Here is a 72,089-nt window from a genome sequence, read left to right on the forward strand (position 1 = left end):
AAATCGGACAGGACCGATATTGACAGTTGATAAGATAAGTAAAAATACTGTTATTATCTATTCTAGTCATATCATATAGTTGACCATAGGTCAATTCAATCCCAATTCTGAGTGGTTAGTATATTCTAACTGATTGTATTATTTGAGTTCTTTGACTTGTTTGTTACCAGCTTACCCTACGGACTAGCCCATACTTACATCTTGAGAACTCGGTAGTATAATTGAGTGAGAGTGTTAATCATAGATATGAACATCTATGGCTTCTGATGAAGAAGTGAAATGATGGTTTCTTTTTAGTTTGGTTCAAGGTGTTAAATGATAGAGATCTCATTTTAGTAATTAAATTAGTTTACTGAAATATCATTTACAAGGAACTAAGTGTTTTAAGGATAAAATACAATGAGGGGTAAAACGGTATTTTAGTCCTATCTCATTGTAGACCGTCTATAGAGGATTGAGTGACAATTATGGTTGTAGCAATGCATAATTAATAGTGTATCTATATTTGTTATAGATCGTTCTAGGAATTCAAGAGTGCAATTCTGAGTCTATAGTGGAGTCACGAGGAATTAATAAGTTAGTAAATTTATTTGTTAGATTTATGATAACTTATTGGAGCTTGATTTCATAGGCCCATGGTCCCCATTGTACCTTGGATAAAATCATCTAGATAGTCTCAATTAATTTATTTAATTATCAATTAGAATTATCAAAGTTGACCAAGTCAATTTTGGATAGTTTCATAGAGTTATGTAATTTTGAGAACAAAATAGAAATTAAGGCAGATTTATTAATTAAGATAAATTGGTATCTAAATTAATAAATAATTTTAAATCAAGGTTCAAATTATAAATAATTAATTTGATAAAGGATTTAAATGATTATTTAATTAATTAAATCAATAGAAAATAATACAGGCCTTGATTTTAAGTCCAATGGGCTTATAATCAAATGGGAAATTTCACGGGCCTAAAGCCCATGTTAATTTCGATCTAGGGCTTCAAATTGGCTATTATTTTATTGATTTTTTAATTAATTAAATGACCTAATTGAGTCTATAAAAGGAGTGCTTAGAGAGAAGTCATAAGTTAAGATTTCTGAGACGACAGATAAGTTTAATCATTGGTTTTCTGATAATTTTAGATTCTCTCTAAACACAAGTCCTTTTCTAAGCCTCTTTGTTATTTTCTCTTCTTCTCTCTATATCTTTCTCATGTGTTGAGAATTGCCCACACTAGTCTAGGTGATTCTAAGGTTACATTGGAAGACTGTGAAGAAATTAGAAGAACGATTCAGTTTCTTGATAATACATAACTCTGCGACAGAAAGGATTCAAGAGTTAGAGAAACTAAAGGAAGGACTATTTAATTCCTCTGCGTATACTGTAAGTATTCTATTCATTGTTTCTCTTTGAATTCAATTTTAGAAATATGTTTTAGGCTATCTCGTATTAATTTCTTTAATATTAGATATACATGAAAATAAATAAAGATCATGTATAAGTTTTCCTAACATAAATATGGTCTTTAAAAATAGGGTTTTAATGCCCATAAACTGATGATATCTCTGTTTGGGTAACTGACCATTTCTTCCTAGAAATTTGGGATACCCCAAATTTGAAGTAACCCTCCCACTTTTGTGTGGATCTACTCTCGGTGCCCTGAGCTTACAACAGCTCGGTTATAGTAATCGAATAACCTTTCCACCTCAAGTCTTTGGGCTAGGATTACTCCATCTCATTATCTCGAGCTTGCGAACTCGAGTTATCAAGATATTTTCTTTCTATTATTTCTAAGTGATGGGCCCTCACCCTTTTCTTTCTTATTAGATGATGCAATCTCCAAATAATCAGTGGGGGCCTGAGCTTACAATCCCTTACCATCCACTGTCTCCTTAAGATAAATCTCCATTTTCTTGAAATCAACGGTTGATTCAGGAACACGAGGAGCACCTTGAACGTGAAGACATTCGAGCTCACTTCAGACGTCAAATTACCAAGGTTGAAGAAGGAAAGAGAAGGAGACTACGATTTTCCATGTATCCTGATCCAGACCTTGAGATCCATCTGATCCTGGTAGATCCTAAGTGTAGTGTTACCATAGCATTTCCCCCAGGCAGGCTCTCCTTCAAATTTATGGAGAGCACATCAAACCATCCAGCCAGTCAAACAACCCCCAAAGTTTCTTCTACCCCGGCCTCAGAGAATTCTTTCTTCGAGGTAGAACATTACTAGAGCTATGTTACCTCCATGAGATAGATTTTGGACATTCTATCTTCCCATGGACTAAAGTTGTCCGGAAAATTGGTGTGTCGGCCTGCCAGCTCTGACGAAAGTAGCTGTTTTTCTCCGGGTAAAGATGACCTGGAAAGAAAAGTCAAGATCACGGCCTTAAAGGAGTACTTTAGGAAGTTCACCAACTCCATTGGTATTTCCCTTTTCCAGCTCTAGTCCAACTCATACAGGGTCCTGGCGGCATTGAAGTTGCTATACTACGAGAAGAAATTGGATGGACCCACGGCACACAACCCTTGCCGAGCTCGCGGTGGGGATGGCTTCTGTTATTCATCGAGCTATCCAAGGGAGAGGATGTTGTTCGAGGACATATCTAATCATCCTTCAAACATCAAGACCATCTTCTTCTGGATAGACAGGCTCGATCCGTCCATATTCTATTCTTTTCAACAAATCCATAAGTATTTTCTCGCAATTTTCTTCTTGAATTCTTTCATCTCAAGCTCAAAATGCTCATTCAAGTTACTTGTGCAGCCTATTACAACCGCCCAAAGCCCACTGGGGCTATGAAGAAATATCAAGAGGAAATTTTGAAGCTCCCATACGGTCAGCGGTCCCTTAGCTACCTCCTACACAAGGATAAGCTCCATCTATGTGGTCTCCTTGGTGTAGGCGATTCTACAGATGATGTTGGGACTCGTAAGTACGTGAGATGGGAAGATGTCCCTTTCCCAACTGCCAAGCTCCCCTCCAAAAGGAAACATTCAAGCTCACGACCTTGAGCCTCCATTCCATGCTTAGTCGAACCTTCAGGTTCAGGGACCAAGGCACAAGACAAGGCCAATCCTAGCCCATATGATGGAGGCAAAGTTGTGTTAGAAATTTCTATGCGGTCTCTGGCCCTTTTAAAACAAGAGCCCAACGACGTAGTCCTTTTTAATGTTCCCAGAACAATTTTATGAGTTGGTCGGGGGTAGATTTTAAGGTACATAGGGACGATAGTTGGTTAGGAAAATACCAAACCATGTATAGTGTAAACGAGGTTTAGGAATGGGTAGTTGTTTCCCTTAGAATCACCTGAAGATAGAGGGATTTCCGAGTCCCCAAGTTCAAGCGAGAGGGGATCTCCCAGTTAGGTTCCTTTACTTAGAAGTTCTCATATATATATATATATTTTTTCAAACATGATTAAGTACTAATATTTACTTTCCTTTTTCCAACGAGATGGATTAAGACATTGATAACATTCTCAGCCAGCCCACCGTGTCAAAGGGATCCAAGTGCCAACGGGTGTCCTCGAAGGGTGTTCATTTCTCCAAGGCTGTAAAACAATTGAGATTGCACCTGCAGCCTCAGGGCAGGCTGAGTCAGGCCCTGCCATTGTCCCTCTAGTGTTTCTGAAGTTTGTTGTTCCTTCTCCTTCAAGCCAGGTGAAGAAAATTCGTCATTCCCACACTCTAATCCATGGTCGTAATCTCACAGTCGCACTCTACGTTCCTGAGTTTGTGGTCGACAATGCTGCTGGCACCTCAGGAGCACAACTGGGTTCGGATTCCTTGACCCACATTGATCAATGCTACAGCAACCTCGGAGCTCCCCAATAGGATTTCTTAATAGGCTTTATGGATGCCACTACCCTATTTGACAAAAGTGGAGAGTTGTTCTCCTTGGTAAGTTTTCCTTGAAAATTGATTAACTTTGCTCTTTAACGTCAAACTCTTTGTTTCTAGGTGTTTAAAATATGTTCTCAACTGCAGGCATTCCTTACCTTTGTCCACCATAACTACATTTTGGACCACGAGGTTGCAATGAACAAGGCATACGCTCAAAGTGCCAAGGAAGCACAAATTAAGGCTGAGGATGACCTTAAGAAGGCACGAAAGGAGCTGGAGCCAAAGGACCTAGAGCTTAAGAGGGCTCAAGAGCTAAATGCCAAGCTCAAGGAGAACAAGAAGAGAACTTTTGAGTTTATCGAGAGCAAGAAGGCTTGTCTTCTTAAGGAATTCAGGACCAAGAAGGATAGCGCCATTGATATGGCAATGTATTGAATCTGGGTCACGAATCCCAACCTTGATACCATTTTTCTGGCTTGCAGGAGACTGAATATGTCAGCAAGTGTCGGGCTCATTTTGAGGAGGAGGAAGCCAAGCTCGCAACTCAAGAGGTTGCAAAGGCCAAGGAGCAAGCCGGATCGGTGGATGCCGAGGGCCACCAATCCTTGAAGATACAAACATGGGTGGTGACCCATGGTACTATTTGATAATTGTAAGTATCATTTTTTATGCCCTTGGGGCAAAGATAATTTCAAACTCGAGTTTGAGCTATTTTTATTATCTAGCGAATGCTCTAACTTAATAGTAGTTTTTATGCTTCTAATTTTCTAGCTTGAAACTTTTTTGCGCATTATCTACTTTTAGCTTTTTTCCTTAATATTATGCATCATATTTTCATATCAAAACATTTCGAGCTTATGACATAGGGATTGATTTTATACTTGTTTACTCACACATGTACATGTTTGAGCTTAAATTCGAACTTCCATATAATCATACATAGTTCATTTGATCCCAAATTTTCGACCTTGTTATATTCAAGGTTGAACACTACTTATACCATGTATTTTTGCTTTTAGAAACACTTATTGGCGTGTAGTCTCATTAGTCTAGTTATTTCTTTCTTAGTGATGGTAATTTTCCTCATCCTCAAGTATGGTCTCAAGGTAGCGAGGTTGAAACTATTTTGCAAAAAATTCCAACTCTGTCTCGATTTATAAATGTTCTTGGTTAATCTAGAATTCCAACTTTATCCTTGTATCGATTTATTTATACTAGATAATCCAGACTCATAATGGAGTTATGGTAGTGCTTGGTTATTAGTCCATGCACTTATTTTTATGCTCATGCTTCGTTAGTGATCCATGCACTTATATTTATTTTATTTTTTGTATATTTTTTCGTGCTTATGGTATGATTGTATACAACTTATGCCCCCTTAAATTCCTGTGATTGAGAAATCTTAGGTTATTGAATATTGAGAGCTTGCGAAAAAATAATAAATAAAAATAATGAATATGAATAACATTTTGTTGATAAAAGGTCTTGTTAAAACCTTCAAGAGCAAACCCTGGGGGGAAATTTCAAGAAGGGAAAAGAGTGCATTTGTGAAAATACAAGCTTGGTTACAACTAAATAAACATCATTCCATAATTTGTTGATAATATGGTCGTAGATGTTCAACTTTCCAAGCTCGTGGGACAAATTCTCCATTTAATCGATCTAGTTTATAGACTCCAGGTCGAATAATTGATTCAATTTGGTAAGGTCCTTCCCAATTAGGTCTGAGCACGCCTGCAGAGGGATTTCGTGTGGCCAAAAATACGTGTCTTAGCACCAAGTCTCCCAATCCAAAGTGTCTTTCTCGAACCATTTTATTGAAGTATCTTATATCCCTTTGCTGGTATGCAACGTTTTTAAGCTGGGCTTCATCTTTCTTTTCTTCAGTTAGATCTAGGGATCCTTCGAGTTGGGATTGGTTAGAGTCCTTGTTATATGCTTCGCACCTATTAGTAGGAACTTCGACCTCAATTGGCAACATTGATTTGCAGTTGTATGCTAGGGAGAAGGGTGTATGTCCAGTTGAGGTTTGAGTTGTTGTTCTGTAAGCACATAGTACTTGTGGTAATTCATCTGGCCATCTGCCTTTAGCTTCTTCGAGCATGTTCTTCATAGAACTATCAGAGTCTTCTTCATGGCTTCAACCTGTCCATTTGCATGGGAAAGGGCCACCGAGAAGAAACTTTTAAAAATCCCATTTTTTCGCAAAACTTTGTGAACAGCTCGCTGTCAAACTGAGTTCCATTGTCCGAGACTATCTTCCTTAGCATCCAATATCTGCAAATGATGTTCTTCACCACAAAGTACATAACCTTCTTCGAGGTGATTATGGACAGAGTTTCAGCCTTAGTTCCTTTAGTGAAGTGGTGTACGACAACTACTGCATATTTGACTCCACCTTTTCCCATTGGTGGGGATGGAAAGAGGTCAATTCTCCATACCGCAAATGGCCAAGGGTAACTCATCATGATGATCTCAGTTGGTGGATCTCGATGTATCGAAGAGAACCATTGACACTTGTCACGGCGCTTTACATATTTAAATGAGTCTGCTTTTATTGTTGGCCATAAATATCCCTGCCTTATTACTTTTTTCGAGAGGTTGTGTCCCCCAGCGTGATCTCCCCAAAATCCTTTGTGAATTTCTTCTAGGATTTTCTTAGCTTCAAGTGAGGTTACTCATCACAATAACGACATGGAATAACCTCTTCTGTACAATCTCCCTTCCAAGATAGTGTAGCTTGGTATTTTGTACATCAGTTTTTGGGTCTTGTTTCCATCTACAGGAAGGTTCCTTGTTTCGACGTAGTCGATTATATGTGTCATCCAAGTAGGTTGCAAGTATATCATGTTGAATTCAACCTCGTTAGGCTCGGTCATGCTCAGTTCTGACAAGAACTCCACTGGTACCACGTTGAGTGTGTCAGGCTCCCTGGTTGTGGCAAGTCGAGCTAGGGCGTCTGCATTCAAGTTCTGTTCTCAGGGAACTTGCTCGATCACATAGAATTTAAATTTTTTGAGTGCCTCTTTGACTTTTTCCAGGTATGCTGTCATCTTAATCCCCTGAGCTTGATACTCTCCTAACACTTGGTTGACTACCAACTGAGAATCATTATAGCAGTGTATGGCCTTAGCTTTCAGCTCGGAAGCTACTCGGAACCCTGCTAACAGTGCCTCATATTCAGCCTCGAAGCCAAATCTCAAGGCTGAATGAAACCTTTTTCTTGATGGAGTTATTAGGACAATGCCTGCCCCCAATCCGGTCTCATTGGAGGATCCATCGACATAACTTTTTCACAGCTCATGAGCTGGGGTTATGACTTCTTCGCTGGTGATTCTTGTACATTCGACTACAATGTCAGCCAAGGCCTGACCTTTTAATGTCGTTCTTGGGTGGTACGTGATCTTAAACTACCGGAGTTCACCACCAACTTTAATAGTCTTCCAAAATTTTCATGTTTCACTAAAATCTTTCGTAGTGGCTAATCAATCAACACAACAATGGGGTACACTTGAAAGTAAGGCCAAAGCATTCAAGGCGCATGTATTAGGCATAGTGCTAGTTTTTCCATAAATGGACATCTTGGTTCAGCTCCAGTAGTCTTTTGCTGGCGTAGTAGACCTGTCTTTGTATTTTCTTATCCTCCCGAACAAGTGTTGCACTGATTGCATGCTCGGTTGTAGCGAGGTATAAGCACAATACTTCCCCTGTGACTGGTTTGGATAAGATTGGTGGCTCAGCGAGGTTCTTTTTGAGATCCTGGAAGGGGAGCTCGCACTCGTCTGGCCATTCAAACTTATTTCCCCCTCTCAAAAGATTAAAGAATGGTAGACACTTGTCTGTGGATTTTGAGATGAACCTACTCAAAGCCCCCATTTGTCCCGTTAAACTCTGGACGTATTTATGCTTTTAAGGTGAAGGCATGTTGATTAATACTTTGATCTTATCCGGGTTTGCCTCGATGCCTAAAGCATTCATTATTGTTGACCTATGAAATTGGCCAATGGTCTTATGTACAGTATGCGATACCTTTTGAACGAAATAAAAATAATATATGACAGAGTAAAAATATCTTAAATAAACACATAGAGATTTTATAGTGGTTCAGCCTTGTTCTGATGAACAGTAATAACATAATCCACTTAGTCGTTGGTATTGAATCTCTCGATAGACAATTACACGGATGAACCGAAGTATTCACTCGTTACTAATTTGCCCAGAATTTCTCTCCAAAAAATATCTCTCTCAAACTCGTTCCCAGAAAGATCAAAAAAGAAGCCCCTTTTATGAAGCCCTAGATCCTTTATTTATAGTACCTAGGGGTTGTTACATGATTAGTAATACTAGGAACGTGGTTTGGTACATGATTATTGGGTAGTGGAGACACGTGTCCACCTCCCCATGATTATGAGATTGTGGGTCTTCTCGTTGTTTCTTGGTTGTTCTATGAGACTTAGGTGCTAGGCCTGATGACCTTTTAGAGCTTGGGTGCTAGGCCTGATGACCTTCTGGGTGCTAGGCCTGTCGACTTCAGCTTGAACGAGGGTGAACTTTATCCAATGAAGTGTATTTGGGAGTTTAGGCCAACCACCCTATGAAGAATAGGGTGGGTCGACCACCCATGTGGCTCTTCAGCAAGTCAGGTCGACCACCCCTAGGGGTTGGGGTCAGGCCGACCACCCCTAGGGGTTAGGGCCAGGCCGACCACCCCTAGGGGGTTTTGGCCTAGTAGATGTCTCAATAGGTCCTGGACCTATCATTTTTGCTCATCAGTCTTTTTTCAATACTTTGTCGTTTTTCCCTGATTTGTGATGCCTCGTGCCGTTTTCTCATTCGCCATGTCATCCCTAGATTTTGGAGGGATAACAACTGTAAATCCTAAGAACATTCCCCGAATGAGCACTTTTGCAGGTTGAGTCTCATGTTATACTTTCAAAGTATAACGAAGCATTCTACGAGATTGTCAGCATGGTTATTATTGTGTTTAGACTTGACCAACATGTCGTCCACATACACTTCAATGTTGTTCACAATTTTTTCAGCAGACATTCTATTTACCAGCCTTTGGTACGTCGCTCCAACATTTTTTAGCCCAAAAGGCATTACATTGTAATAGTTTAGCCCTTTCTCTGTCATGAAGCTCGTATGCTCCTAGTCGAGTGCATGCATTGCTATCTGGTTATATCCAAAATAATCGTGACTTGAGGTTGCATCAACGAGCTGGTCGATTTGAGGCAACGTAAAACAATCTTTCGGGTATGCTTTGTTGAGGTCCGAATAATCGATGCAAGTTTGCCACTTTCCATTCAGTTTCAGGACCAGTACTGGGTTAGCTATCCATTCTGGGTCAAAAGCATCTCGAATAAACTGATTTTCCTTCAATCTGTTAACCTCCTATTTCAAGGCCTTTTTCCTCTCGTCGTCGAGGAGTCTTTGATTTTGCTATTTTGGAGGGAAGCTTTTGTCGATGTTTAGTGCGTGACTTATGAAATTGGGACTAATCCCAATCATGTCTGAGTGCAACCACACGAATACACCCTGATTTTCCCTTAAGAAGCAAATTAATTGCTACTCGCTTCCTTTGTGATGTTCTTCCCAATTTTTACCACCTTGGAGGCTTCCTTATCATTGAGCTAAATGTCTTTGAGCTTTTCAATGGGACCGAAGTCGGCCCTGTGTTCTTCTATTCTGGGGTCGATTTCTTCTTCGACCTTATAGATTCTTTCTTCAATTTCCTCTATAATTACTAGTGCATGTGCACTAGTTTGACCTTTCCCCCTCATGGAGATATTGTAGTATTCTCAAGCTGTTAATTGCTCTCCTTTCAACATCCCGATACCACTAGGCATTGGGAACTTTATGCCCAAATACCTAATAAATGTGATTTTCCCTAGCCCAATTAGAGTTGGTCTCCAGAGTAGGACATTGTAGGTTGATGGGGTGTCCACTACTATAAATTCCAACATCTTTGTTATCAAGACTGGATAGTCTCCTAAGGTAACTGGGAGCTCGATGGATCCTGAACTGGCGATTCCCTCCCCTGAGAATCCATACAGGGTCGTTGCACAAGCTTTTAGGTCTCAAACAGACAACCCCATTTTTTTCTAGTGTCGCCTTATAGATATGTTAACCGTACTCCTGCCATCGATGAGGACTTGGCGAACCCTCTTATTTCCGAGCTGGAGTGTTATGACCAAGGGTCATTATGAGGAAATTGGACGTGGGAAGATTCTTCTTCTATAAAAGTGACTAGTTGTGTTACGACCCTCTGTTGTTTTGAAGCTCACGGTTCAGGCACGTAGCGAGATCTGTCTCCCATTCAGCTCTTGGACGTACCTCATTTGAGCATTTCTGCTTGCCCCTACAATGTGAGGTCCCCAGTGATGGTTACCACATCTTCTCCATCAATTGGAGGGGGTTGATTATCCTCCCTTGCAGGCGGTGCCGTGGTTTGTTGAGCAGGTAGAGCTGAAGGTGTCCTTTGATTAGGCAGAGTTGGGGATTGATTTTAGTTTCGGACATATTGTGCGAGGTAACCCCTTGAGATCATTCCTTCAATCTTGTAACACCCCAAGTTGCTAATAAGATTTAGGACCTTGATTAGCATGCCTGGAGGGCAATAAGTGAATTAATATGATAATCTATGAATTTAAACGAATATGTGATTAGAATGCATGCTTAGGTGGTATAAATATGCATGAGGACCCCATTTGTATGCTAGGGGTAAATTGGTAATTTTAGCCCGCTGAGGGCATAAATGTGATAAATGTGTTATGTGATTTGTACCACGTGAGTGTGGTGATAATAGTGTGATGCACGTGCCGAGACGGTCCTAGGGAGCTAATTAGTTTAAAGGTCACAACGGGATTAAATACCCGGCTCGGGAGGAGCCTAGGGGGGTATTTTGGGGATTTTGTAAATTGAGTTCTTGTGAGTTAATGGTAACTGGTAATTTAGTAACTTGTGTAACCGTTAGTAGCCACTGAGAGCAATAGGTTCAGGAGGAAAAATGGTAGAATTTCAATATAGATATGAAATGACAAAAGCGCCCTTGAGGTTTAGTTAGGAAGGGATATTTGAGGAAGGGTGGAATAGTCATTTGACAAGATAGATAATCTTCAGCAGAAAGAAAAAGGAATTTACGTATTATACTTGGTGATAGTTGGTTTATGCTAAAATTTGAGACCTAGAGATAGAGAAAAAGAGGAGCTGAAGAAGGAAGTTGAATTTGAGTCTTAGGAGGAGAATCAAGAGGTTTGAAGTAACCAAGATCAAGCTTAGGCCAAAATTGTTCAGAGGTAAGAGTTTGTGCTCTGCTTTTGTTGAATTTAAGTCTAAATTTTCAGAGATTGAGTGTGGGAATCTAAAGGGGGAATGGCTGGTTTTACTTGGAAATTCAACTAGGATAATCAAGAGGAAAGAGGTTGGCGGCTGGAATTGAGAAGGGTTCAAGCCAGATTCTTGATTGAGGTAAGAGTTCTAACATGTTTACATTTTGTTTCTGATGTGGTTTAAGATTTTAGAAGCAAGGTTCATATTTTTCAAGCTATGGTTTAAGTCTTAGAAGCCATGGTTTAGGTTTCTGAAATTTGAAACCCAAGAGTGGATTTTTGGGTGTGATTGTGTGATTGAGTTTTTTTATGATGTTTATAGGTTGTCAAGGGTTCATTTGGGATTTTGAATTGGTTTTGGGGCTTAGGTACTTGTTTGGGATGATTTGGAGTGGTTTTAGCTCGGGAAAAACGCAGGGGAAAACCCAGAAATCTGGGTTCGCGAAGGAGCGCCGCGGCCCTGTTCTTGGGCGCCGCGGCGCGAGGTTGCATTAGGATGAGGGAAAGCCACTGGGCGTCGCGGCCCTTGAAGGGAGTGCCACGGCCCTAGGCCATTTTTGACAGCCAAAAATTGCATTTTTAGGGCTTTTGCCCGAGGACTCGGGGGATGGTTCCAATGCGTTGTTTTAAGGAATTAGAGGTCTCGAGAGTGCGGGATTGGTCCCGGGAAGTGGTTTTGGGATTGGTTAGTATTAAAAGTGTTTTATATGTGCTGTGACTAGGACTTTGGAGAGGCTCGTGATAGAGGACCGTGCTTGTGACCTTGGTGCATCGGAAAGCTCAGGGTACAGGTAAGAAAACTGTAGCACCCGTAGAGCAGGGCTTGGCCCATAGTATTGCTGCAGGGCACGACCCTAAGATATATCATTGCTAGGATGCAGCTTTAAATGAACTATTATATGTTTGATTGTTGTTTGAGAATGCTAAATATGGTTGTAGCAGAATGAACGGCAAAGGGGCCGAGAAAGGCAATGGGGCCGAGAATACCACTTAGCACATGGAGTGCTTGTGGTTAGGGTGAGATCCTAATGGATACATGGGATATCCTTATGGTGTAGACCGAGATCCCAGGCTTTGGTAACGCTTCTAGGATGGCATGGTCGTATATGTGCTTAATCTTGTGGATTGCCTGATTGACTGTGAGCTATCTGTCATAGCAACTGTGTGATATGCATATGTTATGTATTGTGTGAGTTTTCTTGCTAGGCCTCGACGCACGGGTGCTCTGTGTTGCAGGTAAGGGCAAAGATAAAGTCAACCAGCCATGAGTACGGAGAGCGTGGGGGTGGCGCGTACATGTTTGGCCTGCCCGACTGCTTTGGTTGGGGGCATTTTTGAGAAATGGCTGTACTAAGCTCAATTTTTTATAATTTTTCAACTGTGTATCTATTTTGAGTTGTAAATAGTTTACAAACCTCGTTTTGGGATCCCAAATGTTAAACTACTGGAACTTTTAGTGAAATGGAGTACTTTTAAAGATTACAGCCTTGTCTTTTTGTTTAATCACACTTTTGTTCTAAAAACCTTGCTGAGCGAGTTTATTGCACATTTTAAACTCACTTAGTAACGGCTCTAAGGTAGTAGGGCGTTACAAATCTCATCTTACAGCTATCTACATTCCTCAGTTGTATGACCTATGTCTCTATGGAATTTGCATAAATTATTTGAATCCTTCTTGTTGCATTGATGTCGCATTCCTTCAGGTCATCTAGATGGGACCTAATTTTCATTTGCGACAAACATGTTCTCTCGAGTGTCCGTGAGCTCGGTATACATGGCGTATATGGAGAAATTCTTATCTCGTTTTTTCTTTTTATCCTCGTCTGCCTCGGGGTTATTTCCCTCATCCTTCTTTCTCTTAGAAGAATTGTCTCCTAAAGGTTGTGTTGCTGATGGTGTGGCCAAGTTCGTAGCTGAGTTAATGTTTGTCATTGTAGTTCTTAAGGGGGGAAGTGTCAGTTTAAGTGCTGACCTTGCCTCTTCTACATTGACTAACCTCTGAGCTCGAGTGGTGAACTCAGTTATCATTCTCACGGGCTTCCTTTGCATATCGACCCAAAGGGGACTTCTTGGTAGTACTTCGGCTCATACTTCCATGAGGTGACCAATGTCATTAACATTGTGAGCTCAAGCTGCCTCTATATTAAACCTCGCCAAGTAACTCTTTGATGATTCTCCTAGTTGTTGCCTTATATTTGTCAAGGAGGAAGCTTCGAGCTTGATGCTTTTCGCAGCTTGGAATTGTTTCTTGAATTCCTTAGAAAGCTATTCCCATGAAGAGATCGAGTGCCTTCAAAATTTGTCAAACCAACTCTTTGTTGCTCCAGTGAGTGTGGTTGGGTAAATCATGCATCTAAGCTTGTATCCGACATTACTAGCCCTCATTACTATATTAAAGATGCTCTGGTGGCTGCCTGGGTCGATAGTCCAGTCGTAAGGTGCCACTTGAGGTATCTTGAATCCATTAGGGAAAGATGTGTCTTGACTCCATTAGGGAAAGGCGTGCTCAAGATATATGGAGCAATGGGCTCGAGCTCCTCATCTGAGTCATAAGCCTTATCCTTGTTTTTCCCTGCTTAAAGAAGCTTGAACGCTTCCTCGAGTTGGTTAATTCTTTCTTGAACTGATTCCACTGGAGATGGAGCCTGTACCATTGGGAGCTAGTTATTGTTCACAAGAACTCCAGCTCCTTGTTGCAATATAAGGTTATAGTAATTCCCATGCACAGGCTGTAAGGTCTCCCTTTGAGCATTTAAATATGCCCTCAGGTCCGAGTTTGGCTAGTTGAATTACCCCTGGTTCTGGTTCAGATGATCTCGAAGATCAGGATGATCATTTGGATAGCTCTTGTAATATCTAGGCTCGTGTTATAGACACTCACTGACCTACTATAATCCTGGCTTCCCTCAAGGAAGCTAACAATTTTTTGAGGTTGCTATTGCTATTGTGGGGCATGTTTTCGAGGTGGATTATTCACATGCACCCTAACTCCGATAACATGTGACCTCGACACATAACTTCCTGATGGCTGGGGTGGTCTAGCTTGTCTATGTCCTTGATGTGCCCTCGATGGGACCTCACAATCACCTCATGTTTGGGTCGAGCCTGATGGCTTTTGTCTCAGCTTCTACTCCTAACATTTTAGGTAGGCCCCTGAGGTTCCCTTTCCCCAGCTCAGTTTCTACTAGTAGCTACCTAGGGTACATCTCGAGCTGGAGATGGATATCTAATGGGTGATGGAGGATGCCTAATTGGAGATGGAGATATGCACTCATTGTTCACGGCTGGCCTCGCTGGTTCTGGGTTATTATTCTGGGTCACTTCTAGGGCAACTTGATTGTTCCCAATGGATACTGGAACCTCTCTTGGCTAGTTGGTTCACGAGGGGTTTCAAGATGACACCCTAGACTGGTTGATTACGGTATTCATTCCAACCCTTGTTACATTACCTTGTTGGGCTCTTTGTTCGGCCTCCCTTGCTGCAGTACTACCTCGATTCGCCATGGGGGAGCTTGCAATTTTGCAGCCATCCTTATCATTACTACGTTCAGTTGTGTGGCTTCAGCTAGACTTTCTCGCAGCCTTTGATTCTCCAACTCCAGCAATGGCACATACCTCTCGGCATTATAATAATTGTCGTTAAGTGGCCTAGACCCCTGACCAGGTTCCCGGGGGGCCAATGACGCATTCCCTTCAATAGGATTATCCTCATTCATTGACTATTTGCTAGGCTATCGAGGATGTTCTTCCGTTTGAGGAGTGTTCTCCTAAAGGATTCTAGGTAATAGTTGACCATTTCCAAATCCAAGGACGTTGCCAGCAGGTGCAACCATTGTTTGTTCAACAAAAGGTTTGAAAGAACACGAATGCTTAATGCTCTCAATGAAAGCATCAAACTGTTAACGACGTTTTCCGCCAACTAAAAACTAGAGCAATTAAGCAAATGTATAGTTTAGCATGAAAAGAAGAACAGAGATTGTTACGTGGTTCAGCAGTTAAAATCTGCCTACGTCCACGAGTCACTTTTTTTAAGATCTATGTTAAAGATTTTTTAGAGCAATTTTACAGAGCCTTTCTCCGTCTAAAATAGTGTCCCCCTACAAATGACTAAACCCATGTTATTTATTGACCCAGTTACAAGAATCCTCCCTTAATCTTAGGGATATTACGTTACCCATATCAAATTTAAATTGGAACTACAAATCTGATAGATTAAATACAATCAATCACACTTATTGTAGATAAATATCCCTAAACAATAATGTTGATTACACAGTTTGAATTAAATCCCCTGATTATAGGGATTTCCTAACAGCATCTCCGTGTATTAATTTAACACATCTTCGGGCTTGAATGTTGCTTCAACGCGCTTTTGAGATCATATATAGCATCAAGATCATTGTTCCGGTTGTTGCTACCTCCTTGCTTGATTGGTCTTTCGAACTCATCTTTTGGAGGAGACTCTTGTTGCCTTCGAGCCTACAACCCATGCTCGAGTGCCAATGATATGGTTCCATCGAACTTCATGTATATTTGTACAAGTATAATGTTAATACTTATTAAATTTGAGCTTACACCTTACGAGCCTACATTTCGAGGCTGTTTATTTATTCTTGAAATTTGGGTGTAACACCAATATAATTAACTATCCCAAAACTATGTCATTTTGTCAAATTTGGACACAATTTTCCTTGTCATTAACAACCCCTCTTTCTCTCTCTAAACTATCTCTCAACACCTCTCTCATTCTTTAGCATGACGGCACCACCACCACAACCTCCCCACGGCGGCAGAGCAAAACCTCCCTACGCTATTATGTGCAAGTGCACAGTCACAAAACAAGTAATAAAGTGATAAATATTCTAGATTGTATCAACATGGATTGCAAATAAAACTAAGTGAACAAATCAATTACCAAACAATTGCCAAAGTAACCAAATTTTTTTTTTTTTTGTTACCTAACTCTACTTGAGATCAATTAAAAATGCTTAAAAATATACTGCAATGCCAATCTAAAAGTGAGGTAATATCAACTGGTTGAAATAGGCTTGAATTATTAAATCCCTCTATGTCAAATCCTATGGTATTAATCCTTTCACCTAATTAAACATATTCATATGCCAATCCAGTTTAAGAATTTATATTTCAACATCAATTCACAATTGTTACACAAGGCAAATAACACATTCCTATGCTATTCACAAAACATAATCTAACAAGACTATCTACTTGGGTCATTCAAATTTATACATTATATTCAAACTTCCCAGCATAAATATAACTAATCATCTTGACATTGGTGGCCAAACAACAACAAGAATTCATCATTAAGTACCTTTTAATGAACTATGGGTAATTTGCTACAATAAAGTGTTTGAATAGAATTAAGACATAGAGTTCATTAATAATCCAAGCCTTAAAATATCTAGTTCATGGCTAAATCAAGAAACACAAATAAAAAATGAAATATGTCCATGAGAAATCAAACACCAATTACTAAGAGAAATTAGGGAAAAAATAACACACAAAGGAGAATAAATAGCCCAAAAATGATGATGAAATCAATATTCTCTTCTTTTCCTCTTCTTCTTTCTTCTCTTTCCTTCTTTGTACTCTGAAATCTTCTTATACTCAGTGCTTCTCCCTCTAAAAATGGCTCAATATGGCCACGGAAGATGTCCTTTTTTTATCTTTCAACTAGGGTACAAAACATTTTTCCTCATGTCCCAAAAATGCCCTCCAAGACTCTCCACATGATACTCCCCAAATCTTCTAGAAATTACTCCGAAATTCAGTCCATTATCTTTGAATTTAGCCATCTCATCACTCATTGCCAGCTCAATTAATGTTGGCATATGTCTCTCCTTCATATGTTGAATTTCCCTCTTTAAATCTTGATGAAAATGCTCAAGTAAAAAATTTTTGCTATAGCAAAACCAAACATTTCAGCACTAAATAAACAATTTAGAGCCAAATCACTTTTCTTTTTTTTTTCTTTAAACAATTCATGCATAAATTCCTTAATTGCCTACTTTCAGCTCTTAAAAACCAAAAAGGACACGAGAACACAAAAAGGAAAAGGAAATAACTAAAAATGACAATAAGAAACAAGCATCAGTCAATCTAATTCTATATTTATAAGCTTAAAAGTATAAAAATAACTCTTTATTCAAGACTTATCACACCCCCAAACTTATGACATTACTCGTCCTCGAGTGATGAATCTAAAAAGATAACAAAAGACACAAAAAGACAACATAAATTGAACAATAAAAGAAGAAATGGAAGACAACAAAAACAACAACAAGAGAGTATAAGAGAGGATAAACTTTGCTTTGCTAATCCTTAAAAAGGGTAAAGCTCTCAGGATTTTTATTTTGAATAAGAGAAGGTGAATTTCAAACTTACACAAGCCTTAAACCAAAATCTTCAAGTATTAATGTTGTTGTCAAAATATGAGTCAAGTGTTTCTCCCTTTAGTGCATGCATGGCCTTTCCTAAACACTTCTGATCACCCAAATCAAACTAGGTCTTGGCCCTAAAGCTTAACTAGTGCCTCCATAAGTTACTTAGTGATTCCCTCTCCACTAATGTAGATAAACACCACACCAAAGATCAATAGGACTTTATCAAGCTTGTGATGCAAGGCTAGGCTGAAGGTAGGCTAAAAGAGATTATTTTTGGCTTAACCACCCTAAACACCTTAATTTCCCCAAAGAACAACCCACAAAAAAACATAACTCTTGCCACTAATCTTTATTACTAACATAACAAGGACACAAACTAAAATATAGTTTTCTTTTATTTAAAGAGCTATACCCCCAAACTTATTTAAACATATATGTAATTACTTTATTATTTTTCTTTCTTGACATTGTTTTATTTATTTTTTTGTGTGTTTTGTGTTTTTTTTCACAAAACCTTCCTTTGATTCAAGGGTGTGCACTCTTTAATTTTTTTTCATATATATATTTTGCTACTTTTTTTTCAAATATGATAAACAAACTAAATGGCAAGAGAACACAAAAATGAGAATACACTCTCCCCCAAACATAGGATTCAACATTGTGCCCAATGGTGAAAACAAGAAAAATAAGAAAATGAAAACTCTCACCCAATGGCCTCTCTTACACTCAACTCCTCTCAACCCCCCAAAATGCAACAACAAATCTATCCTATAAAGATCAAGGTGCTAAATGGGTATGGTGATAGGAGGTTATTATATCTAGCTAGGCTAATGAGTGGCTAAGAAAGAAAAGTGTCAATTAAGCTCACCGGGGTGATTAGAGATAAAATGCATAAAGGGTAGGCTTAAAAGGTTCAAACGATCCAAGGATGGCCTAAATCATGTCATGGGTGTGGTGATGTCCAGGATTTCGCCTCAAGAAAACCACTAAGTAATTCTAGAAACTTAAGCTCTCACAAGTACCTAAATCGTACTAGGTTCTCAAAAATACTTAATCAAACCATGCACACACTAAAAAGAGAAACACTCTCCTCAATCAATCTCTAGCAACATTCACACCCAAAGAATTTAGTTTAAAACTTAAGCACAAGTGACATTCAGCTTCAACGTAATTTTATTATAATTTTTTTTGCTTTTTTTTTCAAAATCCTCCTCGAGCTCCTCTAGTGAACACTAACAAAGATAAAGTATATCCTCAAAACAACAACAAAATAACTATAACAAGCACAACCTAAAACAAGACAATGACACAAATAGAAACAAAGACAACAAAGTTACATCCACATAACAAAAGAAATACACAAAACAACAAAGTAAATAAATGAAAATGAGTTGAGATAAGAAAACTCCCCCTGCTTATCCTTCGAAATTGTCATCCGAAAGGATAGGGTCGATTTAGAAGCGATGTCCTTCATTTTGGTTGGTGGTGGAGTGAGGATTTTGGTGTTTTCCTCTTCAGAGCTTTAGTTATAGTGGCTGCCATTTGGGAGTCAAAAGTGGGGCAAGAGTGGTTATGGATGTTCACAAATCACAAACTACCATCAACACCACAGAATCGGGCAACACAACTCAACTTCCACCTGCTTAGCAATTAGCAAACTACCCAAGAGCATCAAATCAGATACATAGGCAATATGAATAATATTTCAGCATGTTGAGCATCTCAAATGGCTGCCCCAAAATCAACATCTTAGAATCAAAGAGAAATACTAGAGTAATACATCCCCAATAATCAACAAAGATTAAACCAAAGATGGCAACCCAAGATGAACAAGCCACAAGCACTACTGCACCAAGCTAGATTATGGAAAAATATTACCTCAGAAAGAGCTGCAAAATCAAGGTGACAACTCCTAAGATTGCATCTCAAAGTTAAGGAAAATAGACAACCAAGCACTCAGGTCTCTCGGGCATGGGGGGGGGGGGGGGGGGGGGGGGGGGGCACAACTGGGTTTTCTTTCTTGCAACTGAGTGATAGATGGGTCAGTTTACTCATGGGATCCAACCTGGGGCCAAGGCCGACTAGTCTGGATTCTCGTTGGGTGCACACTTGGGGCTCAATGGCAGAGCGGGGGCAGAATCGTGTCTGGTGATGGCACGCGAATGGAGCTAGGCTCGAGCAGTTGAAAATTGCACCTAAGAGCAGGGAGTTGGGACTCTCAGGTTGTGTTGCAGAGGCCGGAGGTGTCTCTTGTAGGCTTGGGGATTGCACAGCTGTTGCGTGGCTGGGTATGCGCAGATGGGGCGAAGAGGAGGAGCAATTTTGGGGAAGGCAACAATTTTTGGGTTGGGTAGAGACTGGGTTGCAAGCCTGGGGCTGGTCAGAGTGGGTGATGACAATTCAGACCGGAGATGAGGATGGTGGTGGTGAAGGTGTGTGGCAGCTAGGGCAAAGGGAAAGAGAAAGAGAGGAAAGGGAGAGAGAGAGAGAATGGGAAAAGGGGTATCGGGTTAGGCTTTTTTTTTTTTTTTGAAATCCGAATGCCTTGCAAGCTCACGCACCATTTTTAGGTGGGCATGGAAATCCCACTGACTTGTGCTCTCCCAAATTGCTAAATTTTTCTCCAGCAAAATTTTAGAGTAAAAAGTTTACTATAGCTGGCAGAACACCTTAATTTTTCATAAATGGCACCTATTTTGCTCCCCGTTTTGCTTCAGCGAAATTTCTGCAAAATCATCAGACCCCCAAATTACTTCCAAAATACCACTTTCTTTCTTTTTAACACCTAAAACACAAGAACAAACATAAAACCACTCCCGAAAACAACACAATATAATGAAATTAGACTAGCAAAAATTAAAATAACTAAGTAAAGAACACATGTTTCTTTCCTTTCTTTTCTCTTTTTTTTTCATTTTTTTCAATTTATTTTATTCTTTCTTTGGGTTGCTTTGCAAATGAATCCTCCAAGTACCATAGCAACCCAAACTTTACATTTTAATGATCTTTCAAAGAGACCGAGGTAGTGTATCGCTCAACCTCGCTTCCCCCAAACTTTGTTCCTTTCCTTGCCACCTTAAATGTTCTCCCCAAATGCTCACCATATAATTCCACCACACCATTGGGATACACTTTGTTTACTAAGAACCCACCATCACACCTTGATTTCATTAGAGAGTTTAAAAAAACACTCTCTTCCCAACTTCTAACATTTGTGACTAAGGTTTTCTACTATGTTTCTTTTTCTTCACTAGCTTTTGAGGATGGGATGGTCCTTTTTCCTTACTTTTCCATGGCTCACCACCTTTCTCAATTTCTTCAAAAGGGACCTTTTTCTTCACTCTCTTCCTATGCTTTTCATGTATCTTTACAAACATCTTGGAGTTGGAAGCACTTATGGCTAAGCAAGCTTCAACTTCATTAGGAGAGTGTATAGGATTAAAAACCTTGAATGTTACTTGTTCATCTTGAGCTCGAATGGTGAACTCTCCTTTTTCAACATCTATCAAAGTCCTCCCGATGTCAAGGAATGGTCTCCCCAAAATGATTAGAACCTCACTTTCTTCCTCATAGTCAAGAATAATAAAATATGTCGGAAAAATGAGCTTGTCAACTTGTACTAGGACATCTTCAATCTTTCCCTCTGGATGCACCATAGAACGGTCAGCTAATTGCAAAGTGAGTGTAGCATGCCTTGCTTCTCCAATTCCAAACTTCTTAAAAATTGACATGGGCATCAAACTAATACTAGCTCCCAAATCATAAATAGCTTTACCAACTTCTCGTCCCCCAATAGAAATTGGAATTTTAAAACTTCCCGGATCCTTCAACTTATGAGGAATTTTATTCTTTAAAATAGCACTACAACCCTCAGACACAAAAACTGTTTCAAATTAACTAGGCCTTCTCTTCTTTGTCAAAATATCATTTAAAAACATCACATAATTGGGCATTTGTTCCAAATCTTCTACCAAGGGTATGTTGATGTGGAGTTTCTTCATAACATCTAAAAATCTTCGAAATTGGCCATCTTGATAATTCTTTTGAAATTGTTGGGGAAATGGTGGAGGTGGCTTGCTAATTAGCTTCTCTGATGCATTTCGCTGAGGAATTGCTGTAGCATTTGCTTCGGAATCAGCATTTGACATATTAGAAATTCCAACTCTTTCTCCTTTTTCCACAGTAGTTTTGATTGAAGTGGGCTTGGTTTTTCTCTAAGATTTTCTTCATTCAACTCCTCAAAGTGATCGCCTTGCAATGCTCTTTACCATATCTTCTTGGATTTTCAGTATCACTAGGCAATGCTCCTTGTAATATATTTCTCAATTCATTAGCTAGCTGCCCCATTTGAATCTCAAGGTTCCTCAATGACGTTTTGATTTGAATTATTGCATCATACTCCTTCATCAAATTCTCGAAAGAGCTTGTTTGATAAGTTTATGAAGGAGGAGGTTGAGCTCTTGGTTGTTGTTGAGAAAAACATGGTGGATAAGTAGGCTTGTAAGGCATGGCTACACCAATTGACCTAGCCCCTTGACCTCCCCATGAAAAATTTGGATGTTGCCTCCAACCCGGATTGGAAGAGTTGGAATATGGATTATTGTGGTTGTCATTTTGATATCCCACATAACATACCGAAGCAGGATTAGAAGGATATCTATCAAATGTTTACCCATCTCCACAATAAACACAAGACACATCCGCTACTTGGGCCATAGGAGTTGGTTGTAAGTTACCCCTCATAGTCATGGTCTCTAGGAGGTTGGTCATAGATGAAACTTGAGCGATCAAAGTTGTCAAAGCATCTACCTCATGAATACCCGCTACCTTTCTTTCCGTTAGGGCTCTAGCATTAGACCATTGGTAATTATTGTTGGAAATTCGGTCCAAAATTTCATGTGCTTTATTGTAGGACTTAGAGAGAATAGCCTTATTTGCTGAAGCATCCAAAAGCATTAAGACCATTGTAAAAAGTCTCCATTTGAATACAATGCGAAATGCCATGATGTGGGCACTTTCTCAATAACTTCTTGAACCCCTTCCAAGCATCACACACTGACTCATCCTCCAACTATTGAAAAGAAATAATCTCATTCCAAAACTTGGCATTTTTCTTTGGAGGGAAATACTTCATCAAAAATTTCTCAACTAGCTCATTCAACGTAGTCACCGAGTCGGAATACAATGTATTAAGCCAAGCTCTAGCTATGTCCCTCAGAGAAAAAGGGAACAATTTCAATCTCTAGGCTTCTTTAGTAATGCCTTGCAACTTAAAGAAATTTCTCACCTCCAAAAATGATCGGAGATGGAGACGAGGATCCTCTGTAGGCAGCCCACTAAATTGACCCACTGTTTGCAACATTTGGAACATCACGGGCTTCAACTCAAATTGAGTTGCTTGAATTTTAGGCCTAACAATGTCAGGATTCAGCTCATTAAACATTGGGGCAGTGTGCTCCCTTATGGCCCTCTCTTTGTCATTAACCATAACAATAGCATTAGAGGCATTAAAAGCATTGGCTCCATTATTAGCAACTCCAACAATCGCATTAAGCATGGGTTGAGCTCGAATCTCCTCAACCCCTTCACCTTCTCCAGCCATAGCAAGGTGAAGTTGAGCCCATTGTTCCCTTAGTCTTCTTCTAAATGTGTGTTCAATCTCATGGTCAATAAGGGCTAGCTCAAAGTATTGATGCTCATTCATGTAACGGGATCAATCTAGCAAAGCACAAGATCAAGCAAACAAGATTAGTGCAAAATAAGAAAAACAAATTGGAAAGTAATTACTAATACACAAAATTCTAATTTCAATCCCCGCAACAACGCCAAAAACTTGTTGTGATAAAATTTGATCAATTATGTGCAAGTGTACACAATCACAAAACAAGTGATAAATATTCAAGATCATCTCCACAAGGATTCCAAATTAAAACTAAGTGCATAAATCAATTACCAAACAATTGCAAAAGTAACCAAATTAATTTGTTTTGATTTTTGTAAACTAACACTACTTGAGATCAATTAAAAATGCTTCAAAATAAATTGCAACACCAATCTAAAAGTGAGGTAATATCAATTGGTTAAAATAGGCTTGAATTATTAAATCCCTCAAAGTCAAATGACATGTATGTTTTGATGCACCAAAATCTCAGCGAAATTCCCAAAGTTGACAAAAATTCAAATGAAGTTCATAGAACTTTCCCAAATCCTATAGTACTAATTATTTCACCTAATTAACACATATTCATATGCCAATCGAGTTTAAGAATGAAGATTTAAGCATCAATTCACAACATTTTACACGAGGAAAATAACACATTCCTATGATATTCACAAAACATATTCTAACAATATTATCTACTTGTGTCATTCAAATTTATCCATTACATTCAAACTTCCCAGCACAAATATAACTAAACATCTTGCGATTGGTGACCAAACAACAACAAGAATTCATCAATAAGAACATTTGAATGAACAATGGGTAACTTGCTAAAATAAAGTGCTAGATATTTAGAATTAAGACATAGAGTTCATTAATAATACAAGCCTCAAAATATCTAGTTCATGGCTAAATCAAGAAACACAAATACAAAATTAAATCTATCCATGAGAAATCAACACCAATTATTAAGAGAAATTAGGAAAGAAATAACAAACAAATGAGAAGAAATAGCCCAAAAATGATGATGAAATCAATTATTCTCTTTTTTTTCCTCTTCTTATTTCTTCTCTTTCCTTCTTTGTACTCTAAAATCTTCTTGTACTTAGTGCTTCTCCCTCTACGAATGGCTCAATATGGTCATGGAGGTTGTCCTTTTTTTCTCTTTCAACTAGGGTACAAAACCCTTTTTCCTCATGTCTTAAAAATGCCCTCCAAGACTCTCCACGTGATACTCCCCAAATCTTCTAGAAATTACTCCAAAATTCAATCCATTATCTCTGACTTTAGCCACCTCACCTCTCCTTGCCAACTCAATTAATGGCACCACGTGTCTCTCCTTCATATGTTAAATTTCTCTCCTTTGAATCTTGATGAAAATGCTCACGCAAAATTTCTTTTGCTACAACAAAACCTAACATTTAAACACAAATTAAAAAATTTAGAGCCAAATCACTTTTCATTTTTTTTTAGACAATTCATACATAAATTCCTTAATTGCCTACTTTCAGCTCTTAAAAACCAAAAAGAACACAAGAACAGAAAAGAACACGGAAAGGAAAAGGAAATAACTAAAAATGAAAATAATATAAAACATCACTCAAACTAATTCTATATTTATAAGCTTGCAAGTATAAAAATAACTCTTCATTCAAGAGTTATCAGTTGTCACCATCATTAGCACCGTCCTCTCCATTGGCGCTGCCCCCTTCCATCACCATTGAAGCACCTTATCGAATATCTCTCTTCATTTTTTTCATATTTTAATGATTCCAAATGCAATCATCAAAATTGTATGTTCTACATACAATTTTTAAGATTTTACATGATCTAATCTTGTAGATCTCGGAAAAATACCAAAATTTAAAAAAAAAATCAACCGAAACAGACATTTGAGTGAAAAGATACGAACCTCCAAAGTTTTCGTCAAATTTCAGTGTAGAGCATCGAAATTGCATCGATATTGCATTGAAAAAACATCATTTTAGCCAAAAAAAATATCAAGTTTTCGTGATTACATCGCAATAGCATCGATTTTGTATCAAAAAATCATCGATTTTTCATCGAAAAAACATCGTTTTGTCCACAAAAAAAAGTCATGTTTCCATGATTGCATTGCTAGAGCATTGAAACAACATCGATTTTGCATCGAAAAAGCATCGTTTTGGCCAAAAAAAAATCAAGTTTTCATGCTTGCTTCGAAAAAGCGTCGAATTTGCATCATTTTTATTATATTTTTGTTACAAAAAATGATGCTTTTTCGATGCTCTTGTGATGCAATCATGAAAACTTGATTTTCGGCCAAAACGATACTTTTTTATGCAAAATCGATGTTGTTTCAATTCTCTTGTGATGCAATCATGAAAACTTGATTTTTTTTTTGCCAAAACAATATTTTTTCGACGCAAAATTGATGTTGTTTCGATGCTCTTGTGATGCAATCATGAAAACTTGATTTTTTTTTCCAAAACAATGCTTTTTCGATGCAAAATCGATGCTGTTTCGATGCTCTTGCAATGCAATCATGAAAACTTGATTTTTTGTCAAATGATGCTTTTTCGATGCAATATCGATGCTCTCGCTGCAATTTGACGAAAACTTTGGAGGTTCATATCTTTCCACTCAAATTTCCATTTTAGTTTAAAAAAAAATTAATTTTGATATTTTTTTGAGTTCAACAAGATTAGATCATGTAAAATCTTAAAATTTATATGCAGAACATACAATTTCGATGATTACATTTTGAATCATTAAAAAAATTTAAAAAAAATGAAGAGAGATATCCGATGGGGTGCTTCAATGGTGATAGAAGGTGGTGGCGCCAATGAAGAGGACGGTGGTAATGACGGCAACAGCGTGGGGAGGTGTTGCTCTGCTGTCGTGGGGAGGTTGTGGTGGTGGTGTCGTCATGGTAGAGAATGATAGAGGGGTTGAGAGAATGTTTGGGAGATAGTATTAGAGAGATGGGGGTTGTTAATGACAGGGCAATTGTGTCCAAATTTTACAAAATGATATAGTTTTGGGATAGTTAATCAGTTGGCATATTTAAAAATTATGGTATATTAGAATGCATAATATGTGATATATCCCAATTAGAATTCAAACAGATTTTTTTCACGTGCCTATAAAAACAAAACAGACACACTACAACAAGTTATTTGAATCCTGATTTTGGCACCTTAAATTATTTAAAATTTCTTGAAAATTTGTGGAAGGTCCCCTATAACTACAATATTCACCACCGTACAAAAAGTTTAGAGTTACACTTGATGTATGTGCCCAAAAAATAATTCCTACCCTACAAAATACAGTCCCTACTATAATAGTCTCGTATAAATATATATATATATATATATATTATTACTTTTCACTACTAGGTATGAATGGTGTAATGTCCTGGTATTCATTTTCTTGGCTCAGAATCATGGTTTAGTCCTAATCACCCTAGAAGATTATAATAATGCATGATATGGCCTGTATTTAGGATTTTCCACTGATCTTATATTCTTGTTTTTGCCTTTAATTTAGTTTCTTAGTTTAAATCGATGGGTTAGGAAGAAACATAAAAAAATTCAGAAATGGGTACTACATTGTTCCAGTTGAATGGGTCATCGTTCAGCAAAGGGAATGAGTAATACATTCTTCCTATTGAATGGATCATAGTTCGGTGTAGGGAACCGATGTCCTTTTCAGGAGCGCGACTACTCAGGAATGTTGTGACGACGACAGGTTGTAGAGGCGATTGAGGAGAAGATGCGTAGGTAACAGAAGTATCCCAAACTTTCATTGTTGGGTTTTTTGCCCTTATAAAACCACATTTCTTATGTAATTCATTCATTGTCAATAAAGTAGTAGAAATAATTTTGTTCAATCAAATTGTGTTGTTTACATGTTTTATTACATGATTAATTATTATTAATACAAATGTTTATTATATCTCAAACATATGTATAGTTACAATTATAGTAACTCAGTCACAGTGGATTATAATTGTAATTATATGTTCAAAAGCATTTCTTTCTAAGATTAAATTAGTACAGTGGATTTTTAGTGATTGGGTAATCTACGATAAGATCTACTTACACATCTGGTGTTATGTCCTATCCAGGACATTAACCAAGTAGATATGATCGGATATATTTTGTTATATTAGACTGGACCGATATTGATTATTGATTAGATGAGTAAGTATCATTATTATCTAATCTAATCTAATCATATCACATTGTTGACCATAGGTCAATTCAATCTTAATTCTGAGTGATTAATATTCTGCTAATTGTATTATTCAAGTCTTTTGATTTGTTCGTTACCAGCTTACCGTACGGACTAGCTCATACTTACAAATTGGAGATTTGTTTATCATAGACATGAAATCTATAGCTTCTGTTTAAGAAGTGAAACGATGATTTCCATATAGATTGGTTCAAGGGTTAAATGATAGAGTACTCATTTCTCTAATTAAGTTTACGGAAATATCATTTACAAGGAACTTAGTGGGAGTTAATGATAAAATACCAATGAGGGGTAAAATGGTAATTTGCACCCGTCTCATTAGGAGATCATCTATAGAGGATTGAATGACGGTTATGGTTATAACAATGGATAACGTATTTACATTTGGTGTAAAGTATTCTATGAATTCAAGAGTGCAACTCTAAGTCTATAGTCGAGTCACGAGGAATTAATAAGGTAGTGAGTTTATTTGTTATAAATAAACTCATGGTAACTTATTGGAGCTTGAGTTCATGGACCCATGGTCCCCATGTCATCTCTTATAAAAATGAACTTAGTAGTATTGAATAATTAATTTAATTTTTAATTATAAAAATATTATATTGACTAAGTCAATGAAAATAAATAATCTTAAATTATTTATTGATATTTTGTGAGAAAAGAAATACAAGAAGCTTTGAGGTTTTTATTCTCAAAAAGAGCGTATTATAGCCAACTAGGATAATTTTGTTAATATTGATAGACTCGTATTAATATTAATAAAATGAATTAAATAATGGTCGAAATTATAATTGGTTAATTTTGACAAATATTTAATTAGTTATAACAATTAAAAATAAAATGGGAGACTAAAACATATTTTATGTCCTAGCTAATTGCATATATATACTAGTGTTATAGAATGTATTAGGTCAGATGAATTTGACAAGGTACAAATCTACTCCTGATATTCTATACCAAGCCACTCACTCTTTCTTAGTTTTCTCTCTAGGAATTATATTCTCATGTGTTGAGACTTGCCCACACAAACACTATGTTGTTTTAGAGAAAGACTTGGAAGACTGTGCTCTTGTTTCAAAGCGGTTTGGATTCCTTGCAATACCTAGCATTCAACAAGGACAAAAGGTTAGGGAATACTAAGGGTGTAGTCATTGTTTCACTACACATCTCGTAAGTACTCTAATGGTTTTATTATTGTATTTACATGTCTCAGTAATATTCACATGCTTGTGTGATTTTATGCTTTCTACTATGTATATTATTTTGAATATATATTTATAGGAAACATGCATATAGACTTATATAAATGAGATCCTACAACTCGCTTCAAAGCCAATGGTTGCTAGTTTATATGTTTATATACATGTATGTAATTTTTTGATAGGTTAATTGGATGATAGCATAATTGTTTGTATGTTTAAGTTTTATGTATGTATGATGTTAAAAGAATATTGTTCATGTCTTTTGTATGTTTATAATTGTTTATGTGTGTTTTATTTTGCTGTATAAAACTCATAAACTCTGTACATAAAATCAAAGTTTGAAAAAAATTGCACAAAAATAAAAATAAAAAATCCTGTAGCTATACATTTTTTAGTAAATAATAATTATTTACATGCAACAAAAAAAAACGTATAGCTAAAACTATATATATAAATATATATAATGTATTAAAAAAAAGGAAAAGGGTAAATGCGTTTTTGGTTTTTTTTTTAATCGGTATAGATATATATACATATATATGGTAACATATTTGTTTATATGGAGGGAAATTTTAAAAATAATCATTTACTTTGGATTTGTATTTTTAATTCTTTAATAAATGGTATATTTTTGTGCAAGTAAATATCTTTTTGGTAAAAAAAAAATCTAAAAGAAAAATAAAGAATTTTTTTCTCAAATGAGAACAATTGAATTAATTTTTATTTGATTAATATTTTGAAGATTGATTGAGTTAAAATTAATTGTGATTAATTAATTGATTGATTTCATGGAATTGATTGAATAATTATTATTTTTTAGTTATTTATTTATTTTGGTAATAAATGTCTACATGCATAAATTAGTAATATGTCATATAGATTGTATACTAGACTCATACAATTAATTAACATGTCATGCATCATTATAATTGTCATTTTTGCAAATTTGTGCTTAAATGATGGGCTTATAGTGATGGCCCATTATTTTAGATAATGAGAAAAATCTCAAATAAAACAGGTCATAATCTTGATAGGTTTTATTTGGGCCCAATTGAAAATGTAAAGTTTAAATTTCTCTCCGTAGGTGATTCCACTTGTGAATGCATATTTGTTTTGCATTACTAGATTTGACATAATCAATTGAATAATGATCAATATAACGAAAGTTTAAATTCATGTATTTTGCATTATGTGTGGAAGTTAAGAGGCCTTGTAGTGGGTACGACATACTGGACTCAGCCCTCCTCCATGCAAGCTCAAATTGTTAAGGCTCATTTACCTAAGTTTGACTTGATTGTATTAGGTTAATTCTAGTTGAACCTAAATTAATTGATTAATAACACAGTAATTCTAAATGTTTAAACTAGATTTAAATGGGATTTTTAGAATTAAAAGAAATTTATACTAAGGTTTATTAATTATTTTAAATAATATAAGAAACCTAGTTTTGTAAATTTCATATGGAAAATACTAGATTAAAATAATGAGCTTTAATTTTTAAAATTCGATCTCCACCATTAATTTAACAAGGTTAGAGTTTAGTAGGGCCTTATGGCGCTTTGATTACGTCTCTCTACGAATGGTGTTCACTGGACTTTTAACAAGGTTACATTTCTTAGGATAGATAGTTATAGATCAAACCCTTATAGACTCATCCTTACGGTGACTATGAGAATTAAGTCTATAATAATTGAAACCGTGGGTCTAGTTCATAAAGTTCGAAATAATTGGATTTTATGGCTTTGATCGAATAGGAAGGTTATTAATAATAGTTTTAGACTATTATTAATTGAGATGCTTTCTCTATTTAACTAAGTGAATTTGTGATTCTTGCCTACCAGGACACATGTATTCATGGCTAGTTAAAATACCATAGAAATAGTAGATATGTGTTTTTTAGTATTTTACATATCTATGCATATTTTATATGTTTGAGCTATTTCTGAATGTTTATGTGATTAAATGTTTGTTAAACAACGCATTGATTTATACGTATTAATAATTGTAGCTCTATGTCAAATCCCATTATCTCCCTTCTCTCCAAGAAACTTCTCACTGGATAGAATTTTCCAAAATGGAAGTCAAACATCAACATTGTGTTGATCAGCGACAACTCCAAGTTTGTTATGACTGAAGTTTGCTCTAACGTCCCTAGTGATTTATCTTCAAAAGAATCAAAGGAAAAGTACGAGCGTTGGCTCGCTTCCAACAACAAAGTCAAGGCGTACATGCTAGCTAGCATGTCGAACACACTAAGGACGAAGTTGGAGGATGTCGAAATTGCCTATGAAATCATGGAGCAGCTTCAGGAAATGTTCAGACACAAATTTGGACAAGCTCGTTTCAAGGCAACGAAGAAGTATGCTAATTCAAGGATGGTGCCTGGAATGTATGTTCGTGATCACTTCATCAAAATGACAAACTTCTTTCAAGAGGCAGAATTACACAGAGACACCATAGATAAGGAAACTTAAGTGGGGCTTATTCTAAATAGTCTTGCTCCCAATTTTCTTCCATTAACCACCAGCTACTTACTGAACAAACTGAAGTACAGAATGACTCAACTCATGAACGAGTTTCAAATGTTTGAAGGTATCAATGGTGGACCAATAAGGGACATGACAAGAAGCTTGATGTTGCTACCAAGGTCGCTCCTGGAGAAGCTAACTTAGCTTCATCCTCGAAGAGCAACAAAAGGAATAGGAGAAAGAACAAGAAGGGCAACGCCACAGCTACTGCAAAACCAGCTGGAGGTGCTGCAAAACTTGCTAGGGAAAACCCCGCTGCTAAGACAGCCAAAGGAGCATGTTTCCACTGCAAGGAGACTGGCATTGGAAAAAGGATTGCCTAACTCTCAAGGCCAGAGGAACCCAAGGTAACTGTCAATCTTTTGTCTTGGATGCATGTGTTTTGGAAGATGATAATTATGTATGGATTATAGATTCTAGATCCACTAACCATGTATGCACTTCTTTGCAACTACTTAGGAATTGGACACCAGTAAAGGAAGGCGAGCTGAAGCTTAGAGTCATATGGAGCATTTGTGAATTTTGAAGCAAGAGGACAAGCTCATATAAATTTTGGAAATTAATATTTATTTTATTCCAAACTTTAGTCGGAATTTAATTTCAATTTCTCTATTATATCAACAACATTTTGTTGTAACTTTCACAAGTTTTAATAAATCAATTTCATTGAATGGATATGAATTGTGTGTTGGATGTATGGAAAACGAGCTATACCTTTTATGACCTACCGAACCCTCTGCTTTTAATAACGAGTTATATAAGGTAGCTAGATCTAGGACCGCCAAATGATAAAAGATCGATAACGATAATATGACGTATCTTTGGCATCTCCGACTTGGTCATATTAACTATGATAGGATCAAAGGACTAACAAAGGCTAGGCCTTTAAGGGAACTCACAATGGGTGACCTACCTGTCTACGAGTCTTTTCTTGAAGGTCAAATGATCAAGCGTCCATTCTCTGCAAAAGGAGAAAGGGTCATAGAACCACTAGGGCCGGTTCATTCAGATGTCTGTGAATCGCTAAATGTTCAAGCAAGGGGTGGTTGTTGCGAAATTAATTAGCAATAAAATTGTGCAAGTGTACACAGTCGGTAAAAAAGTAATAAAGTGATAAGAGAGTATCGTTTCCACATGGATTGTTTTAGCAATAAATTGTTTAAAATTAACACTTAACAAATTGGAATAAAGAAAATGATAAAGATTTGATTAAATCTAAAAACTAAACAAGAAAGTAGATAAAATAAATAAATGAACGAGTAAGCAAGACAATGATGAGGAGCTAGATTAATTAATTCCTCCTAAAATGTAAATTTGATGCTAATGTTGTAGTAATGTTGTGGCAACTGTGAATAATTAATTTATAATTCCAATTTGGTTCATAGGCTTCCGTCGAAGTCACTATAGTATCAATTCTCTAATTGGACTAACATATGCCTATGCTAATCTGATTACAGGAATATATTCTCAAGCACCAATTCCAAAACATTATGCAAGGTAACAACATATGTCTATATCGTTACAAAATTAAAACCAAAAGAAATTAATCTTGCACCATTCAAGTCTTATGTCTATTAATTATAACCATTTTCAGAAACCACAATTAATTCAATTACTCACTAAAGGTGATCAAGCAATAGCAAGCATTAAGCATAAAAAAATACTTGAATGAATAAAACCCAATTAGCATTTAGCATCAATAACAAGTATCAACATTACATAATAGAGTTCACTAATTATCCTAGCAATGAAAAGTTTAGCTCATAATCAATATCTCAAAATCACCCATTACAAAATAAATCATAGTTTAGAAAATACAAGAAAAAGAAAATAAAATATTAAGGAGAATGGTAAAAGAATCAAGCCAAAATGATGTTCCCAAAATGGTCCTCCTCTCTTGAATCATTCTCTTTCTTCTTCTTTTTCTTTTTCTTCATTCTCCTCCTTGTTCAATGGTGGCTGCCTCTTTTTCTCCCTCTTCTCTTTTTTTCCCTAATGGTTGTTGTACGTGTGTCTCTCCAAAAAAAAGGGAAAGTTTAATGGTCAAAGAAATTAGGTCATTACCCTTTTTTTTACTCCCCAGGAGGCCTCTTCTATTTCTTTTTTTTTTTTTGCAAAGCTAATGGACCAAAGTCAATTAAGGGCCCAATACCACTTTAATTAATGCTCAGCCCAAATCAAACTAAGAATCAAGCGTTTCTTCCTAAAGTGTGTGCATAGCTCTTCCCAAATTATTCTCAAATCTCCCCAAAGCAAACTAGCTTTTTAATGATACCCTCTCCACTAATGTAGACATACACTAAACCAAAGATCAAAAAGGATTTATTCAAGCTTCTAATGTAAGACTCAGGTGAAGGTGGTTAAAAGAGAAGTCATTTTTAGATCACCCTAAAACACCTTAATCTTCCTAGGACCAAAGTAAGAGCTCACAATCATTCCCCAAAGAATACCTCATACAATTTGAATATCACTCTTGCCATTATTCATTATTAAAAACAAAGACAGAAATATTTTAGTTATTTTTAAAGAAGATGCTACTCCCCCTAACTTAGTTGTAAACTTTATTTGTACAATTTTATTTTTCATTTTTCTATGGGAGTGCACTCTTTTCTTTACACATACATTAGTTTTTTTTTTCTTCATTATTTATTTTTTTTGAATAAATAAATGGCAAGAGACACAAGATAAGGAACACTCTCCTCCAAACTTAAAAATCAACATTGTCCCCAGTGTTGAAAACAAGAAAGGAAAAAAAATGTAAACACTCACTAAGATGCCACTCAACAAGAGTTACACTCATCTCACCCTCTCTTACTGTGCAACAATCAAAATATAATCTAGAAAGACTAAGGTGCTCAAGGGTATGATGAAATGATGTGTATATAGCTAGGCTAATATGTGGCAAAGAAAGAAAATGATCAAATAAGCTCAAAGGGGTGACAATGGATAAAAAATATAACATGGTTAGCTCGAAAGGCTCAAACGGTCCAAAGATGGCCAAAATCATGTCCTCGGTTTAGTGATGTCTAGGATTTCGCCTCAAAGGAACCACTAAAAAATTCTAGAAACTTAGGCTCTCCCAAAAGTCTTGCTAGCCTTAAGGGTTCAAGAAAAATTTGGTCAAGCTAGGCACACAAAATAGGGATCAACACTATCATCAAGATTTTTCAAACTCCATTAACACTTGAGTACTATTAGCCTAGAACAAAAAATAAGAGGTGAGGTGATGGATATGTGACATAAATGCATTTTTTATTTTTTTTATTTTTTAGATTGGTCATCATCGAGCCCCAAGTAAGCACCAACTAAAGCAAGCAAAATCCTCTCAAGAAAACAAAAACAACAACAAATAAAAAGACCATTACAAACTACATAGACAACACCACAACACAAACTCACAAACACAAAAAAAAAAAAAAATTAAAAACTAGGAACAAAATCAAAAGCACTAAAAAGAGCATCCAAAAAATAACAAATGAAGAAAACTAACAAAAACATCAAATAAAAACTAATTGCAAACATAAAGAATCACAAAATAGAGAAAAAGTATAGAGTTGAGTTAAGAAATACTCATTTACACTTGGCCAAATGTCTCAGCTACATGAACAAGCTGCTTCGACCAGAATTGCACACTAACTGGAGCTGTCCAAGTGAAAAATTGCACAATATGGGTGTACTCATAACTGGTGGGCAGCAATGATTGAGACTACTGGAATTGTGTGCCTGAGGTCCCTCGCCCCTAGAATTGTGTGGTGGTGCGCGCATATGGTTTGTGTTGTGGATGCACTAGGGAGGCCGAGGATCTGGGTACTCGCGCCTGGGCATGGGAGTGGCTCCGTGCTCGGGGTTCAACTGGTTAGGGTGCTGGGTTCTCGAAGCCCAGGGATCGCAGAGGAGTAATCATGCCTGAGATTTGAGGCTTGCGCGAATGGATTCTGGCATACGAGGTGTTGGTCTTCGCAACTCGATGGTGAGTGGCAACGATGATGGTGGTAGGGTGGTCGGTGAGATGGACTGAGGGCTTGGGGAAGGATTTATGGAATCGCGCACCCGGGTCGCGTAGAGGCGCGGGGTTCTCTCTGATTAGTGGGCTCGCGCGCCTGGTGGTTCGCGAATGGGACAGTGCCTGGGTTTGGTGGGCTGGGGTGAGGGTGTGACGGTGGTGATGGTGGTTAGGTCGGTGCTGGTGGGGGTGAGGAGGCGGCTAAGGTTACAGATGGTGGATAGGAATAGAAGAAAGGGAATGTAACAAGCAGGGTGCTTGAGTGTTTTGCTTGATTTTTTTCTTATTTTTTTATTTTTTGTAAAATTGCAGACGATGTCACCCAGTAGGTGGTGACACATCGCAGATCTCTCTACCCAAAACAACCAAAATTCCCTGAACACGTTGTGCACTTAGCCCAAATTGTTGTAGCATTACTACAGCATTGCAACCCAGAATTGCAGATTTTCTTTCCTTAGCTCCCCAACTTTTTATTCACCTACCACACCTCCAAAACATTCCAAAACTCGAATTGTTCACTCCAAATCACTATCTTTTTTAACCTAACTCCTGCACCATAAAATGAAACACCAAAGACCAAGTGAAAGAAGAAAATAAGGAAAACTAAAAACTATTTTATTCTTTCTTGAAATACACCTAACAAAAATAAAAATATTGAATAAAGGAAATGCAATGAACTTAACTAAATTACTAAAACAAAATTAAAAAAAAAAGTTTAGAAACAGGGTTGCCTCCCAAGAAGCGCTTGATTTAAAGTCGTCGGCTTGACTTTGTTGAAAAGTGCTCATCAAAGAGCGACTTTTTCCCATAGAGAGTGGCATAAGCCCTCACATATGGGTCTTCATTGCGAATGCCCTCAAGCTTGGCAAGATGTGGGATTGAAGGGCTCATGTACTCAACTCGACTTTCTTTTGATGAATGATTATGGTTGACACCAAGATACGATGTTATTGATGGTGGAGGAGGTGGTGGCCAAAAAGGATCTTCATATGTGTATGCTTCCATGACTGGTGGCTTCCAAAGTTGAGAATCAAGGACTTTTTGTTCTTTGAAGTGTTGCATAAGGGGTGGTGGTGGGTTGAGATTTAACTTTTCAGCATTATTTTGCTCAAACATTTTCTCAACATCTTGGGTAGAGATAGAACTTGACAAACTTGACTTCACTATTTTCTCTCATTTTTCTTTGATACTTTGGATTGAAATGGGCTCCTTTTGTCGCTCAAAATTTTTGCAAAGCGTCTCTAATTCTTCACCACTTCTCAAAATGACCTCCTCACTTTGCTCATTTCCCCTTGCATTTTCCATATCACTAAACAACTCTTTGGCCAATAACCTAATTTGATTCTCCAACTTCTTCACGAATGCATCTTGGCTCTTAATCAAGGCATCATTTTTAGCCATAAACTTCATCATCAATGCCTCCAATGAACTTGATTGAGCCACTTGGTGAGGTTCCTGTTCTATGCTTAATTCTTGAAAATCCAAATTCTCCTCATTTGGTCCTTGAGTGCAAGTGTCAAAATTCGGCTACATATTGCTGCAATTGCTATCCCATACATGGTTGGTCATAGAACAATTCCAATTCCACCATTCATTGTATTCTTCCATGTCTTCCAACATCCAATAGGCTTCATCCACAAATACTTGGTAGAAATTGGTGGTACCATGTCCTCTTTCTACCCATTCTCTTGTTGTGGCATTCAACCCATTAAGAAAGACTTCATGTTTACACTCTTTGGAGAAATTGTGATATGGGAACCTCATTAGAAATTCCTTGTATCTCCACCATGCTTTGTACAAAGGCTCCAAGTCACGATGAATGAAATTCAAGAGGACTTGTTGATGTGACATCTCAAGTACCTCGCAAGAAATCAACAAACAAAAGCGTAAAATAGAACAAGAAAAAAAGAAAAGCAAAAGAAAAATAAGAGACCAAATTGAAAAGCTATTGATTTCAACAACAAAAAATTTCACTAAATTCAATCCCTGGCAACGGCGCCAAAAACTTGTTGCGAAATTAATTAGCAATAAAATTGTGCAAGTGTACACAATCAGAAAACAAGTAATAAAGTGATAAGTGAGTGTCGTCTCCACAAGGATTGTGTTAGCAAAATTGTGTAAAATCAACACTTGAAAATTTGGAATAAAGCAAATGATAAAGATTTGATTAAATCTAAACACTAAAAAAGAAAGTAGATAAAATAAACAAATGAATGAGTAAGCAAGACAATGATGAGGAGCTAGAATAATTAATTCCTCCTAAAATGTAATTATAATTCTATTGCTGCAGTAATGATGTGGCAACTGGGAATAATTAATCTAGAGTTCCAATTTAGTTCATAGACTTCCGTCGAAGTCACCATGGTATCAATTCTCTAATTAGACTAACATCTGTCTATGCTAATCTGATTACAAGAATACATTTCCAAGCACCAATTCCAAAAGATTATGCAAGGTAACAATATATGTCTATGTCGTTATAAAATTAAAATAAAAAGAAATTAATATTGCACCATTCATGTCTTATGTCTATTAATTATAACCATTTTCAGCAGCCACAATTAATTCAATTACTCACTAAAGGTGATCAAGCAAAAGCAAGCATTAAGCATAAAAACTACTTGAATGAATAAAACCCAATTAGAATTTAGCATCAATAACAAGTATCAACATTACATAATAGAGTTCATTAATTATCCTAGCAATGAAAAGTTTAGCTCATAATCAATATCTCAAAAACACCCATTACAAAATAAATCATAGTTTAGAAAATACAAGAAAAAGAAAATAAAATATTGAGGAGAAGGGTAAGAGAATCAAGCCAAAAAGATGTTCCCAAAATGGTCCTCCTCTCTTGAATCCTTCTATTTCTTCTTCTTTTTCGTTTTCTTCATTCTCCTACTTATTCGATGGTGGTTTCCTCTTTTTCTCCATCTTCTCTTTTTTTCCCTAATGGTTGTTGTGCGTGTGTCTCTCAAAAAAAGGGAAAGAATAATGGTCAATGAAATTAGGTCATTACCCATTTTTTTTACTCCCCATGTGGGCCTCTTCCATTTCTTTTCTTTTCTATTGCAAAGCCAATGGACCAAAGTCAATTAAGGCCCCATACCACTTTAATTACTGCTCAGCCCAAATCAAAAAACTGAGTTGGATAAGTCAGCTATTTAATTTTCCACGTGGGCCTTCCAAGTATATATCTGGAACAACATGATTGCTACAATGTTGTAGCATCCCAAAATCATGATTCCACTTCAAGCTTCAAATCCTTCTCAAAATGTCCACATCACTACCATCCATCTGTCAAGACAAAATTCAACTTTTTAAGATATATTTTTCAAGCATTAATCTAATATTTAATATTATATAATTATAATTAATATTTGACAAAACCATAATAAAAATACTACAAAACACCCTAAACCACTATTTTCTTGATAATAATATAAGTTCAAAAGCATTAAAATAACTCTAATTCCTAGAGTTATCAATGATTATGAGTATTTCATCACTTTCGTTGATGACTACTCAAGATACTCGTGTCTTTACCTAATGCATAGGAAATCTGTAACATTTGAGAAGTTTACAGAATTCCTTAAAATGGCTCAAATCCAATTAGGTAAGACGTTAAAAATATTGCGAGCTGATAGGGGTGGAGAATACATGGATATGCAGCTCCAAGATCATTTAGCTGAACTTGGGATATTATATCAACATACTACCCCAATCAAACGTTAATGGAAATGGTTCGATTAATTATTAGTTATACAACTCATCCGATCTATTTTTGGGGACATGCTATACAAACCTCATGTGACATTTTAAATGTCGTGTCGTCTAAAGCTATCTCCAAAACACCCTTAGAAATATGGAACTGTCTTGAACCTAGTGTGCGTCATTATAGAATCTGGGGTGTCTCGCTCACATCCTGAGGAAAAAGGAAGGAAAGCTAGAACCGCAAACTAAAGTTTGCTTGTTTGTTGGCTATCCTAAAGGTACTCAGGTTGGTCTGTTCTATAGTCCACAAGATAAGAAAGTGTTTGTTTCTACTACTTTTCTTGAAGAGGACTTCATGTCTAATTTCAAACCTCATAGCAAAGTAGTCTTGGCAAAATTGCAATCTAACTTAGCTATTCCTACTATTCCAATTTCATCAACGCAAGTTGATGAAAATGAAAATATTCCTCAACTGATGCAAGTCAAGATTAATGAGAAATAACAAGAAACCACAGTTCAGACAGTTACGATGTCTCGTCATAGTGGGAGGGTTTCTCATACCCCAATCTGCTATCTATGGATGGTGAAACCAACATGATTGTTGGGGCCACACGTGACGATGATTTGTTGTCTTTAAAATAGGAAATGGGTGGTGTTGATAAGGATCTTTGACTTGAAGCCATGAATAAGTAAATGGAGTCCATGTACTCTAACTCCGCTTGGGATCTTATAGAAGAACCTAGTGACTTTAGGGTCATTGGGTGCAAGTGAATCTACAAGAAGAAGAGAGGAGTTGATGGAAAGGTTGAGATTTAGAAGGTTGTGGCAAAGGGTTATACCCAGAGAGAAGGAGTTGACTATGAGGAAAAAATTTCTCCAGTTGCCATGCTAAAATCTATTTGCATACTCTTATCCATAGCTGTAGCTCTAGATTATGAATCAACTAAAAGGGTTTAAAGCAACTGGGCAAGAAAAGAAAGTGTGGAAGTTGAATAGGTCCATTTATGGACTTAAGAAAGCTTCAGGTTCCTAAAATCTAAGGTTTAATGAAATCATTAAAGCCTATTGTTTTGAGCAGAATGTTGATGAGCCCTGCGTTTACCAACTCAAGGAATTCTTGATTTGTGGGATTCTTGATTCTCTATGTGGATGACATCTTGCTCATTGGAAACAATGTCAAGAAATTATCAGACATAAAGAACTAGTTGGGAACTCAATTCTAGATGAAGGATTTGGGTGAAGCAAGTTATGTTCTTGGTATTCAGATTTGGAGGGATAGAAAGAACAAAACTTTAGCTCTATCTCAAGCAGCTTACATAGAAAAGGTGCTTTAGCGTTTCTCTATAAAAGATTCAAAGAAATGACGTTTACCGTCCTGACATAGAATCCATCTTTCTAAAAAGCAGTCTCCACAGACTCCTAAAGATGAAGATGATATGCGGAGAATTCCTTATGCATCTGCAGTTCGAAGTCTGATGTATGTTATGTTGTGCACTACACCAGACATCTATCATGTAGAGGGAGTTGTGAGCAGATACTAGTCAAACCCAGAAAAGGAACTGTAATGTCCTCTTCATCCAGGACCGCTACACTGTGTACTTTTAAATCGTATCAGACTTGCTAATCAATTCATTTGGATATAAACGTGTAACTAAGGTTAATGTCAAGGGTTGGGGTTAAAAATCTTGGTCAAGGAACATTGACTTTTCACTTAAAAGTTTCATACGTTCATGGGATCCCAAAATGTTACAAACAAATGTTTAAAAGGGTATATACAACTCAAAAGTTACAACCAACCAGCCTAAGCGGTAAAATAAGGGGTACAACCCTAGTTCCTCTAAGATATCATCGATCGTGGTGGACAAGTAGCCGCATATGTAAACACTTCCACCGAAGCTCTCCAACTCATGGCTAATCAAGCTTTCTTTTTCCCTAACCTGCACCACATATCACCCGTGAGCCAAGGCTCAGCAAGAAAACTTAATCATGTGCATGAACAGTAAATACAAATTCCAAATACATATTTATCATGCCCAGCAGTAATAACCTACTCATGCATGCATACAATTACAAATAAATGATCATTGGATCATATTGGGGCCTACAGCCCTGAATAGTTGACCAAAGAGTCAACCCGGGACCCTATGCTCTAGCTATGTGACTATAGAGTCACCTAGGGCCCTTGCCCTTAGTTCTGAGTAACTAGCCATAGAGCTAGCGAAGTGCTTTGTTTTCCAACAACCATAGGGTTAGCCAACGTAAAAGTACGTCCCTGATTGGGCCTAAGCCTCTTGACTAGCGCACAGCGCGCTTTTGCCACCCTTGACTAATAAGTCATGGCTTTAATCAAACATTCAGATAACAAGACAAGTAGATATAGATACATATAAGCATACTTCAGATAATACAAGTATGCATACATATAAATCATGGTATCTTAACCAATCAAACACAAACACAGTAATAACCATGTTGCTTAACGGGGCCGAGCCCTACCTATACAAACAAGGCAAGCATTCATTAAACAATTATCCAAACACGGAGCATTTGAGAATAACCTAAATCACATTCATTCTCAGGGGTTGAGCCCTAATCATAGTTATAATCAACAACCAGGCCAAGCCCTAATCACATATATCACGTATTGGGTGTAGTTTTCTTACCTTAGGACCGAGTGCAAACTGTTTTAAGAACGACCCTCAAGCACGATCCTGGTCCTGAGCCCCTAGCAATAACCTAGTCACGACCAATAGATAATCTCATCAAAATGAGTGAATAAAGGCTTCCGGACCGAGTCCTAGCTCCAAGATGTCGAATTCTACTAAGCTGGGTAGTAGGATCGATCCTGAGCCCTTAGGTTTGAGTTGTCGCACTCAAAAACCCTCCCGGGGCTCAAAACCCTTCAAGCGTCAAGGCTCAAAACAAAGGATTTGCGGCCCACCCCATGTCAAAGAGCCCAAGCTCGCCTCTACTTCGACACGTGCTGCGGCACGTCCTAGTAGGTGTCGCGGCTTAAATGGCCCGAAGGCACCTGCTTTGCCCAGCATTCAAGAGAGTCGCAGCGCCCCAAGAACAGGGTTGCGGCTTGACATGAAAACCTTGGTTTTTCTACTTTTTCCTCAAGCCAAATCCCTCCAAAAACCTATCCCAACATAGCTAAAACTGAAAAGTAAAGTCCCTAATCAATTCAATAGCCCAAAACCATCAAAACCTAAGCAAAAGCTTGGCCAAAACCCCCATCAAATTCCCAACTCATAACTGAGTTTTTAAAACTCCAAAAAATTAAATAAAAACTAGAGAAACACAGAGATTTAGGGCTAGAAAGCATTGCCTCTGTTGCCCCAATCGATGGTAAGTCTTTCCCCAAGCAATCCCGAGCCTAAGCTAGCCTCGATTCTCCTTGAACCACAAGAATCCCCAAGGAATTGAAAGAAAGTCTTTGAACGAGAGAGAGAGAGAGTGTTGAACGTTTCCCTCTTTTTTTTTTTTGGTGTTTTGTATGGTTTACTTAGACTCTAAGTAACTTTAAGCAAATCTCGAGGCTCGAAGTACCCAAAACGTCCCCGAGGGGAAAATGGTCAAAACTCCCAAAATTCCCTCATAATCTCACTAATATCAAATATATCCTTGAATATTCATTCTTGTTACCCGATAACTCGATAATGTACTAGATATCCAAAATACCCTTTGACTCACCCCGAGTCGGGTATTCGGTCCCGTTGTGACTTTCCCACTAACTTGCTCCCTGGGATTATCTCGTGCCGAGTAACCCAAATATATCCACATAATAATGTGGTCTCACACATATATCACATATATGCACATATATTTCGAATATACCCATAACAAGCCAAATTACAAAAATTTCCTTTCTAATAAGAAACGGGCCTACATGCATATTTAATACACCTAAACATACATATCTAGTCATATTATCATATAACTCACATAATCACATACTTACACGCATATATATCACATTAACATATAATTTCATAAATTTCCATCTTGGCCCCTAATCAAGGCCCTAAGCCTTATTAGGTAATTTGGGACGTTACATGAACATTGGATAGCGGTCAAGCACATACTAAAATATCTTCGACGAACTAGGGATTATATGCTAGTCTACTCTGGTGGAGTTCTAAACTCGTTAGGCTACACTAATTCTGATTTTCAGAATGATGTCAATGACCAAAAGTCAACTTCTGGAATGGTGTTTACTCTTGGGGTGGAGTTGTGATATGGAGAAGCATTAAGCAATCTGCGATCTCATATTCTACCATGGAGGCTGAGTACATAATTACTTCTGAGGCAGCTAAGGAAATAGTCTGGCTGAGGAAGTTCTATATAGATCTTAGTGTTATTCCAGAAATGGATAAACCGCTCATTTTGTATTGTGATAATAATGGGGCGATAGCCTATTCTAAGGAATCTCAGAGCCAAAAGAGAACGAATCATATAGAGAAGAAGTACCACATCATCCGAGAATATGTGGCAAGGGGAGAAGTGAAGGTATTGAAGATTGCATCTGAGGACAATCTTGTGAATCCCTTCACAAAGACACTGGGAGAGACAACTTTTCTAAAGCATATAGAGAGAATGGGTTTGCGAGAAATGTTGAATTTGTTTTAAAAGTGCAAGTGGGAGTTTGTTGGGTTTTATGACCTTATCAAACCACATTTCTTATGTAATTCATTCATTATCAATAAATAAGTAGAAATCATTTTGTTCAATCAAATTGCGCTGTTTACATGATTAATTATTATTAATACAAACTTTTATAAAATCTTGAACATATGTATAGTTACAATTATAGTGACTCGGTCACAGTGGGTTATAACTGTAATTATATGTTCAAAAGTATTTTGTCCTAATATTAAATCGGTACACTGGATTTTTACTGATTGGGTAATCTACGATAAGATCTACTTACACATCTAGTGTGATGTCCTATCTAGGACATTAACCAAGTAGATAAGATCAGATGTATTTTGTTACATTGGACTTGACCGATATTGATTATTGATAAGATAAGTAAGTATCGTTATTATCTAATCTAATCTTATCACAACGTTGACCATAGGTCAATTCAATCTTAATTATGAGTGATTAATATTCTGCTAATTGTATTATTTAAGTCTTTTGATTTGTTCGTTACCACCTTACCCTACGGACTAGCTCGTACTTACATATTGGAGATTTTGTAGTATAATTGAGTGGGAGTATTAATCATAGACATAAATTCTATAGCTTCTATTTAAGAAGTGAAACGATGATTTCTTTATAGCTTGGTTCAACTGTTAAATGATAGAGTACTCATTTCTGTAATTAAGTTTATGGAAATATCATTTACAAGGAACTTAGTGGGAGTTAAGGAAAAAATACCAATGAGGAGTAAAACAATAATTTGCACCTGACTCATTAATAGATCATCTACAGAGGATTGAATGGTGGTTTTGGTTATAACAATGGATAATGTATTTACATTTGGTGTAAAGCGTTTTATGAATACAAGAGTCCAATTCTGAGTCTATAGTGGAGTCACGAGGAATTAATAAGGTAGTGAGTTTATTTGTTATAAATAAACTCACAGTAACTTATTGGAGCTTGAGTTCATGGATCCATGATCCCCATGTCATCTAATTTAAAAATGAACCTAGTAGTCTCGAATAATTAATTTAATTATTAATTATAAAAATATCATATTAACTAGGTTAATGAAAATAAATAATGTTAAATTATTTATTAATATTTTGTGAGAAAAGAAATACAAGAAACTTTGAGGTTTTTATTGCAAAGTCTCAAAAAGAGAGTATTATAGCCAACTGGGAAAACTTTGTTAATATTGATAGATTAGTATTAATATTAAGAGTAAATAGCGGCTAAAATATCTAGTGTTTTCAAAATGTTGTACTTTTATACCCAATTTTTTTTTGTGGTAAATATACTCAATGTCTTCAAAATGTTACACTTTTATTCCCAAACTTTTTTTTGGCAGTAAATATACCTAATGTTTTTAAAATATTGAACTTTTATACCTATTTTTTAAAATTATTTTGAGAAACAATAACAAAGTGAAGGAAAAATATAGGATTTTAGTTATTTTTAAATTTTTAAATTATTTTCACTTTCAAAATAATAAAAAAATTAAAAATAGTAAAATTAATCAAAATAATTAAAACTTATATTTTTCCATTACTTTTTCTTAAAAAAAATTATATTCTAAATTGATGAAAATATATAAGTTTTTAATTATTTTAAATTATTTTATTAATTTTAATAAAACATTTATTAATTTTTAATTTAAAATAGTTATTTTGAGAAAGAATAAGAAAGAGAAAATAATTTAAAATTTTTAAAAAATAATTAAAATCCTATATTTTTCTTTCACTTTCTTATTATTTATCAAAATAATAAAAAATAGGTATAAAAGTGCAACATTTTAAAAATATTGAGTATTTTAGCAACTATTTACTCTAATATTAATAAAATGAATTAAATAATGGTCAAAATTATAATTGGTTAATTTTGATAAGTATTTAATTAGTTATAATTATTAAATAATTACAAATAAAATGGGAAACTAAAACTTATTGTATGTCCTACCTAATTGCCTATATATACTAGTGTTATAGAATGCATTAGGTGAGATGAATTTGACAAGGTAAAAATTCACTTCTAATATTCTATGCCTATCTGCCCACTCTATCTTTTAGATTTCTCTTTAGGAATTCTCTTCTCATGTGTTGAGACTTACCCATGCAAACAGTATGTTTTAGAGAAAGACTTGGAAGATTGTGGCCTTGTTTCAAAGCAGTTTGGATTCCTTGCAATACTTAGCATTCAATAAGGACAAAAGGCTATGGAATACAAAGGGCGTAGTCACTGTTCTGCTACGCATCTTATAAGTACTCTAATGGTTTTATTATTGTATTTACGTGTCTTTGTAATATTCACATGCTTATATGATTTTATGCTTTCTACAATATATATTGTTTTGAATATATACTATTGTTGACATGGTTTTTCGCCAACTGTATATTAAGAAAATCGAACAGGTAAATTATTGCTAAATTATAAACCGTAATGAAATAATAAACACCCTCTTGAACACACACAACTTTTACGTGGTTCAGTGGTTAAAATCCACCTAGTCCACGAGTCAATATTATTACCTTTCTCTCTTAATTTATGCAGAGTTTTAGTAATGCAAAAAAAATGGTTGTCCCCTTCCTTGTCCATTATCCCTAGTATTTATTGGGGACTTTCATGGACAAGTTTGGGTAACCGCGTGAATAAATAAGGTATATATTTAATACAAATTATTTCTATTTACATTGCTATATGATTTGATAACATAATAGAATATACTCTTGCTATCTCGGATAATAAATGATAGATATGTGATACAGCCTAAGCATTAATGAGAGTAAAAGGAGCCTCCGAATCTCTTGGGATCCTTCGGTATGCGTTCTGTCCAGGTTTCCACGAGCTGAATATCTCACCCGAGCTCGTGTTCAGAGTCTATCTGAACCCTAGCTCACAGTAAACTCAGAGTGCCCAAAGTTGGATCTGGTCATTATAAGTCTCGAACTCAATTGTTATCCTGAGAGGCAGTCTGATAATGACCTATGTATTGTGCTGTCAAACCCCCAAACTCGAGGTGTTCACATCATTATTAGCCAGATATTCTACTTGGCTATTTTTTCACATATTCATCTGCCACCTGTACCCGAGCTGAATAATCGAACTCGTGCTAATTTTAGGGTACAACATTTTCCCCCAAACTCCTGCTCCTGCTTGATGTCATCACTTTCTAACATGCACAGTAGGGGCTTTTAGGCTTCTGCCATGTACAATTGTGCCAGCCCACTACTCAAGGACTGGACACGTGGCTGCCTACAATTGGCGTCCATTCGGGTTTTGAGGACTGTGACAATTATCCTGTCAACTTTTTGCCGCCGTATGGTTCATTTAATCTTGGTCTTTGGATCTCGAGCTAACCCAATCGAATGGCCCAAATTAATTCTCGTATTTTATGTATAAATAGGGTGATTAGACCTGAAACCTCACCACCTTTGCATTCAATAAAATTCCTTTTCAAAAAACAAAGTTTCCTTTTTTCTTCTCCAACTTCTTGCAAAAACCCTCTGTCGCCCTTTGGATTCTCAGAGGCTTTCAAGAAATTTCCTATGGACATATCAACACTTCTCCGAGCCGATCATATCAACTATAAGTATTTCCTCACCTGGTTTTAATTTTTTGACTCCTTATTTTCCAGTGAGATTTTTTTTTACCGTGAAAAAAATCCTTTGCCCAGTGTCGTTTAGGATACGTATGTTTGTAAATAGGTGATAGGATTCACTTTAAGCTAGATGAAGGATATTAGACTTATTCAAAAACAAGGCTTTCATAAAACTAGGCAAACTTTATGGGTCTATCAAAGAAAATCCTAATGGTAAATCGGTTTGAATACCTGTTTGGGGTGTAGAAGCCGAAGGGGTTTTAGGTTTAATCCAGGTAGCTTAAATGTTACGATTTCTTACACGGTTTTGCATTAAACCTCTTTCAAAAGGAAAGTAGTGGGTCTGACGGATCTGACACGCGAATCCCAAAGTATCAGGGAATTTTAAGAAATCAAAGCGCATGGCCTAGGACCACGAGTGGGACCACGCGTTGAGACTAGGATATAGCTTAGCTCATATAATTTTTCAAATCCTAAAAGTAAACCACTTAAACCTTTGGTCTTCCGTACCTCCACAACCTCAGCTAGAAATCGTCTTAGGTCGCTTACTAATAGACCACTTTGTCGTCAGGCGATCTGAATCATGGCACCTGCAAAGAAGAATGTCGCAAGCTCCTCTGCTCAAAACATAGATAAAGGCAAGTAGGTCGCCTCTGAATCTCCCATCCCTCATTTCGATCTTGTGGTGGATAAAAAGAAATTGTGGTTGACCCCAACGCGTTGTTCGAGGCTGAGTACATAGTCTCCCGGATAACAACTCATGGAAAAGTTAAGAAAATCCTACTGACTCATATGATAGAGATGGGAACCGATGGCCTTATTGCCCGACCTGCGTAGGAGGGAGAGCGGAGTTGTGCCCCTCTGCAAGATGACTACGGGGCTTAGAGTGATGAGCACTTGAAGGTCGGTGCCTTCCTCCCATTGGACCAGTATTTTGCAGACTTTCTAAACTGCATCAAACTGGCTCCTTTCCATCTCCCCCCCAAACTCAAGAGGTCTTGCCATCCAATGAGGATGTCGAGGAGGAAGAAAACATGGCATCGCTAGTGCGTAAAAGGTGAGCTCTTCAAGATAATGAGGGCCCGATCCCAAGTGAGCCGCGTCCGGGGCAGTAGCTGGCCCCTCCGGCCAAGGTAACACATACCCTTACAGAGAGTTAGATCGGGCTGCTGCCAGTTATAGGCTAATTTGATTCAACCTTAACCAGCTCGTTAATCGTCACTCCACTGACCCAAACCTAAACACAACCCTCCTTCAGTGCGTGGACCATTTGGTGGCACGCTATGATCACAGCTACCCCAAAGGTACCATCGTAGTTGACAACACTCTTCATTTTAGATCCACCATATTTTAGGAGTATGGGACAAACCGTAGGTCCTAGCCTTCCCTACATCAGGGCGCGTATGCCCCTGGTTTTAGGCGGTACGTAGATGAGTCCAGCCCCAAGGAAGGACCTGAACCCCTTAGGATCCAGGAGGTCATAATTTTAGACTCTCCCTACCTCCGTCAATCCAAGAGTTAGAGGTTGTGCCTAGCCCAGTTAACACCCTCGAGTTGATCGTAGTAAATTCGTCCCCTAGCCCGGAGGGCAGGGTTCTTGCTCTTCTTCTTGTGTTTATAATACGTTTGAATAATTACTTCTGTAAACTAAATCCTCTGCTCACTCTTTTTCAGGTGAAGAGATGGAAATGTCAAGAGCCAGGATTTGAGGGGTGCTTTTAATGTCGGCGGGACCGAAGCTGGTCCTGTGGTGAAGAGGCCTAGGGTGACAAAGAAAACAGCTCCGAAGACGGGGGGTACCACCAAATCTCTGGCTAAGGACAAGGGTGCCAGCACTACCCGGGAGCAGCCATAAAAAGTACTTCCCTCAGCTCTGGTAACAACAGTTACTGTCCAACTAGCTCCTCCTCCACCTCCTTGACACATACCTCCCTCAAATCCTCAAGTGATCCAAGGTGAGGCTCCCATTGTCCAGATCCCAGTCAAGCCACACGACCTGAACAAGATCCCCGAGGCCTTTCGGGTTACTATGTATGAGACAGAAAGCCACATGGTCGGCCACGCCTATAGAGCCAGCACCAGAGATTTAAGAGCTATAGAGGAGCGCAGTCTTGAGGACGTCCTCGAATCTTCCATGGGGATGAACCTTGCTGTGAGTCCTTTTCATTCTCCTAACCTTTTATTTTTCTTTAGGTTTTTTTTTAAACTATTCTTGACTTGCTTCATTCTTCTGTAGTCTGTCCTGGCCCAATTTTGAGGCATAGCTCGCGTTAAAGCCAGGGACGAGGAACTTTGAGCTGCCTTGGGCAACGCTCAAGAGAGAGAACAGGCCGCTAAAGCCACCCTGGTTGTTTCTCAGGAGGGAAAGCAGTCTGCTAAAGCCGCCATGTTGTAACCCATAACCCAGCTAATCTTCAGGAACCCATAACCCAGACGGCTCTGATACCAAGTTGTAACGCCCTGGATAACCAAGACCGTTACACTGTGTTTAAAATAGTGCAGGACTTTCTAATCAAGTCATTTAAACAAAATGTAAATTCAATGTCATCAATGGATTAGGAATAAAAGATTTTGGTCACAAACAGGCTATTTTCATTAAAAATGACAGTTTAACACATGGGAACTCAAAACAGGGTTTAGACGACTTAGTTACAACAAATTCCAAGAGCTACAAATAATTCAAGCCACTCTAATGGCAAAATTTACATTTTAGGTTTCAATCCCTGTACAATTCCTCGACCGTGGCGGCCAAGTAGCTGACAATGTACACCTCGCCCCCAGAGCTCTCCAACTCATGGTTGACTCAGCCTACCCTTGCCTTTACCTGCACCACGTAGCACCCGTGAGCCGAGGCCCGGCAAGAAAGCATGATATCATAGCAAAATCAACATCATTAATCAAATATTCCACAATGCACAACCAGGAATTCAGTAATTCTAAACATTTATCCAATCAGTGATAACACTCAGTAGATTAACAGTTTATCATCCAGACAGTCAGCCAATCTAATCCATAACACAACATTCACGTTCATAATCAACAAATTATCACATCCATCAAATAATATTCAGGGTCGGTGCCCTTAGTCGCACCCTCTATTTAACACACTATCTTCGGCTCACTTGGGCCGCCCCAAGTGTAATACTCACTGACTCCGACCAGCTTAACCGAGCTCAGTGATAAATAAGCTGCCTCAGCTACCAGTGGCCGAGCTGCGCCCTGTGCGCAAATATTAATTCTAACACCCTTAGGCCAGCTATCGCATGTCCCATGGCATAATAATACCATCTCATGACATGAAATACGAATAGAGGGAGCTCTTAGTCCCATCGTGTCCACATGGTTAATCATATTCACATAACAATGCATACAAACATTAGGGAACACTTAGTCCCAACCTAGCCACATAATCAGGTGCAGCTTTCTTACCTTTAGATCCCGCTAGCTCGCTCAATTGATCCTTAAGCACGATCCCGTCTGAACCTTAGTGCGTACCTAGACACAGCCATAGATCAGAATCACCACCAAACTTCAAATTCAAAACCTAGCCTCGGGACCAATCCCGAGCCCCCGGGAAGCCCTAATTCCACCAAACGGGGTAGTGGAATCAAACCCCGAGCCTCCGGGCAAAAACCCTAAAGAAAAACTCAAAAATCCCTTCCTGGATACAGGGTAGCGCTACAACGCTCTAAGGAGGGCGCTATAGCGCTACAAGCATAACCAAAATGCCCAGGAAGCCCTAGCCTAGCGCTGTAGCGCCCAAAGGCTAGCGCTACAGCGCTAGTCACAGACCAGCAGCACCCTGTTTTCCCTCTTCGACTTTCCTCGAACCAAAACCCCTTGGAACCCTTCCAACCCTCAATTACACACCAAATTGAGTCTACCATCACCTATATCTCACCCCAAACAACTCAATAACACAAGACCTAACCACATGCATCATTAAACTAGAAAAACAAACATTGAACCCAGGAACTAAAAGATTCAACCAGATACTCAGATACCTAGAACATCAAAGCCAGAACTTGTTACCTTCTAAGGAGGATTTCGACCCTAAGTTATCCCTAGCATCCAACCAGCCACAAGCCCTTCAACTCCTAAGGTTCATATCCCTTTATTCCAACCAAAACTCAAACTTAGAAACCACCACATTAAAACCCAGAAAAACACATCAAGAAATCTTAAAACTTACCTCAATTGACTGGCTAAACCCTAATAGTTCTTCTAGCTTCACCAAGGTCCTTAGCCCTAAGCTCCATCTTGAGCTTACTCTATAATTCCAGCTCCAAAACCCACAAGGAATGGTGAAGAGATGACCCAACTGAATGAGAGAGAGATAACTCTAAGTGTCCTATTTTTCTTTCTTTCCTTCTTCTTTTCTTTTCCTTAAGCTTCTGAGTTAATCTACAACTTCCACAAAGACATAAAGACAGATGTTACTTATCCCTTATAGTCAAATGACCATATTGCCCTCCCAATTAAACCAAGCTTTTGAATATCCTAAGGGCATTTTAGTCATTGCTACCAATTCCCACTAACTCCTCAAGTGTCCTAAATACTTACCACTTAATTCACGTCATCTAATTAGTCACCAATTATATTTCTCAATACCAAATCATCTCCAATATATTCTCCAAATTTCCAGATACATCCCCAGGCTCACACCGAGCTGGGTATAAATCCCCGCTGTGACTTTCCCGCTAAACCACTTGTTAGGATCGCCTCGAGCCACAAGTTGCAGACATACCCACATAATAATGTGGTCTCATCATTAGCCTACCAAAATACACACAAGTATGCAATTACGCTCTCAATGAGCCAAATTACCAAAATACCCTCACAACAGAGTATATAACCCCATGCATGCCTTTATCATCATATAATAATATGACCCACATAATCATGCATATAATCACACAATAGCACAATAAATCAATTATGGCTCTCCCGACCTCCTAATCAAGGTCCTAAACCTTATTAGAAAATTTGGGTCGTTACAACTATCCCCTCCTTACAGAAATTTCGTCCTCGAAATTTTATCTGAACTGCCCAGAATATAAATTCTGCACAACTGATTCCAGTTACCCTGGTCATTCCTTGACCCTACTATTTCTAGAGCATTACCTTAACTCAAGGTGCAATCCTGTTCCTCAAAACCTTATTCTTTCTATTTCATAACTGAACTGGTCACTCCACGTGGAATAACTCCATCTTTAACTGCAGATTTCTATCAATCAACACATGAGTTTCTCCAACCCACGTCCTCAACATGGAGTACAGAATACACCGCATACGGCCAATAGTGCCCAAAACTGTGATCAACTTAAAAACAACCTCACTGATCCTTTCCCGGATCTAAACAGTCTTAATACTCTGGAGTCCAACTAGCTCTTCACCCCTTTATCTCTAGTGATATCCTAAGGAAGATACCATCTTCTACTTGAAACTCCATACTCCTGTTTCCCAATTCAGTAGAGCTTTTTCATTTACTCTGAAAAGTGAGTTCCGTGCTCTAATCTTTTAATAATCTCAATGATCCCCTGAACTGCCTCAGGTTCCAAATACAATATCCTACTTATCTCATTCCAGCGAATGGATGATATGCAATCCTTATTATTCTCCATTTTATCAAGTGGTCTTCCAACAACTGGATAACTCCCTTTCTCTCTGATTTACCATCAGTCTGAAAATAATAAAATTCATCAAATTCTGATTATCTACTCATCGCCTTCCTTAATCCTCCCAAGACCTGAGAGTAAAATAAAGTCCTCACACAATGAAATTAATCCTGAATCCCATGGAGGCTTACCATCCATCTCATTTAGAGTTCTGAATACTGGTCAGCCGTATAAATTATCCTTACTGAGAAAAGCAAGTTCTCCCCAGATGCTGATCCATAATGACCCAACCGTCTTGGCAACCTCTCTGCGATACCTATCACGATATTTCCTTATTCCCATTATATCATACTCAAAGGCTGTGATACCTATCACGATCTGTTATTTGGTTAAGAATTTTGTTCTTCATGCATTATATTCCTCTCCACCTAAGCCTTCAATACAAAACCTCCAAGTTGTGGTACCTTTTTCCTAATATCTGGATGAAAAGATCAAGAGAGCAGTACAAGATTCATCCAGAATTTCCATGTAATTTCGGTGCCCATCAGAGTCCAGATTTGATCCTTATATCACGATAAACTTATACATAACACTATAAAACCCTTAGCTAACTCAATTAAGACTTGCCTTTAATTCCTTTCATCAGGGATTTCCTTACCTGTCTTTCTTGATCCTTCATGAGATAATAATTCCAAGTATCAACTGGCTATCAAGCCCACTAGAAACTCCACTCTAGTTTTAGTCGGATTCTTTAACCGACATCATGCATAGATCATCACTTTCCTCCTGTCTTGGAGTGTCATAACAACTCAGCAATTGATTCTAATTTGTAAAAAGACGCAGAACTCGGCCCTAATATATGTACCACCATGCTTGCCCAAGGAAACTCTTACCTCCAAGGTATTCTTTAACCTTGACAAAGTTCCAACCAAAATACATCACTATGTCGTCGATCAAGACAATCACAAGTCCAATTCAGATAATCTTTGAATACTCTTTTCACCTATTTCACAAAAATAGTTTGGCATTGACCAAGCCCTCAACACATAACTCAGCATCCTCAGTGCCTTTATCTAATATAATAGCAATCTCCTGCCTATCCCCTTCTCTGATCTCCAGCTGGTAATAACCAGATCAAAGATCCCTAACTGTTCCTGATCTCTAGCTGGTAATAACCAGATCGAAGATCCTTAACTATCCTTGATCTCTAGCTGGTAATAACCAGATCAAAGATCCACCCTGAAGAACACCATTCTACTCAATAATTGAGACTTTAATTCTCACAGCTTTGTTAAAACTATTCAATACAGCGTCTTACATCTGATTCCATCACTGACACCAATCTTATCATCATTCCATCTCTTTACGTAGACAAACTCCTTGACAAATTTCTTGGAAACTTATCTGGAAACTCACAAACTAATTCAGGCTATCTTGTCCCACTGATACAACTCAAGTAGTGCCCATCACACTAGCTAAGGTTCTAACCATCCCCCTGCAGTAGATCTCCCACTCTAAGTATAAATGCTAACCACTGCAAGGATTTCCCCTTTTAAACTCAAGAGTTACTGCTCCTTTTTTACAACCCATCACTGTTCCCCATACTTGACCAACTCTTCATACTCAAAATCCTTACGTTGTGGCTGTCTTCGAGGATACTTCAAGTAGTAGCTAATATGTTCATTGGTCTTAGTGTGCTTCCGATCAAATCTCTTCGTACCTGATCTCTTCTCTTCCTGTAGCTTAACCTTAAATACCTTTGAAGAATGAAGTTAATACCCTCTGAAACCTTACCTCTGACTCTGCTGCTTCAGTCATGATATCATCAGTAGTAGTCGTTCACGTTCCACTTCTAGCTGGGGAGTAATTCAACTCGTCGTTAGTGAACCTGAATGCAACCCATCCATGTCATTCCCCTATTCTCCGCTTGTCAGACTTACCCATGTCGTTGAAGTACAAAATGATTAGGAATCCTTACTATTACTGCATCACACCCCACTCGGTACAAGTAATAATTCATGAGATGTCTCTTTCCTTGATCCTTATCTAGTAATAACCAGATCGATGATCAACTCCTAAAGACATCGTCTTGTCTAGTAACGAGGCATTTAAACTCTTCATCCCTAGCAGGCAATATCCATGAGTCCCACGACACAATATTCTGCCCAATTCACTTGTAAGTCGCATCCTTTTTCAGGTGACTCAATAATTCCTTAAGCCAACCTAATATCATTCCTCATAGCGTCCCTGATACCAAATCCTTCCATACCCAAGTTCTGAACTGTACCCGAAAGCTGCATTCTCATCTACATCCTTACTGACTAATTTAATTCCCATTCAATCTAATCGATATACTTCAAGAGATACTCATGACCGTCCAGGGTTGTCCCTTATATAACATATTAACTTTCCTCAACAAATACTGATCTGAATCCTTCCTAATAGACGCACAGCACCAAATCCTTTCAGCTCTTTTTCCTAACCAAAGCATAGGCTATCCAATCCACTGGTCACTTCTAAGAAACTAAGCTTGGGCTCTAAATGAGTAAAATATCCCAGTCTTCCCCGTCTTGATGGCCAACCTGTAAACTGAACCCCCTTCCTGTCCAAACCAGGAGCCATAAAACCACCAAAGGTTCTCATTCTTACGATCACTGAGTAGCCACACTTACTAAATTTCCACGAACAAAAATATCATCACCTGTATTCCTTTCATCTTAAATAATGAGGCCCTCTCTCTACTAGCCACGCACAGTCAACCATCTCAGAGTTTAACTCACAAATGACTTATCATCTCCGGGTACATCCATCTGTACCATATCCCAAAGTGGATCGATCAACCCACCAAACTCAACAATATATATTACCGCTATCTTACCACTTTCGACATCCTTTTGCCACAAATGCCTAATACGGCTACTCTGTCCCAATTTATCCTTCTCATATTACCAGGAATGGGATTAGCCACACCCATTCACTAATCGATTCCTGAACAAACCCAAACCTTCCTCGAAACTAGAGGATAACACTTCCAAGACCTTCCATACAATGGTTCTTGTCTGTTCCCCCTCAGTAACCAACTTTTTTCATCCGTCCAATCCCTTCTATCAGACCTCACAGCCTGACTCATATATCAGCAAACATCTGCTGCGAATCTCAGGGGTAGGTGAAGGATTCCAACCCCCAACTATCATCTTCTATCCTTACCAAAACCAAAACTGAGTCCAATTAACCATTCTCAACACATATACCCTGAATCAATTTGTCTTCACCGACTAAACCTCTCAGCCCTGACGTTTATACCCAAAACCATCCCAAGGGCAGATCCAAATAATCATAACAATTAAACACACATAAAGCATATCAGACACCCATATTATGCATAACTTATCAAATTCCTTTATCACTAGATGTATTCATAACTATTATGCCTTCCACACCGATAAACAAGTATAGCATATAAGTTCAATTTAAACATATAATAACCCGCAATCCATATATCATCATTATCCATGTATTCATCCACATGCAAGAGCAATGCTAATCAGTATGCCTTAATATCATCACACAGCAGTCAAGGGCCAGGCCTTATCAGTATCTCATGCTCCCTATTAATCATACCAATTAATACACTCATATATTATTCAAGCACTTAAGCATACAATTTCATATATTCCACTACAAACCCTTGAGTCGAGCTTGTCTTTAGCGGCGAGTGTACATGCCCAGCTAATCTTCAGGAACCCATAACCCAGACGGCTCTGATACCAAGTTGTAACGCCCTGGATAACCAAGACTGTTACACTGTGTGTTTAAAATAGTGCAGGACTTGCTAATCAAGTCATTTAAACAAAATGTGAATTCAATGTCATCAACGGATTAGGAATAAAAGATTTTGGTCACAAACAGGCTATTTTCATTAAAAATGACAGTTTAACACATGGGAACTCAAAACAGGGTTTAGACGACTTAGTTACAACAAATTCCAAGAGCTACAAATAATTTAAGCCACTCTAATGGCAAAATTTACATTTTAGGTTTTCGTCCCTGTACAATTCCTCGACCGTGGCGGCCGAGTAGCTGAATGTACACCTCGCCCCCAGAGCTCTCTAACTCATGGTTGACTCAGCCTACCCTTGCCTTTACCTGCACCACGTAGCACCCGTGAGCCGAGGCCCAGCAAGAAAGCATGATATCATAGCAAAACCAACATCATTAATCAAATATTCCACAATGCACAACCAGGAATTCAGAAATTCTAAACATTTATCCAATCAATGATAACACTCAGTAGATTAACAGTTTATCATCCAGACAGTCAGCCAATCTTATCCATAACACAACATTCACGTTCATAATCAACAAATTATCACATCCATCAAATAATATTCAGGGTCAGTGCCCTTAGTCGCACCCTCTATTTAACACACTGTCTTCGGCTCACTTGGGTCGCCCCCAGTGTAATACTCACTGACTCCGGCTAGCTCAACCGAGCTCAGTGATAAATAAGCTGCCTCAGCTACCAGTGGCCGAGCCGCGCCCTGTGCGCAAATATTAATTCTGACACCCTTAGGCCAGCTATCGCATGTCCCATGGCATAATAATACCATCTCATGACATGATATACAAATATAGGGAGCTCTTAGTCCCATCGTGTCCACATGGTTAATCACATTCACATAACAATGCATACAAACATTAGGGAACACTTAGTCCCAACCTAGCCACATAATCAGGTGCAGCTTTCTTACCTTTAGATCCTGCTAGCTCGCTCAATTGATCCTTAAGCACGATCCCGTCTGAACCTTAGTGCGTACCTAGTCACAGCCATAGATCAGAATCACCACCAAACTTCAAATTCAAAACCTAGCCTCGGGACCAATCCCGAGCCCCCGGGAAGCCCTAATTCCACCAAACGGGGTAGTGGAATCAAACCCCGAGCCTCCGGGCAAAAACCCTAAAGAAAAACTGAAAAACCTCTTCCTGGAGACAGGGTAGCGCTACAGCGCTCTAAGGAGGGCACTATAGCGCTACAAGCAGAACCAAAATGCCTAGGAAGCCCTAGCCTAGCGCTGTAGCACCCAAAGGCTAGCGCTACAGCGCTAGTCACAGACCAGCAGCACCCTGTTTTCCCTCTTCGACTTTCCTCGAACCAAAACCTCTTAGAACCCTTCCAACCCTCAATTACACACCAAATTGAGTCTACCATCACCTATATCTCACCCCATAAAACTCAATAACACAAGACCTAACCACATGCATCATCAAACTAGAAAAACAAACATTGAACCCAGGAACTAAAAGATTCAACCAGAAACTCAGATACCTAGAACATCAAAGCCAAAACTTATTACCTTCTATGGAGGATTTCGACCCTATGTTATCCCTAGCATCCAACCAGCCTCAAGCTCTTCAACTCCTCAGGTTCATATCCCTTTATTCCAACCAAAACTCAGACTTAGAAACCACCACATTAAAACCCAGAAAAACACATCAGGAAACCTTAAAACTTACCTCAATTGACTGGCTAAACCCTGCTAGTTCTTCTAGCTTCACCAAGGTCCTTAGCCCTAAGCTCCATCTTGAGCTTACTCTAGAATTCCAGCTCCAAAACCCACAAGGAATGGTGAAGAGATGACCCAGCCGAATGAGAGAGAGATAACTCTAAGTGTCCTATTTTTCTTTCTTTCCTTCTTCTTTTCTTTTCCTTAAACTTCTGAGTTAATCTACAACTTCCACTAAGACATAAAGACAGATGTTACTTATCCCTTATAGTCAAATGACCATATTGCCCTCCTAATTAAACCAAGCTTTTAAATATCCTAAGGGCATTTTAGTCATTTCTCCCAGTTCCCACTAACTCCTCAAGTGTCCTAAATACTTACCACTTAATTCACGTCATCTAATTAGTCACCAATTATATTTCTCAATTCCAAATCATCTCCATTATATTCTCCAAATTCCCAGATACATCCCCAGGCTCACACCGAGCCGGGTATAAATCCCCGCTGTGACTTTCCTGCTAAACTGCTTGTTAGGATCGCCTCGAGCCACAAGCTGCAGACATACTCACATAATAATGTGGTCTCATCATTAGCCTACCAATATACACACAAGTATGCAATTACGCTCTCAATGAGCCAAATTACCAAAATACCCTCACAACAGAGTATATAACCCCATGCATGCCTTTATCATCATATAATAATATGACCCATATAGTCATGCATATCATCACACAATAGCACAATAAATAAATTATGGCCCTCCCGGCCTCCTAATCAAGGTCCTAAACCTTATTAGGAAATTTGGGTCGTTACATGTTTTACCATTGCTGGGCCTTCAACCAGGACGAGAACTTCTCTTTCATGCAGCTCGAGTTGTGGGCTCCATATCTTGCTCGGTTCAAGATCCGGTTCTCACAGGAACCATCGGAAACTGGCGAAGATTCTGGAGTTGCCGAAGGGGATTGCGAGGAGGTGACTTCTCTGGAGCATGCTGACGGAGCTCAGTGATTTTATTTTTCACCCTTTTTATTATTTTTTAAAGAAGAAAAACTTTTGTAACAGTCCCTTGGTACCAAAATAATTTCCTTCGGGCTTAGGTTAAGGTTTTTTCTCCTCAAGATGACAATATACTTTTGAATATACATCTAACTTGTGATCTATTTGTGTTTCCCTTAGTCTATTATTTTCTCATGTTTATGAATCCTTGGATTCTTGTACATTCGAAATCTTAGGGTTTGAATTTTAGATCAAGATAGATTTTATCGATATCTTAGTTGTATCCAAGACTTTGCTTGCTTATTTGCATCATACCTGTTAAGAATCAGGCCTCGGACCTGGTTATGTCCAGGGTTTTTAATAAGCTTAATAGTTTTATACCTGTTAGGAATCAAGCATCGGACCTGGTTATATACAAGGGTTTTAGTAGGCTTAATAGCTTTATACCTGTTAGGAATCAAGCCTCAGACCTAGTTATATCCAGTGGTTTTAGAGATTTATCAAACTTAGCTCGTGTAAGGTTTATTGAAAATTTGAGCTTTTTTTTTTTTTAAAAAAATGTTGCTGAATAATCAATTTCTTCAAACTCTAAATTTTTAATCCTTATCCAAGTAAGCTAAACTTCTCAAAAGCTCTCCTCGGTTATGTGCCCCCTAAGGAACCAGAACGTATAAACGTTCTTGGTTGCTTTTACAACGTGAGCTCGTAATAATAATAATAAAAAAAGAAATGATTATTTAATAATCCAACTGTTATTGAATTGAAATGGCTTTTATAAATAAGCCTTACATAAATGGTAATACTATAGATAATAGTTTTTTAAATGTAGGGCATTCCAGGTCTGTGGGACTAAGTCCCCACTTAGTCAGGCTAGCTTGAAAGTTCCTTCGCTCAGGACCTCTACAATCTGATACGATCCTTCCCAGTTCGGGCCTAACACAACATCCTTGGGATCTTTATTTGCCAAAAATACCCTTTGGAGAACCAGATCGCCTAATCTGAGTCTGAATTCCTTAACCTTTGAATTGAAATAACGAGTGACCTTTTGTTGATAATGGGCGAGTTGTAATTGCGATGCCTCTCATTTTTCTTTGATCAGATCAAGGGATGCACTAAGAAGCTCATTGTTATGTTCTTGATCAAATGTCCTTTGTTTGTGAGTCATTACCATTGCCTCAATTAGAAGCATAGCTTCGCTTCCAAAGGTTAGGGAAAAGGGGGTATGTCCCGTGGAGGATCTATTCGAGGTCCGGTAGGCCCAAAGTACTTGTGGGAGCTGCTTGGGCCATAATCCCTTGGCTTCATCTAATCTTTTCTTCATCCTTGCCTTCAGGGTCTTATTTACAACCTCGTCCTACCCATTGGCTTGTGGGTATGCCACTGACGAGAATCTCTTTGTTATGCCATATCTTTCACAAAAGTTTGTGAAGAGATCACTATCGAACTGTGTTCCGTTGTCTTACACAATCTTTTTATGGAGTCCAAATCGACATATGATATTCTTCACAAAAAAATCCAGGACTCTCTTCGAGGTGATGGTTGCCAAAGGTTCAGCCTCTACCCACTTTGTGAAATAATCGATCGCCACCACAACATAACGAACCCCTCCTTTTCCCGTTGATAGGGAACCTCTCAAGTCAATTCCCCATGCTGCAAATGGCCAAGGGGATGAAATCATGGTTAGCTCGGCTGGAGCAGCTTGGGCAACTATGGTAAAATGCTGGCATTTTTCGCACTTTTGCACATACGAGATCGAGTCCTTTGTTAAAGTGGGCCAAAAATATCCCTGTCTCAGTACCTTTAGATATAGATTTTGTCCCCCAACATGATCTCCGCAGAAGCCTTCATGTATTTCTTGTAAAATAGTTTTTGCTTCCTCAGGCAGAACACATCGCAGGAGGGGCAATGAATGCCCTCACCGGTATAGGATTCCCTCAACAATTACATGTCGCGGAGCTTGATAAAGCATCTTTCTCGCATCTTTCTTGTCAATAGGTAGCTTTCTGGTCATGAGGTACTCCATTATAGGAGTCATCCAGGTCAGTTTTATGCCAATCTGACCTCCACCATTTCTCCCGTTATACTCGGGCTTTCCAAGAACTCCACCAGAAATACATTCAATGTATCGGCCTCTTTGGTGGTAGCGAGTCAAGACAGAGCATCAGCGTTGGAATTCTGCTCATGGGGTACCTACTCAATCGAGCTAAACTCAAACTCAGACAACTCGCCCTTTACCTTTGCCAGGTAGGCCGCCATCTTGATGCCTCGAGCTTGGTATTCCCCCAATATCTTATTTACCATGAGCTGGGAATCACTATAACATTAGATGGCTTTCGCCTTCAGCTCTTTCGCCACCCTTAGCCCTACCAATAAGGCCTCATACTCTGCTTTGTTGTTGGATGCTTCAAACCCGAACCTGAGAGTTGTATGGAACCGATGTCCTTCAGGTGAGATTAAGATTATCCCAGCTCCCAATCCATTTTCGTTTGATGATCCATCAACGAAGATTTTCCATAAGTCCTGCACTGGCTCCCTTTTTAGATCGTCCAGGAAACCAGTGCACTCAGCCACAAAGTCAGCAAGGGCTTGGTTCTTGATTGTTGTTCGTGGTATGTATAATATCTCGAACTGGCCAAGTTCGATGGTCCATTTTAATAGACGTCCCGACATTTCAGGCTTTTGCAACACCAGCCTTAAAGGTTTGTCGGTTAAGACATGAATAGAATGGGACTGGAAGTATGGCATGAGCTTCCTTGAAGCCAAAATGAGACAGAATGCAAGCTTCTCTATCAATGGGTACCGTGATTCAGCCCCAAGAAGCCTCTTGCTTACGTAATATATGGGTTTCTACACCCAGTTTTCTTCTCGAACTAATATGGCACTGACTGCATTTTCTGTCATGGCCAGGTAAAGAAACAGAAACTCTCCAGGTGTTAGTTTTGATAGTACGAGAGGTTCAGCTAAATGCATTTTCAGATCGTCAAATGCATGTTCGCATTCTTCGGTCCATTCAAATTTCTTGTTTCCCCTGAGCAAGTTGTAAAATGGTAGACACTTGTCAGTGGATTTTGAAACGAAACAGTTTAGAGCCGCCACCTTTCCAATTAGGCTTTGTACTTCCTTATGCGACCTGGGCGAAGGCATTTCTAGTAACAACTTAATTTTTTTCGGATTCGCCTCTATCCCCCTTCTGTTAACTATAAACCCCATAAACTTTCCTGACGCAACTATGAAAGTGCACTTCTGGGGATTCAGCTTCATGTCATACTTTCTCAATATGCCAAAACATTCTTCCAAGTTGGATACATGGTTATTGGCAGTCTTTGGTTTGACGAGCATATCATCAACATACGCCTCCATGTTTCTCCCGATCTGGTTGACGAACAACTTGTTAACCAACCGTTGGTATGTAGCCCCGGTATTTTTCAGCCCGAATGGCATAACTCTGTAGCAATATACGTTATGCTCGGTCATGAAACTGGTATGCTCTTGGTCTACAGGGTTCATCGCGATTTGGTTATATCCAAAATATGTGTCCATGAAAGACATGAACTCGTGACCGGCCATGGCGTCTACCAACTGATCAATTCTTGGTAGTGGCAAACAATCCTTGGGACAAGCCTTGTTGAGGTCGAAGAAATCGATACAAGTTCTCCACTTCCTGTTTGGCTTTGGGACCAACACAGGGTTAGCAACCCAGATCGGGTATTCGGCTTCCCTGATAAACCTACATTTTAGTAGGTGAGCTACTTCTTCTTCTAACGCTACAGATCGTACTGTCCCCAAAAGCCTCCATTTTTGGCACTTTGCAGGCACAATCTTGTCCAAGTTTAAAGTATGCATTATTATACTCGGCTGATTCCCACCATGTCCTCGTGCGACCAGGGAAAAACATCCAGGTTCTTTCGTAGAAACTCAACCAGCTCCTTCCTTTCGACTTCAAGATTTTTCCAAATTTTTACAACTCTTGAAGGTTCTTTCAGGTCGATGTTTATTTCATCGAGCTCATCTATTGCTTTAAGCTCAGACCTATCTTCGCCTACCTGCGGATCAATGTCGTCCCATTGGGTGACCTCGCCATCTTCTTCTCGAGGTTCTTCCGTCCCACGGGTGACTTACATTACTTGGGACTCCTCACCTCCCTCACTTATGACCATCGCCTGTTTCCCGAGTTGTGATTTTCCCTTCATAGAAATGCTATAGCATTCTCTAGCGGCGAGTTGGTCTCCTCTTACTGTGCATATCCCCGAGGTTGAGGGGAATTTCATTGCAAGGTTTCAGATCGAAGTGATGGCTTCAAATGCCATCAGTGCAGGTCGGCCCAAAATCATGTTATATGTGGCCGGACAATCGATTACCACAAACTCGAGTATTTTAGAGATAGTTCATGACTCTTCTCCCAATGTCACCACTAGTCCGATTGTCCCTATGGTCGCCGCTCCTTTACCCGAAAACCCGTACAGAGTCATTGAGGTTGCCTTCAAATCGGTTACGGACAATCCCTTCTTTCTAGGGTGGACCTGAAAAGTAAATTTACGGAACTTTTGTTATCCACCAGTATTCTCCGTACCCTTCGGCTAGCGAGTTGCACAGTTACCACCAATGGATCATTTTGTGGGAATTGAATGTGGCTAGCATCCTCTTCTGTGAAAATGATTGGTTGTTTTGATAACCGCTATTGTTTTGATAACCGCTGCTCTGGGATAAATTTTGTACCGTTATGAGTTTTCAACTCATTAATATACCTCTTTTGGGCCCCGCTGCTCGTGCCCGCCAAATGAGGTCCTCCGACAATAGTGGTTATATCTCCTCCTACTATCGGGGGAGGGTCAACCTAATTCATCTGTGCTCCAGGTTGACATGTCAGAGCTTCTGGAACTGGCTGAGGATTCTGCCCGGCTGGTTCATTAGGAACTACCCCATTTTGGGCGTACTGGGCTAATGGTCCAACTCGAATGAGAGTCTCAGTTTCATCCTTCAGCTGTCGGCAATCATCAGTGTTATGACCGATGTCATTGTGGAATCGGAAAAACTTTGAAGGATCTCTCTTCGCCCTCTAATGCATTAAAGGTTCTGGCTTCTTCTACGGGAGGTGATTATAATTAGCCATGAAGATATGCTCTCGGGTGTCTATTAGGTCGATGTAGGCGGCATAAACGGGCTTGAATTTCTTCACAGGCTTGTTCTTCTTCATCTCGTTCTGGTTGCCCTCACCATTCCCCTTCCTTATTTTATTTCCCACTTAGTTATTCTAGGTAACGGGTTGAGTCGTAGCTACAACATCCGTCACCGCTCCAATGAGTTGGATAAGGGCCTGGCTGGTTCCTACGATATCAGCTCATGCCTCTTCTAGGTTTATCCACTCCTGAGCTCGACCCAAAAAAATTTCTACGCTTTTAACTCCTTTTCATTGGAGTTCTTGCCACAGGTTGCCTCCCACCAGGATTCCTATTCTCCTTGCCATGAGCTTGGAGCTATCATCAGCGTCCCTAGCCCGCACTACAACATTGGCGAATCTACTCATGTATACTTTTAGTGTTTCACTAGGTTGCTGCTTTACATTGGCCAATGAATCGGCTTCAACACGAGCTGCCTGTGAAGCTCAGAATGCTCTTTTAAACTCTCAAGAAAATTTCTTCCACGAGCTTATCGAATGTTTCTAGTATTGTTTAAACCACTGTTTGGCAGGTCCGGCCAGAGTTGCAGGGAACAGGATACATCTTAGATCAAGCCCCACATTATGGGACATCATCATTGTGTTGAACATCCCGAGGTGATCGGATGGATCTGTGTTTCCATAAAATGTCAGTATGTTCGGCATCCTAAAGCCATTAGGATATGTAGCCGCTGCAATGTTTGGAGCAAAAGGTTTGAGCTCCTCATCTGAGTCGCAATTGTCCTTTCCCTTTCAAGATAAAAGTCTTTTCATTTGTTCTTCCATAAAATCCAGCCTCTCAAGGGTTTGGTCCTTGGTCCCTAGGTTAGCAGGGGGTTATTCAACATCTCCCATCCTATTATACACATTTGATGGGTTGTTGTCCCTCCAAGTTCAAGCTTGGTTAGGCGGGACATTCCCATTGTCGTGTATAATGGACGAACCTCCCTCATGCCGAGTATAACTAACATCCTCATTCCGAGCTGGATACCTACTTTGTGAGTTTAAATGATCACGCAGGTCGGGCTGTGGATCATATCGAGGACTTTGTGCTGAGCTCAAGTTATTTCTTAGGTCACTCCTGGACCTGCCTTCACACTGGCTCTCCATCCAATAACTTCCATTTGCAAAACTTACAGCTCGTGGTTGAGATCGAGGACCTGGATTCTCAGCACGCGTCTGTGGGGCATAAGTATTTATAAAAGAGGGAGGATTTCTCCTACTATTCCCACGAGCTGAAGCATTTCATTGTGGGCGAGGTGGTGTTTGATGTCTTACCGGTGACGGAGGATGCCTTATTAGCGAGGCTATCCTCGTTCCATCAGGACAAATTAAATTAGCTCAACTCAAATGTCCCTAGTTCTTTGTGCCTGGGGTTCTTATCGTGGCACTGGAGGATTCGTTGGAGCACTTTGCCTTCGTGAGCTTGTCCCAGCCCCTTCTCGCGGGTTGTTGTTGGCATTTCTATGAATCTAGGAAGAAGGCACAGAGCTGGGGGTTGCAGTCCTGACCAACCGACTGACAGACTGATGATGACCCCTGTGATGACCAGTGGGTTGAGCACTCTGGTGGTTTCGCTCTAAAGGTACAAAACTCAGAGTGGCGGTTTTGACAGAACAACTAGGTTTAGACCAGTTATTCTTGTGGTACTTATGAGACCCACTTTGCCTCTTTCCAACATTAACGTCGGTTGCAAGAGGGAATAATCGAGTCAAGACCTCCTCGATCTGCCTATTTTCCCTAGCTAGATGGCTCCTTAACTGGGCGTTTTCGATCTCCACAACAGTCAAGTATCCTAGATTAGGATTTAGTGGGAGTGACACTGAGCTCTCAGCATCGTCCTGACCCACCGGTTGTTTCCCAGGACGTTGTTGAACATCTAGGCCCCTTTCAGTGGGAACAGCGATATGATGGGCCTCCTGCACACAAGGTTGTTCCATCTCTTTATTGTGCATCGATCTAGTGAGCACCATGATGAATGTTTACTGAAACTTGTGAAGCACTAATTTTCTCTCAACGAAAGCACCAAACTGTTGACGCGGTTTTTCGCCAACAGTATTGTAATGCCCTACTACCAAGGGTCAGTTACACTATGTATTTTAAATAGTGCTAAACTCGTTAAACGATTCATTTGTCCATAATCGTGTAACTAAATGTAATTAACGGTTTAGGGTTATAATATTTGGTCAAGGATACAAACGTTTCACTAAAACGTTTATTGTATACATTGGGATCCCAAAATACATTTAAAAGGTTAATTACAATAAAAGATTTACAACCAGCCGACCTAAGCAGCAAAATAGGGTTTAACTCTAGTTCCTCTTTAAAATCTCGGCCATGGTGGTCGAGCAGCCGCATATGTATACATCGTAACCTAAGCTCTCCAACTCAAGGATGGTCCAACTTTCTTTTACCTTTACCTGCACCACATAGCACCCGAGAGCCGAGGCTCAGCAAGAAAACTTAAACATGCTCATAAGCAGTTAATAACATGTCATCAAATCATAATAAGCATGTCTTGCAGTAATAACCCTGTTCATGCATGCAGGCAAGTATAAATAAATGATATGGGGTCCTACGCCTTGAGTAGATGACTGTTAAGTCAATCTGGGGTACTACGCCCTGAATAGATGACTACTATGTCACTCTAGGGTATTGCGCCTTGAATAGATGACTATTAAGTCAATCTGGGGTCCTGCGCCCTGAATAGTGTGCCCTAAATAGATGACTATTAAGTTAATCTAGAGTCCTGCACCCTAAGCCATGTGACGTTCCAGTCACCTGACCCTTTTAGCCCTGGCTCTGAGTAACTACCCAAGTGCTTTAGTTTTCTTCAACCAATAGGTCGATCGAGCATATAATTCTCCTATTGATTAGATCTAATCATATCAACCAACGTTCAATGCGCTATTGCCGCTCTTGACTCATAAGTCAATTCCATACGACCAGTGTTCAGTACTATTGCTGATCATGACTGATAAATCAGAGCTTCATGACCAGCACTAAACACCATTGTCATTTCTGACTAATAAGTCAGTGCGTAGCTCAGATAAACAATGTATTCCAGCATTCACAATGCAACAGATATCCAAATATAGATCACTCGACATGCTTCATCAATAATAACAAGCATAATTATGATCATGCACATTTATAGAGACTCAAGCTCTAATCAATTCCATATTCAACATTCATGCCATGCCATATTCACATGTATCACATGCATCACATGCCTCACATACTGGATGCAGTTTTCTTACCTTTGGTCCAAGCACAGGTTAGCAATAAATGACCCTCAAGCATGATCCTGTTTCCAAGCTCCTAACTACCACCTAATCACAACCATAATATAGAATCCCGTCAAATACGAGTAAATAAAGACTTCTGGACCGAGTCCTAGCCTCCGGGACGTCAAATCCTATGAAACCAGATAGTAGGATCAATCCCGAGCCCTTAGGTTTAAGTTCCCATGACTAAAACCCACTTTTGGCTAAAGCTTCCCACACATGTCGCGAATTTCCCTTAAGGGTCGCGGCATGCTCCCCAAACAGAACTCCCCTGTCTGAATTTAAAAACACAGGCCGCGGCATGCCCCTAAGGGTTGCGGCATGCTCCCCAGTCAGAATCGCCTCCACCTTCATCAAGCCTAGGCCGCGATGCCCAAGAACAAGGTCGCGGCCTGACCTCGAACCCAGCCATTTTCTCTGTTTTTCCCATTTAAAAACCTTCCAAAAACCTATCCAAACATCTCCAAATCCCAAAAACAAAGTTCCCAGACATCCCAATGGCCCAAAACCATCAAAACCTAAGCTTTAAACAATTCAAAAACTCATCAAAACATAAAATCCAATTAAAGCTTAAAAACTCAAAAACTCAAAACTTAAAGCTTGGATTACCTCTGATTGAGTCGTTTCCTAGCTAAATCCTCCAGCTAATAAGCCTTTAATCTTCCCTAGAATCGCTATGACTCTAACCTCGAATCTGAGTCCTAAAACTCGAGTTTCCTTCGAAAATGTGAACGACGTCAAAAAGGGAACGGGAGAGAGAGAGAGAGAGAGAAAACGTTCTAAACATTCTTTTTAATTCTAACAGGTTACTTCGAGCTTAAGTAACCTCAAGCAAATCCTAATGCTCGGGGTCCCAAAAACGCATCCCGAGGTAAAATAGTCAAATTTCCAGAATTCCCTCATGATCTCAATAACTCCCAATTTATCATCAAATATTTATTCCCATTACCTAATATCCTGGTAATGTGCTAAATACTTAAAACCCCTTTTCTCACTCCGAGTCAAGTATGGATCCTGTTGTGACTTTCCCATTAGCTTGCTTCCTAGGATCATCTTGTGTCGAGTAACCCAAACATACTCACATAATAATGTAATACCACATACACATACCACATATATGCCAAATATACCCATAACAAGCCAAATTACAAAAATTGCCCAATTAATCATAAATAAGCCCACATGCATATTTAATACACCACAACATGCATATCAAATCATATTATAATATAACTCACATAATCACATAATGATGCACATATATATCACATAATGACATAATTCCATAATTTGCCATTCTAGCCCCCTAATCAAGGCCCTAAGCCTTATTAGGAAATTTGGGACGTTACAACTATCCCCTCCTTACTGAAATTTCATCCTCGAAATTTTATCTGAATAGTGTGGAATATCAATCCCGCATTTCTGATTCCAGTTTCCAGGTCTCTCCCTCAACCTTACTGTTTTTGTATCATACCTTAACCAAAGGTTTATTTTTGTTCCTCAAAACTCTATTCTTTCTCTCATATCTGAACTAACTGTTCCTCACAGGATAATTCAGCAACCAATTCCATATCCTCATCACTCAACACATGAGTCCCATCTAACACATGTTTCCTCAACATGGAAATATTAAATACATTGTATACGGCCAACAGTGCCGAAGATAAGGCCAATCTATAGGCCACCATACCGATCCTATCCAGGATTTCAAACGGTCTTACTAATCTAGGGCTCAACTTGTTCTTATCTCCTCACACCTTTCCTTGGTGATACTCTAAGGAATATATAGCCTTCCACTTGGAACTCCATGTTTCTGCATTTCAGATCAACATAACTTTTCTGTCTATTTTGAGAAGGGAGCATCCAAGCTCTAATCTTTTCAATAGCCTCAATGATCTTCTAAACTACCATATGATCCAAATATAACCTCTTACTCATCTCATCCTAGTGAATGAGTGATATACATTTCCTACCATATAGCATCTCATAAGGTGCCCTTCCAATAACTGGATAACTCCCTCTAATTTACCATCAATCTGAGGATAATAAAATGTACTAAACTCAAACTGTATACCCATCGCCTTCTACAACCTTCCCAAAAACTTGGAAGTAAATGCAGGGTCTTCATCTAATAAGATAGACCTCAAAGTCCAAAGAAGGCGTACTATCTCTCTTACACAGAGAGATCTACATAATGGTCAACTGTATTGCTCGTCCTTACTGATAAAAGTGAGCTGACTTTGCATACTTGTCCATAGTGACCCGAACCAAATCATGCTGGCCCACTATTCTGGGCAGTCCCACCGCGAAATCCATAGTGATGTTTCCTTACTTCCACTCTGGAATACACAAAGGCTGTATTGGTCTTACTGATTTCTGATACTCTGTCTTAACCTGCTAATAGGTTAGGAACTTTGACACGTATTCAGTTACGTCCCTCTCCATCCCAGGCCACCAATATAAAGCTTTCAAATCCTAGTACATCTTCATGATGCCTGGATGAAGAAAATAAGGGGTAATATGAGATTCATCCAAAATCCCCCGTTTAATCCCAGTGTCCATCGGATCCCCAGTCCAATTTTTATACTTCAATAAACTCATACTTGGCAGTGCATAATCCTTAGCTAATCCAACTAAGACTTTCCCTCAATCCTTCCCATCTATGGATCACTCCACTGTTTTTCCTTTGATCCTCTCTAAAATAGTAAACTAAATCGTAATATTGGCCAACTAGTCCACCAGCAACTCTACTCCAGTTCTGGTCATATCCTTTAGCTAACATGATGCATAGGCAATCTCCTTTTCTGTCAATGAGATATCATAATAACTTATAAAATGGTTCTGATCTATAGGAAGACTCAGAATTCTTCCACAAAGCACATGTAATATCATGCCCGTCCAAGGAAACTCCTGACCTCTGAGGCGTTCCTTGGCCTTGGCCAATCTCTGACTAAGAGTATACCTCAATATCATCGATCAAGACAATCACAAACCAATTCAAATAATCTCTTAATACCATGTTCATTTGATCTATCAAAACAACTAGGGCATAAGTCAAATCCACAAGACATAACTTAGCACTCCTAGTCCCCTTATCTGATATAGAAGGCAGTCTTCTACATATCCTTCTCCCTGATCTTCAGCTGGTAATAACTAGATCGAAGATCCACCTTGGAGAATACCATCTTACTCAAACACCAATCCTTTGGTTCCTGCAGCTCTGTTGAAGCCGTTCAATACTGTGCCCTAGACCTAGTTCCATTCCTAGCACCAACCTAATCACCATTTTCCCCTTTTATGTAAAGGTAAACCTGGCAATTCCCCTGGAAACACATCTAAAAACTCACAGACTAATCCATTTTGTCCTGGTCCCACTGGCATGACCTAAGTGGTATCCACCACACTAGCTAAGAGTCATGTGCATCCCTCCTGCCATAGGTCATTAGCTTTAAGTACAGATATCATAAGCATTCGGGGTCCATGCATAGTGCCAACAAATACAAGGGTTTCTCACCCTTAAGCCCAAGTGTTACCATCCTTCCCTTGCAATCTATCATTGCCCCCAAACTCGGCTAACCAATCCATATCCAGGATCATATCGAAGTCAGTCATAACCAACTCTATCAAATCAACCGATGAGTCCTTTCCACAATAATCTAACTCTTCTCTTAAAATTACCAATATAGTACCACATTCTCATCACAACATAACTATGTAATCTGCATATCAAGTCTAGGACTCTCTAAATGCAACCAAGCAAAGAACAACATGGTACGAAAACCAATCAACAAATTACAAGAATCAAAACTAAAAATTGACCTGGCACCACTGAGGAACCATCCCCAGTCTCAGTCTTTGTCTCGGACTCTAACTATGTCAGAGCAAACTTTCAAGCTGGAGTCGAGTTGTCCGCCCCCTTTGGCTCATCCTTCCTTCGCCTTGGGAAATCCTTCTTACAGTGCCCAAACATCCCACATAAGAGACATGCTCTTGCTCGACATTCTCCTAGATGGTGCCTCTTACACCGAGTGCATGTCGGGTAGGGTTTCCAATCCTTGTCCTTGGCCGATCCAATAAATGGAGGTATCACTGCTTGAGCTCTGCGCTCTCCGGCACTCTCCTTCTCAATCTCATTTCCTATGCTCTCAACAACAAGAGCCTTCCCTACCACCTGAGTGTAGGTAGAGATTTCATGTACTGGGGCGACTCTAACTTCCTTAGCTATTTTGGGATTCAATCCCTGGTTAAACCTTTCCTTCCAAGCTACATCCGTCGGTACCATATCAAAAGTAAACTTGGCCAACCCATCGAATCTGTTAACATACTCTGTTACTGTTGCATTTCCCTAAACC

The 72,089-nt window shown here is 38.7% G+C and overlaps 1 protein-coding gene and 1 non-coding gene across 2 annotated transcripts; one reads left to right on the forward strand and one right to left on the reverse strand.

The window, feature by feature from the left end:
* Positions 1–20,802: 20,802 nt before the first annotated feature.
* LOC133806805 (uncharacterized) lies at positions 20,803–21,732 on the reverse strand. The gene is made up of 2 exons (XM_062244892.1): positions 21,521–21,732; positions 20,803–21,445 (listed from the first exon to the last, which is right to left on the reverse strand). Exons 1-2 carry the CDS (start codon positions 21,730–21,732, stop codon positions 20,803–20,805), a joined length of 855 nt encoding a protein of 284 aa, XP_062100876.1.
* Positions 21,733–22,581: 849 nt separating this feature from the next.
* LOC133807870 (small nucleolar RNA R71) lies at positions 22,582–22,688 on the forward strand. Its single transcript, XR_009879757.1, has one exon. It is a non-coding gene; the product is annotated as a small nucleolar RNA R71 (small nucleolar RNA).
* The last annotated feature ends 49,401 nt before the right edge of the window (positions 22,689–72,089 follow it).

The sequence above is a fragment of the Humulus lupulus genome, chromosome X, assembly GCF_963169125.1.
Source record: "Humulus lupulus chromosome X, drHumLupu1.1, whole genome shotgun sequence".
NCBI classification, from domain to species: Eukaryota; Viridiplantae; Streptophyta; class Magnoliopsida; order Rosales; family Cannabaceae; genus Humulus; species Humulus lupulus.

Bases quoted from the DNA above. Each gene is read 5' to 3' on its own strand.
- LOC133806805 (XM_062244892.1), bottom strand. From the start codon at position 21,732: ATGTCAAATGCTGATTCCGAAGCAAATGCTACAGCAATTCCTCAGCGA. The intron at 21,446-21,520 runs GTTTTTAAATGA...TGAGGGTTGTAG, and splicing joins CAAATGCCCAATTATGTGAT to TGCTATTTTAAAGAATAAAA.